The sequence below is a fragment of the Cibotium barometz genome, chromosome 15 (genome assembly GCF_041138505.1).
Source record: "Cibotium barometz isolate CiBa-2024 chromosome 15, ASM4113850v1, whole genome shotgun sequence".
NCBI lineage: Eukaryota > Viridiplantae > Streptophyta > Polypodiopsida > Cyatheales > Cibotiaceae > Cibotium > Cibotium barometz.
This window is the reverse complement of record NC_141060.1, coordinates 21,334,953-21,404,420: the sequence shown is the minus strand read 5'-3', so window position 1 is coordinate 21,404,420 and position 69,468 is coordinate 21,334,953. Positions and strand designations below refer to the sequence as shown.

The window sequence follows — 69,468 nt, the reverse complement described above, 5'->3', positions numbered from 1 at the left end:
AGACATTAAATGTCATACTTTTAAGAGGGGGAACTAATCATACCTTCTTTGAAAATTTGACTCCAAGGAGCTTCAAAAGATCACTTAGGAGGCAATATCCTCTACAAGTATGCCAAAGATGTCTTGATCAATGATCGAATGTGGGTTTGGATGGAGTGGAGTGGTCGCTTCTCTCTTTACACTGTCACAGGTGCACTATGCTTTCTAATATTAAAAAAATTGTCCCCATATAAAGTCATAGACCAATATTGACATGGTGCATGGTCTCAACAACTTTCACAGGCCTTGGCATGGTGATTGAGAGAGGTCTCTTTAATCCCTTCACTCTCAAAGGCACAATCGTGGTAGATGATGTGGTGGCCTCTGTGCATAGTGATTGGTTCCTTGATGAGGTGTTCAGCATGACCAAACTTACAAATCTACTACCTTGGGTTTATCAAGTATGAGAGCCTTTTTTCCCCACACGTTGATTTTTGTCTAAATGATTCTCATGTTGTGTAGAATTTTCTATTGCATGTCCATTTCAAGAAGCCTAACCATGTATTTGTGTGTAGCAATGTTTGGCACCTGCCAGGATGATGTACTTTATTCTTGGAAGGAAACTCTATAGAAAAGGCTATAATCTTATGGATGCGTTCGTTGAAATCCCACAATTTGGCACAAACTATGGAATGGAAGTCATGTTGTCTATGTTCACCTCCACCATACTCTTCCTTTATTTTGTCCGACTCCAATTTCATAAAAGATGTTAGAAAACAAGATTGGTGGATGTTGGTGTCAATCTAATAGGAATTTACATGGGGATTACATGGCCATTGGCCATTGTATGATTATGATTTTTTTTTGACTTGTTGATCAATCACATAACTTCAATAAAGATACGATTTGCCATTTTGAAGTATGCACATCTAGTGCCTAGTGATGGTATTTATAAGCTATTTGAAAGCACCTCTTTACTTCCAAATAGTTTGAAAATAGAAGTAATTAAGAGCTCTATGCGGTGAGGTGATGTGTCCCACATGGTGCAAGCCTACCGTTGTGGCTCAAGGCATGTCTCTCTCAATGATAATGCATATATCAGTATGCTACTCACTAATTGTTTTTTAAAGCATTATTAAATGTAGTAGTTAAAAAATAATATAAACAAACTTACATATCTGAAAAACAAACTTAATAAATAAACAGGCACATGGTTTCATTATTAATTGACGCATTAAATTAACATGGAAACTTCTGTTCATATAAGGACCTATTGCCAATGAGCAATAAATAGTCAAGAACATGTAGGAGCCTATTGCCCAACGAGCAATAAATAGTCATGACCATGGAAGGGCCTATTGCCAATGAGCAATATATAGTCATGACCAATTTTCTGTTGTATCATGTCTCTACGTTTTTTAAAAGGGTTGCGATTATGGAAACCACATGTAAATGTTTTTTTAAATATGACATACTGAGTAATAAAACATTGTATGGAAAATAGATACCTTCCAGCATTGGAATGTCACTTAAGAGATACCTGCCACCTTTGGAATGTCACCTAAGAGGTGATTGTGCGTGTGTTGATCCAGATAAGAGAGAGGCATAAGAAGAGATAATGAGACTTTCTTAAAGTCTTATACGGTTCTTCTCTCTCTCTCTCTCTCTCTATCTCTCTCTCTCTCTCTTAGGTGTGCATGAACAAGAGCGCGCGCACACATACACACATGATTTTGTGTGAGCTCCTCAATTTTAAGTTTTTTTCCAAGAATTGAAGCATCTCCTCTGTAGCATCAAATTTACGTGTTTCTTGTCACCTTTACTCTCGTGTATAGACTCATCCTAAGGTTTTCTACATTCTCCTAGAAGGGCTTGCCAAATAATGGAGAGAAAATGGAGAAATAAAGTTTTCAATGGAGCCACTACTTTGAGATTATGGGGTTAAGGCTCGGATAAGGTTGACTAGAGATGCTAAAAATCTTAATTATACCTAACGAAGCCTCTATTTTTTGCTAATGCTGAATTTTGAGAATGAAGTACTAACCTAGGTCTGATAACAAGATGAAAAAATGCATGATTTGAGGTGGCTAGGGAGTGTGTGAGGGTTGCAAGAGAGAGCTAAGGTGGATAAAAGATGAAGGAAGGCAACATTAGAGCATGATATCAACTCCAATATAAGTGATTCAGATATGAGTTATGGCTAATCAACACATCATGTTTTTTGCATTATGAGAATGATCTTGTTACATCAATTTGTTGCTCTAATAGAGCTCTCCTTTACATGTTCTATGCACACTTGTGCCATTCATGTGTTCATAAATGTTCACATGCCTTGTGCACCCTTACACCTTCCATGCGCCTACTTTTTGACCATTGACCACCTTTTATATTCATGCCCTAATAACCTTATATTGCATCCAAACCAATTTCATAGCATTCTTATAAGAACATTGTAACTAACTCATCAAACATAAGAATATTGGGGTTCTTAATCATAAGCCAAAGTGTGGATGCAAAACATTAGAATGAATATGGTAAAGGTGTGAGATTAGTAGACACTCATGAACTTTTTGGATCAATACGCCTCATCAATACATGCAAGTTTCTCCCTAAAATCTTTAATCCTTATGATAATTTCATCCATTAAAGCTTCCTCATTAATATACGTGAACTCCAATTGCTTACAGAAGTATGCCAGTGGTTCCTCATTATATACCTAGTAAAACGCAACAAGCACATATCCCGAGCTTGCTTGGTAGTTTTACATGCGCGATAATGAGGAATAATTCTCCACTTATACCCGAGTGAGTATAAGAAATAATCTCCTCTTCATAGAGAGTGACATGAATGCATGTGCATGTGCGTACCTCCTATCCCACTTAGCTTATTCCACTATGGAAGGTGTGGGGGAAGATTCCATAGTTACACTTGAACTAGTATCGCTATCCAAAGTCCTCATATTATCATGTGCTGGTAAGATAGAGCATGCCTTAATGCTAATGATGACATGCCAAATCCCTTTGGAAACCAATACATGATGCATCATATATGACCACAACGGATAGTAGTCTCATCAAGCTTTTTCTCAACGCACGTCTTTGCCTATCATTTCACACTACAAATAACTAATCTCTCTGATACAAAGTAAATATCCTAACTACTTTTTATAGATACCGTACCCACATGGGGGATTTTTTTCGGTGCATTTTCTATAGAGCGCCTTTTGGAAATCCGGTGAGCATTTTCTAGCCGAGAACGTTTTAGGAATCAAGTGAGTGGATTCCAAAAAGATACCCTCCCCCCTCCATGAAGAGAGAGAGGGGCGAAGACAATTGGAGAGAGTAACATGAGATAATTATTTGAGAGGGAGAGAGAGGGAAATAGTGAGCCAGAGGGAGTGAAAACATAAAAACATAACATCACATCCTCTACATCGAGGTTATTGATTCAAACTAAAAAAAAAACCAAGTTCATTCACATAAAGCTTCCAAATATATAAATGTGAAAACCATCATATTTACTACTATGGGCCTTGCTTGTCCTTTGGGGTGTAGGCACAAAGTAAGTGAATGGTGTTCGTACCCTTCCGCACTTCCTCTAGCAAGACACGCTCAAACAATTCATCAATAAAACCATAGGTTCACCATATCGCAATTGAGTCCACCACTTTGGCCTTGACATGAGAAATAGCATCATCATTACTAGGAAGTGGAAAGGACGTGAGACCTTTCCATGCTTGTGCACCATCTATGGTCTTCTTCTTGACCTCCACATTGGTGGCCTCCCTCTGGATACATGAAATTCAACAACTTGAATGCTAATATTTGATGAGGCCATTAAAAAAAACAAAGGAGGGTTTAGGGTGGTGTAATAACAAGGCTTGCTAGCAATGGTGTTTAACAAAGTGCTTTGGTTCTTACCTCTATATTTATAGCAGCGGGAGAGGTGCACTCTACTTTTACAACAAACAAAATAATTTTTATTTTGTCATTTTTAATGTTAATAATAAAGGCAACTTTCCTCTAATTTCTACACCACAATAATAAAGGCATCTTTTGAACTTTTTTGGAAAAGAGCTGGTATGCATTGAAGCAACTTCACTCTCTCTCTTCTCTCTTCTTCTCGTCATTCCTCTGTCTGTATCACCACACATAGGAGATCTATGAGTGGATTTATGTTTTCCTTTGGGAGTGGTGTTGTGACATGGAGCAACAAGAAGTAGGGAATAATTTCCTTGTCGAGCACAGAGGCAGATTATAGGGATGCTGCAATGATAGCATGTGAGATAGTTTGCTTGCGTAAGCTACTTGGTGATTCAGGGTTGCACGTTGATAGTAGATAGGTTATCATCTATTGTGACAACCTTAGCAGTATACAGTTGGTGAGGAACCCAATTTTTCATGTGCGGACCAAACACATAGAGCTCCACTATCACTTTACGAGAGAGAGGGTTTTTTTAGGAGACATTGATCTCATGTATGTCAACGCACAAAGGAGCAGGTAGCTGACATTTTCACGAAATCCCTAAGAATAGAGAAGCTTCTTAGATTTCAGACTATGCTTGGAGTCCTAGAGATGGAGTTGATCGTGAGAGGGGGAGTGTTGAGACGTCAAGATCAACACGAGCTGACACTTATGATATGCCTGGGTGACCATTTTTGCCACTTACATCACTAGCGTGTTTGGTAGGATTCTGACACGATAGAGTTTTGCCAGTGATTCTATAGTTGGGACTACACTAGCCACTGGTCCACGATTGAGTTATGGCATACTTATCTTGTGAGCTCACTCACTTATCGTGTTCACATTATGGACCACATGTACATAGTACTTTAGTACTTATGTTGTATTTCCCTTATCGTTTTTGTAGAACCCTTTTGTTGTGAAGAAGAAGAAGAATAATTTTCGGCCTCTCATGTTGTGTGTTCTCTTCTAGGGTTCGTGTGAGTGTATGTGCTTATTACAAGAGCTCAAGCTATCTTCGTCCCTGCATCTTTTCAAGTTGTTCAAGAAGCATCTCATTCCCTTGAATTCATCTATAAATTTACCTACAACTACCCATAATAGACATGGTGTGGGTAGCAGCATGTCATCAAGTGGTGGGGTGAGTGCAAGGTAATGCTCTTGCCTCTATCTTCATCCCCTCCTCTTGGGGTATTCTTACTTGGTTTGGTCCACTGATCATAAAGAAAACTTGAGTTAGAGAAGCTCATGGGGTGAGGGGAAGCTCCGATGCCATGTTAAAATCCATGGTACCTTCACTAATGCATGTGGACTAAGCTAATCACATGCTAATGATGAGTGATTACACTAAGCTAAGGTTGATGGTGTCAATTGCACCCATGATGATGTGTATGTGCAATAGACTCAAATCAACTAGGTTCCAAGATAGATTATCTTGGACTTATAGAGAGACTTGAGATATGTGCAACGGCTTGTACTTTCATTGCTTCAAAATGACTCCTTTTATATGGGTAGAGTACAACTTTGCTTGTTCCACGTATGTGGGATAATCCAATTTTTTGGGTGGTTTCATGCTCACCTACTCACTCCCTGCCTCTACATGTGCTCTATGGCACCACACTTCTCAACATAGTCATCATGTGACAAGTGAATTTGGAGGAACTAAAGGTATGCTTGATGGAATCAGTGCCTTTTTACATATTCACGTGGAGATTCGTACCACCACTAGTTTCTTCTTATCCCTTAATTGCCACTCTCATCTCATTCTTGTGATCTTCTTTTGTTTGAAGGATAAGCTAGTGTTGCCAACATTAAAATTGTATCTCCTTTGCATCTCCAATGTTAAATGCTCTTAATGGCTCGAATATTGTCTTGCCTAACATGGTCCAAATCTTCATGGTGTTCAACCCTCATGCTACTATCATTTATCGAAGTAAATGAGAGGTCTTGATATCCATAGTATGGCTCTTTTCTTTTAAATTTCCTTTTACAGTAGTTGGTTGCAACATGCCAAAAAAATAAAGAACATGTAGCTGTTCTTGGTTAGTCTGATTCGTGCATGCATGTGTGTGTGTGAGAGAGAGAGAGAATTTGTGTAGACAAATGTTTGGTGTGTGTAGATAAATGTGCTAGGTTTTGATGGAAAGTTCAGTATGATTTACAATAGATAAGCTTGATGCATATATAGGTAAATATTAGGGGTGTTGACTAAACTTCATTATTATTTACTACATCATATATATCAAATATATGATATAATCTATTAATGTGGTGAAAACTTAAAACAGATGGTAAGGTGGAGTTTTTTAAAGAAAAACGTATACGAGACCTTACTTTACTTTGATCGTGATGGTTATTGAGCTGCTTTGCATTTACTATGTAGCACGCTAATGTGTGCACTGAGAAGTTTGGGCCACGAGTCAACAGGCTATGTAGTGTGTGAAGGATAAGTTGGTGTTGTTCGTCAACATGAAAACTGTATCTCCTAACATGGCCCAAATCTTCATGGTGTTCAACCCTCCTGCTACTATCATCGATCAAAGTAAATGAAAGGTCTCTATAACCGTAGTATGGTTCGTCGCTTTTAAAATTCCTGTTACATTAGTTGGTTGCGACATGGCAAAAAAATAAAGCATGTGGTGTAGGTTTCCTTGGTTAGTTTGGTTTTTGTGTGTGTGTGTGTGTGTGTGTGTGAGAGAGAGAGAGAGAGAGAGAGAGAGAGTGAGTGAGTGAAGAAAGAGAGAGAGATTATGTGTGTAGATAAATGTTGGGTGTTTTGATCGAAACATCAATATGATTTACCATTGGTAGATATTAGGTGTGTTGACTGAACTTCATTATTACTATATCACACCTATCAAATAGGTGATGTAATCTATTAAGATGGTGAAAACTTAAAAGACATGGGAAGGTGGCGTCTTGAGGCAATTTTTTAAAAAGTATACGAGTAACGAGACCTTAGCGTGAGCTGCTTGGTGTAGCACGCTAATGTGTGAACTGACAAGTCAACCCGCTATGGAGTGCGTTATAGTATATCACGACGTAAACGGCTACCGCAGAGAATCCCTACCAGCCTTGTGCGAATATGCGCGTGTCAATGATAGAAGACGCCAAAGGACCCGCGCAATCATTCTGCTGCTCGCATGGGAATTAGCGCATGGCAATTAGCAGATGTGGGTGAGCTACATAAGAGATCGCCTCGGAATCGCACCTCAGTGATCCAGGCGGTACCTCTTATCGGTTTCCCACGCACCTATAGCCATTGTTGCGTTTCCAGTAGTGACCTCGTTGCATCAGCGATTCGCTTATAATGCACAACACAATGATGGGGCATGCAGCAAATACACGCACTATGCTGCGGCTTGTTCTAACGCTCACGCTCTGCCTCATGATGGGCGCCCCTATTTCCCATGGCCAAGACTACCTGGAGCTGTCTGTCACCACGCCTCTCGACGATGGCTATCCCGAGGGCACATCCTGGATCACCCTAATGGGGATGAACAGCGTGTCGGCGCTGGAACAGGGTTCTCCCGGTTACTTCTGGGGGGCGGTTCCGGCGAGCGCCGTGGAAGCCGCTTGCAAGATGATCGAGAGTGGCGTGCAGACAATCCCGGCCACAGTGACAGCTTACGGCGCCACCAACGCTTGGAATTTGCAAGTATGTGGAATTTTCTCATCGTGGCTTCATTGTAGTTATTCGTAAGAATATTCAGAACGTGCCTTAATTATTCCAGGTTATAGCGGTTGGTGGCTGTGACGCATCCTACAATTCCCCAGTGGGTGTGGAGATGGTCTTCAGCGACGACACGGGACGCATCAGCGCTGTATGTTAATTTACGTTTCTGCTACAGCTTCGTATAACTTTACGTCGATGCTTATACGAATTAAATCTGCATGCCTGTAGCTCGTCTGCGATGATAACGCTCCCTCAATCGGCTGCGCCATGTACAACACAGGCGACGACGTAATGAAGCTGTACACGCAGGGCTCCAACTACTACAGTGACTACGGAGGCCGTCGCCGGCTCCTAGACAACTGTGCGGCCTCAGGTCTGCATGCTTGCTTAAGATAACCCTTAGATAGGCCATTGATCTTCTCGCCTTATAACTGCATTACACAATGGTTTGTGCAGGTGCTGTGAAGGGAGTCATTGGGAGCGTTCTTTCCTCAGCCCCTTGCTTGAGCACGGGTATCTTGGCACCCTTCTGTGCTATAGGAGTCATAGGTGTATATGCTGAAATCGGTGCTGCCGCTCAATGCGCCGCAGAAGCGGCCTCCAACTGCTTCAAAGGTACTAGCTAACCCTTGCACTGGGCACACTTTCACCTCAAGTGCTCTAAAGATAGCCCAATATTCAATGTTCTGATTCGGCAACCTCCACAACGGTTCCCAACAGGAAATGCCTATGTGATCACACCCACAGGTGAGAAAAAATTGATGTCCGAGATCGCCATTGGAGACAAGGTATCAGCTCTCCCTCTCTCGCTCAATCAATCACACACACTCTCTCTCTCTCTCTCTCTTCTCTCTCTCTCTCTCTCACACACACACACATCCACACCCACACAATGACAGAGAACGCTATTACGTTATCTCAGGTTGGCGTTTGGAATAGAAAATTGGAGTTTAGCGATGTATATGCCATGGGTCACGCTGATGCAAATGCTTCATCAATCTTCGTCCAAATAAGGCTTCAATCGAGTGAACCTCCGTATGAATCGAGGATGCTTGAGCTTAGCCCACTACACTTTGCTATCACTAGCAGTGCTTCAGGTACACTATATCCTAGGCATCCTCATTGAAAATGTTGAAGGGCTTCTACTCTCTGTTGTGAACTTTATGAAATCCATGCTACAAGCTGACATGCCCCTCTTAAACTTTAAATAATAATACGAATATCTTTCCATATTAAAGAACAGTAGGAAATAGTAAGGAGACATTAAATGTCATACTTTTAAGAGGGGGAACTAATCATACCTTCTTTGAAAATTTGACTCCAAGGAGCTTCAAAAGATCACTTAGGAGGCAATATCCTCTACAAGTATGCAAAAGATGTCTTGATCAATGATCGAATGTGGGTTTGGAATGAGTGGAGTGGTCGCTTCTCTCTTTACACTGTCACAGGTGCACTATGCTTTCTAATATTAAAAAAATTGTCCCCATATAAAGTCATAGACCAATATTGACATGGTGCATGGTCTCAACAACTTTCACAGGCCTTGGCATGGTGATTGAGAGAGGTCTCTTTAATCCCTTCACTCTCAAAGGCACAATCGTGGTAGATGATGTGGTGGCCTCTGTGCATAGTGATTGGTTCCTTGATGAGGTGTTCAGCATGACCAAACTTACAAATCTACTACCTTGGGTTTATCAAGTATGAGAGCCTTTTTTCCCCACACGTTGATTTTTGTCTAAATGATTCTCATGTTGTGTAGAATTTTCTATTGCATGTCCATTTCAAGAAGCCTAACCATGTATTTGTGTGTAGCAATGTTTGGCACCTGCCAGGATGATGTACTTTATTCTTGGAAGGAAACTCTATAGAAAAGGCTATAATCTTATGGATGCGTTCGTTGAAATCCCACAATTTGGCACAAACTATGGAATGGAAGTCATGTTGACTATGTTCACCTCCACCATACTCTTCCTTTATTCTGTCCGACTCCAATTTCATAAAAGATGTTAGAAAACAAGATTGGTGGATGTTGGTGTCAATCTAATAGGAATTTACATGGGGATTACATGGCCATTGGCCATTGTATGATTATGATTTTTTTTGACTTGTTGATCAATCACATAACTTCAATAAAGATACGATTTGCCATTTTGAAGTATGCACATCTAGTGCCTAGTGATGGTATTTATAAGCTATTTGAAAGCACCTCTTTACTTCCAAATAGTTTGAAAATAGAAGTAATTAAGAGCTCTATGCGGTGAGGTGATGTGTCCCACGTGGTGCAAGCCTACCGTTGTGGCTCAAGGCATGTCTCTCTCAATGATAATGCATATATCAGTATGCTACTCACTAATTGTTTTTTAAAGCATTATTAAATGTAGTAGTTAAAAAATAATATAAACAAACTTACATATCTGAAAAACAAACTTAATAAATAAACAGGCACATGGTTTCATTATTAATTGACGCATTAAATTAACATGGAAACTTCTGTTCATATAAGGACCTATTGCCAATGAGCAATAAATAGTCAAGAACATGTAGGAGCCTATTGCCCAACGAGCAATAAATAGTCATGACCATGGAAGGGCCTATTGCCAATGAGCAATATATAGTCATGACCAATTTTCTGTTGTATCATGTCTCTACGTTTTTTAAAAGGGTTGCGATTATGGAAACCACATGTAAATGTTTTTTTAAATATGACATACTAAGTAATAAAACATTGTATGGAAAATAGATACCTTCCAGCATTGGAATGTCACTTAAGAGATACCTGCCACCTTTGGAATGTCACCTAAGAGGTGATTGTGCGTGTGTTGATCCAGATAAGAGAGAGGCATAAGAAGAGATAATGAGACTTTCTTAAAGTCTTATACGGTTCTTCTCTCTCTCTCTCTCTCTATCTCTCTCTCTCTCTCTCTTAGGTGTGCATGAACAAGAGCGCGTGCACACATACACACATGATTTTGTGTGAGCTCCTCAATTTTAAGTTTTTTTCCAAGAATTGAAGCATCTCCTCTGTAGCATCAAATTTACGTGTTTCTTGTCACCTTTACTCTCGTGTATAGACTCATCCTAAGGTTTTCTACATTCTCCTAGAAGGGCTTGCCAAATAATGGAGAGAAAATGGAGAAATAAAGTTTTCAATGGAGCCACTACTTTGAGATTATGGGGTTAAGGCTCGGATAAGGTTGACTAGAGATGCTAAAAATCTTAATTATACCTAACGAAGCCTCTATTTTTTGCTAATGCTGAATTTTGAGAATGAAGTACTAACCTAGGTCTGATAACAAGATGAAAAAATGCATGATTTGAGGTGGCTAGGGAGTGTGTGAGGGTTGCAAGAGAGAGCTAAGGTGGATAAAAGATGAAGGAAGGCAACATTAGAGCATGATATCAACTCCAATATAAGTGATTCAGATATGAGTTATGGCTAATCAACACATCATGTTTTTTGCATTATGAGAATGATCTTGTTACATCAATTTGTTGCTCTAATAGAGCTCTCCTTTACATGTTCTATGCACACTTGTGCCATTCATGTGTTCATAAATGTTCACATGCCTTGTGCACCCTTACACCTTCCATGCGCCTACTTTTTGACCATTGACCACCATCCATTCACATGCCCTAATAACCTTATATTGCATCCAAACCAATTTCATAGCATTCTTATAAGAACATTGTAACTAACTCATCAAACATAAGAATATTGGGGTTCTTAATCATAAGCCAAAGTGTGGATGCAAAACATTAGAATGAATATGGTAAAGGTGTGAGATTAGTAGACACTCATGAACTTTTTCGATCAATACGCCTCATCAATACATGCAAGTTTCTCCCTAAAATCTTTAATCCTTATGATAATTTCATCCATTAAAGCTTCCTCATTAATGTGCGTGAACTCCAATTGCTTACAGAAGTATGCCAGTGGTTCCTCATTATATACCTAGTAAAACGCAACAAGCACATATCCCGAGCTTGCTTGGTAGTTTTACATGCGCGATAATGAGGAATAATTCTCCACTTATACACGAGTGAGTATAAGAAATAATCTCCTCTTCATAGAGAGTGACATGAATGCATGTGCATGTGCGTACCTCCTATCCCACTTAGCTTATTCCACTATGGAAGGTGTGGGGGAAGATTCCATAGTTACACTTGAACTAGTATCGCTATCCAAAGTCCTCATATTATCATGTGCTGGTAAGATAGAGCATGCCTTAATGCTAATGATGACATGCCAAATCCCTTTGGAAACCAATACATGATGCATCATATATGACCACAACAGATAGTAGTCTCATCAAGCTTTTTCTCAACGCACGTCTTTGCCTATCATTTCACACTACAAATAACTAATCTCTCTGATACAAAGTAAATATCCTAACTACTTTTTATAGATACCGTACCCACATGGGGGATTTTTTTCGGTGCATTTTCTATAGAGCGCCTTTTGGAAATCCGGTGAGCATTTTCTAGCCGAGAACGTTTTAGGAATCAAGTGAGTGGATTCCAAAAAGATACCCTCCCCCCTCCATGAAGAGAGAGAGGGGCGAAGACAATTGGAGAGAGTAACATGAGATAATTATTTGAGAGGGAGAGAGAGGGAAATAGTGAGCCAGAGGGAGTGAAAACATAAAAACATAACATCACATCCTCTACATCGAGGTTATTGATTCAAACTAAAAAAAAAACCAAGTTCATTCACATAAAACTTCCAAATATATAAATGTGAAAACCATCATATTTACTACTATGGGCCTTGCTTGTCCTTTGGGGTGTAGGCACAAAGTAAGTGAATGGTGTTCGTACCCTTCCGCACTTCCTCTAGCAAGACACGCTCAAACAATTCATCAATAAAACCATAGGTTCACCATATCGCAATTGAGTCCACCACTTTGGCCTTGACATGAGAAATAGCATCATCATTACTAGGAAGTGGAAAGGACGTGAGACCTTTCCATGCTTGTGCACCATCTATGGTCTTCTTCTTGACCTCCACATTGGTGGCCTCCCTCTGGATACATGAAATTCAACAACTTGAATGCTAATATTTGATGAGGCCATTAAAAAAAACAAAGGAGGGTTTAGGGTGGTGTAATAACAAGGCTTGCTAGCAATGGTGTTTAACAAAGTGCTTTGGTTCTTACCTCTATATTTATAGCAGCGGGAGAGGTGCACTCTACTTTTACAACAAACAAAATAATTTTTATTTTGTCATTTTTAATGTTAATAATAAAGGCAACTTTCCTCTAATTTCTACACCACAATAATAAAGGCATCTTTTGAACTTTTTTGGAAAAGAGCTGGTATGCATTGAAGCAACTTCACTCTCTCTCTTCTCTCTTCTTCTCGTCGTTCCTCTGTCTATATCACCACACATAGGAGATCTATGAGTGGATTTATGTTTTCCTTTGGGAGTGGTGTTGTGACATGGAGCAACAAGAAGTAGGGAATAATTTCCTTGTCGAGCACAGAGGCAGATTATAGGGATGCTGCAATGATAGCATGTGAGATAGTTTGCTTGCGTAAGCTACTTGGTGATTCAGGGTTGCACGTTGATAGTAGATAGGTTATCATCTATTGTGACAACCTTAGCAGTATACAGTTGGTGAGGAACCCAATTTTTCATGTGCGGACCAAACACATAGAGCTCCACTATCACTTTACGAGAGAGAGGGTTTTTTTAGGAGACATTGATCTCATGTATGTCAACGCACAAAGGAGCAGGTAGCTGACATTTTCACGAAATCCCTAAGAATAGAGAAGCTTCTTAGATTTCAGACTATGCTTGGAGTCCTAGAGATGGAGTTGATCGTGAGAGGGGGAGTGTTGAGACGTCAAGATCAACACGAGCTGACACTTATGATATGCCTGGGTGACCATTTTTGCCACTTACATCACTAGCGTGTTTGGTAGGATTCTGACACGATAGAGTTTTGCCAGTGATTCTATAGTTGGGACTACACTAGCCACTGGTCCACGATTGAGTTATGGCATACTTATCTTGTGAGCTCACTCACTTATCGTGTTCACATTATGGACCACATGTACATAGTACTTTAGTACTTATGTTGTATTTCCCTTATCGTTTTTGTAGAACCCTTTTGTTGTGAAGAAGAAGAAGAATAATTTTCGGCCTCTCATGTTGTGTGTTCTCTTCTAGGGTTCGTGTGAGTGTATGTGCTTATTACAAGAGCTCAAGCTATCTTCGTCCCTGCATCTTTTCAAGTTGTTCAAGAAGCATCTCATTCCCTTGAATTCATCTATAAATTTACCTACAACTACCCATAATAGACATGGTGTGGGTAGCAGCATGTCATCAAGTGGTGGGGTGAGTGCAAGGTAATGCTCTTGCCTCCATCTTCATCCCCTCCTCTTGGGGTATTCTTACTTGGTTTGGTCCACTGATCATAAAGAAAACTTGAGTTAGAGAAGCTCATGGGGTGAGGGGAAGCTCCGATGCCATGTTAAAATCCATGGTACCTTCACTAATGCATGTGGACTAAGCTAATCACATGCTAATGATGAGTGATTACACTAAGCTAAGGTTGATGGTGTCAATTGCACCCATGATGATGTGTATGTGCAATAGACTCAAATCAACTAGGTTCCAAGATAGATTATCTTGGACTTATAGAGAGACTTGAGATATGTGCAACGGCTTGTACTTTCATTGCTTCAAAATGACTCCTTTTATATGGGTAGAGTACAACTTTGCTTGTTCCACGTATGTGGGATAATCCAATTTTTTGGGTGGTTTCATGCTCACCTACTCACTCCCTGCCTCTACATGTGCTCTATGGCACCACACTTCTCAACATAGTCATCATGTGACAAGTGAATTTGGAGGAACTAAAGGTATGCTTGATGGAATCAGTGCCTTTTTACATATTCACGTGGAGATTCGTACCACCACTAGTTTCTTCTTATCCCTTAATTGCCACTCTCATCTCATTCTTGTGATCTTCTTTTGTTTGAAGGATAAGCTAGTGTTGCCAACATTAAAATTGTATCTCCTTTGCATCTCCAATGTTAAATGCTCTTAATGGCTCGAATATTGTCTTGCCTAACATGGTCCAAATCTTCATGGTGTTCAACCCTCATGCTACTATCATTTATCGAAGTAAATGAGAGGTCTTGATATCCATAGTATGGCTCTTTTCTTTTAAATTTCCTTTTACAGTAGTTGGTTGCAACATGCCAAAAAAATAAAGAACATGTAGCTGTTCTTGGTTAGTCTGATTCGTGCATGCATGTGTGTGTGTGAGAGAGAGAGAGAATTTGTGTAGACAAATGTTTGGTGTGTGTAGATAAATGTGCTAGGTTTTGATGGAAAGTTCAATATGATTTACAATAGATAAGCTTGATGCATATATAGGTAAATATTAGGGGTGTTGACTAAACTTCATTATTATTTACTACATCATATATATCAAATATATGATATAATCTATTAATGTGGTGAAAACTTAAAACAGATGGTAAGGTGGAGTTTTTTAAAGAAAAACGTATACGAGACCTTACTTTACTTTGATCGTGATGGTTATTGAGCTGCTTTGCATTTACTATGTAGCACGCTAATGTGTGCACTGAGAAGTTTGGGCCACGAGTCAACAGGCTATGTAGTGTGTGAAGGATAAGTTGGTGTTGTTCGTCAACATGAAAACTGTATCTCCTAACATGGCCCAAATCTTCATGGTGTTCAACCCTCCTGCTACTATCATCGATCAAAGTAAATGAAAGGTCTCTATAACCGTAGTATGGTTCGTCGCTTTTAAAATTCCTGTTACATTAGTTGGTTGCGACATGGCAAAAAAATAAAGCATGTGGTGTAGGTTTCCTTGGTTAGTTTGGTTTTTGTGTGTGTGTGTGTGTGTGTGTGTGAGAGAGAGAGAGAGAGAGAGAGAGAGTGAGTGAGTGAAGAAAGAGAGAGAGATTATGTGTGTAGATAAATGTTGGGTGTTTTGATCGAAACATCAATATGATTTACCATTGGTAGATATTAGGTGTGTTGACTGAACTTCATTATTACTATATCACACCTATCAAATAGGTGATGTAATCTATTAAGATGGTGAAAACTTAAAAGACATGGGAAGGTGGCGTCTTGAGGCAATTTTTTAAAAAGTATACGAGTAACGAGACCTTAGCGTGAGCTGCTTGGTGTAGCACGCTAATGTGTGAACTGACAAGTCAACCCGCTATGGAGTGCGTTATAGTATATCACGACGTAAGCGGCTACCGCAGAGAATCCCTACCAGCCTTGTGCGAATATGCGCGTGTCAATGATAGAAGACGCCAAAGGACCCGCGCAATCATTCTGCTGCTCGCATGGGAATTAGCGCATGGCAATTAGCAGATGTGGGTGAGCTACATAAGAGATCGCCTCGGAATCGCACCTCAGTGATCCAGGCGGTACCTCTTATCGGTTTCCCACGCACCTATAGCCATTGTTGCGTTTCCAGTAGTGACCTCGTTGCATCAGCGATTCGCTTATAATGCACAACACAATGATGGGGCATGCAGCAAATACACGCACTATGCTGCGGCTTGTTCTAACGCTCACGCTCTGCCTCATGATGGGCGCCCCTATTTCCCATGGCCAAGACTACCTGGAGCTGTCTGTCACCACGCCTCTCGACGATGGCTATCCCGAGGGCACATCCTGGATCACCCTAATGGGGATGAACAGCGTGTCGGCGCTGGAACAGGGTTCTCCCGGTTACTTCTGGGGGGCGGTTCCGGCGAGCGCCGTGGAAGCCGCTTGCAAGATGATCGAGAGTGGCGTGCAGACAATCCCGGCCACAGTGACAGCTTACGGCGCCACCAACGCTTGGAATTTGCAAGTATGTGGAATTTTCTCATCGTGGCTTCATTGTAGTTATTCGTAAGAATATTCAGAACGTGCCTTAATTATTCCAGGTTATAGCGGTTGGTGGCTGTGACGCATCCTACAATTCCCCAGTGGGTGTGGAGATGGTCTTCAGCGACGACACGGGACGCATCAGCGCTGTATGTTAATTTACGTTTCTGCTACAGCTTCGTATAACTTTACGTCGATGCTTATACGAATTAAATCTGCATGCCTGTAGCTCGTCTGCGATGATAACGCTCCCTCAATCGGCTGCGCCATGTACAACACAGGCGACGACGTAATGAAGCTGTACACGCAGGGCTCCAACTACTACAGTGACTACGGAGGCCGTCGCCGGCTCCTAGACAACTGTGCGGCCTCAGGTCTGCATGCTTGCTTAAGATAACCCTTAGATAGGCCATTGATCTTCTCGCCTTATAACTGCATTACACAATGGTTTGTGCAGGTGCTGTGAAGGGAGTCATTGGGAGCGTTCTTTCCTCAGCCCCTTGCTTGAGCACGGGTATCTTGGCACCCTTCTGTGCTATAGGAGTCATAGGTGTATATGCTGAAATCGGTGCTGCCGCTCAATGCGCCGCAGAAGCGGCCTCCAACTGCTTCAAAGGTACTAGCTAACCCTTGCACTGGGCACACTTTCACCTCAAGTGCTCTAAAGATAGCCCAATATTCAATGTTCTGATTCGGCAACCTCCACAACGGTTCCCAACAGGAAATGCCTATGTGATCACACCCACAGGTGAGAAAAAATTGATGTCCGAGATCGCCATTGGAGACAAGGTATCAGCTCTCCCTCTCTCGCTCAATCAATCACACACACTCTCTCTCTCTCTCTCTCTTCTCTCTCTCTCTCTCTCACACACACACACATCCACACCCACACAATGACAGAGAACGCTATTACGTTATCTCAGGTTGGCGTTTGGAATAGAAAATTGGAGTTTAGCGATGTATATGCCATGGGTCACGCTGATGCAAATGCTTCATCAATCTTCGTCCAAATAAGGCTTCAATCGAGTGAACCTCCGTATGAATCGAGGATGCTTGAGCTTAGCCCACTACACTTTGCTATCACTAGCAGTGCTTCAGGTACACTATATCCTAGGCATCCTCATTGAAAATGTTGAAGGGCTTCTACTCTCTGTTGTGAACTTTATGAAATCCATGCTACAAGCTGACATGCCCCTCTTAAACTTTAAATAATAATACGAATATCTTTCCATATTAAAGAACAGTAGGAAATAGTAAGGAGACATTAAATGTCATACTTTTAAGAGGGGGAACTAATCATACCTTCTTTGAAAATTTGACTCCAAGGAGCTTCAAAAGATCACTTAGGAGGCAATATCCTCTACAAGTATGCAAAAGATGTCTTGATCAATGATCGAATGTGGGTTTGGAATGAGTGGAGTGGTCGCTTCTCTCTTTACACTGTCACAGGTGCACTATGCTTTCTAATATTAAAAAAATTGTCCCCATATAAAGTCATAGACCAATATTGACATGGTGCATGGTCTCAACAACTTTCACAGGCCTTGGCATGGTGATTGAGAGAGGTCTCTTTAATCCCTTCACTCTCAAAGGCACAATCGTGGTAGATGATGTGGTGGCCTCTGTGCATAGTGATTGGTTCCTTGATGAGGTGTTCAGCATGACCAAACTTACAAATCTACTACCTTGGGTTTATCAAGTATGAGAGCCTTTTTTCCCCACACGTTGATTTTTGTCTAAATGATTCTCATGTTGTGTAGAATTTTCTATTGCATGTCCATTTCAAGAAGCCTAACCATGTATTTGTGTGTAGCAATGTTTGGCACCTGCCAGGATGATGTACTTTATTCTTGGAAGGAAACTCTATAGAAAAGGCTATAATCTTATGGATGCGTTCGTTGAAATCCCACAATTTGGCACAAACTATGGAATGGAAGTCATGTTGACTATGTTCACCTCCACCATACTCTTCCTTTATTCTGTCCGACTCCAATTTCATAAAAGATGTTAGAAAACAAGATTGGTGGATGTTGGTGTCAATCTAATAGGAATTTACATGGGGATTACATGGCCATTGGCCATTGTATGATTATGATTTTTTTTTGACTTGTTGATCAATCACATAACTTCAATAAAGATACGATTTGCCATTTTGAAGTATGCACATCTAGTGCCTAGTGATGGTATTTATAAGCTATTTGAAAGCACCTCTTTACTTCCAAATAGTTTGAAAATAGAAGTAATTAAGAGCTCTATGCGGTGAGGTGATGTGTCCCACGTGGTGCAAGCCTACCGTTGTGGCTCAAGGCATGTCTCTCTCAATGATAATGCATATATCAGTATGCTACTCACTAATTGTTTTTTAAAGCATTATTAAATGTAGTAGTTAAAAAATAATATAAACAAACTTACATATCTGAAAAACAAACTTAATAAATAAACAGGCACATGGTTTCATTATTAATTGACGCATTAAATTAACATGGAAACTTCTGTTCATATAAGGACCTATTGCCAATGAGCAATAAATAGTCAAGAACATGTAGGAGCCTATTGCCCAACGAGCAATAAATAGTCATGACCATGGAAGGGCCTATTGCCAATGAGCAATATATAGTCATGACCAATTTTCTGTTGTATCATGTCTCTACGTTTTTTAAAAGGGTTGCGATTATGGAAACCACATGTAAATGTTTTTTTAAATATGACATACTAAGTAATAAAACATTGTATGGAAAATAGATACCTTCCAGCATTGGAATGTCACTTAAGAGATACCTGCCACCTTTGGAATGTCACCTAAGAGGTGATTGTGCGTGTGTTGATCCAGATAAGAGAGAGGCATAAGAAGAGATAATGAGACTTTCTTAAAGTCTTATACGGTTCTTCTCTCTCTCTCTCTCTCTCTATCTCTCTCTCTCTCTCTCTTAGGTGTGCATGAACAAGAGCGCGTGCACACATACACACATGATTTTGTGTGAGCTCCTCAATTTTAAGTTTTTTTCCAAGAATTGAAGCATCTCCTCTGTAGCATCAAATTTACGTGTTTCTTGTCACCTTTACTCTCGTGTATAGACTCATCCTAAGGTTTTCTACATTCTCCTAGAAGGGCTTGCCAAATAATGGAGAGAAAATGGAGAAACAAAGTTTTCAATGGAGCCACTACTTTGAGATTATGGGGTTAAGGCTCGGATAAGGTTGACTAGAGATGCTAAAAATCTTAATTATACCTAACGAAGCCTCTATTTTTTGCTAATGCTGAATTTTGAGAATGAAGTACTAACCTAGGTCTGATAACAAGATGAAAAAATGCATGATTTGAGGTGGCTAGGGAGTGTGTGAGGGTTGCAAGAGAGAGCTAAGGTGGATAAAAGATGAAGGAAGGCAACATTAGAGCATGATATCAACTCCAATATAAGTGATTCAGATATGAGTTATGGCTAATCAACACATCATGTTTTTTGCATTATGAGAATGATCTTGTTACATCAATTTGTTGCTCTAATAGAGCTCTCCTTTACATGTTCTATGCACACTTGTGCCATTCATGTGTTCATAAATGTTCACATGCCTTGTGCACCCTTACACCTTCCATGCGCCTACTTTTTGACCATTGACCACCATCCATTCACATGCCCTAATAACCTTATATTGCATCCAAACCAATTTCATAGCATTCTTATAAGAACATTGTAACTAACTCATCAAACATAAGAATATTGGGGTTCTTAATCATAAGCCAAAGTGTGGATGCAAAACATTAGAATGAATATGGTAAAGGTGTGAGATTAGTAGACACTCATGAACTTTTTCGATCAATACGCCTCATCAATACATGCAAGTTTCTCCCTAAAATCTTTAATCCTTATGATAATTTCATCCATTAAAGCTTCCTCATTAATGTGCGTGAACTCCAATTGCTTACAGAAGTATGCCAGTGGTTCCTCATTATATACCTAGTAAAACGCAACAAGCACATATCCCGAGCTTGCTTGGTAGTTTTACATGCGCGATAATGAGGAATAATTCTCCACTTATACACGAGTGAGTATAAGAAATAATCTCCTCTTCATAGAGAGTGACATGAATGCATGTGCATGTGCGTACCTCCTATCCCACTTAGCTTATTCCACTATGGAAGGTGTGGGGGAAGATTCCATAGTTACACTTGAACTAGTATCGCTATCCAAAGTCCTCATATTATCATGTGCTGGTAAGATAGAGCATGCCTTAATGCTAATGATGACATGCCAAATCCCTTTGGAAACCAATACATGATGCATCATATATGACCACAACAGATAGTAGTCTCATCAAGCTTTTTCTCAACGCACGTCTTTGCCTATCATTTCACACTACAAATAACTAATCTCTCTGATACAAAGTAAATATCCTAACTACTTTTTATAGATACCGTACCCACATGGGGGATTTTTTTCGGTGCATTTTCTATAGAGCGCCTTTTGGAAATCCGGTGAGCATTTTCTAGCCGAGAACGTTTTAGGAATCAAGTGAGTGGATTCCAAAAAGATACCCTCCCCCCTCCATGAAGAGAGAGAGGGGCGAAGACAATTGGAGAGAGTAACATGAGATAATTATTTGAGAGGGAGAGAGAGGGAAATAGTGAGCCAGAGGGAGTGAAAACATAAAAACATAACATCACATCCTCTACATCGAGGTTATTGATTCAAACTAAAAAAAAAACCAAGTTCATTCACATAAAACTTCCAAATATATAAATGTGAAAACCATCATATTTACTACTATGGGCCTTGCTTGTCCTTTGGGGTGTAGGCACAAAGTAAGTGAATGGTGTTCGTACCCTTCCGCACTTCCTCTAGCAAGACACGCTCAAACAATTCATCAATAAAACCATAGGTTCACCATATCGCAATTGAGTCCACCACTTTGGCCTTGACATGAGAAATAGCATCATCATTACTAGGAAGTGGAAAGGACGTGAGACCTTTCCATGCTTGTGCACCATCTATGGTCTTCTTCTTGACCTCCACATTGGTGGCCTCCCTCTGGATACATGAAATTCAACAACTTGAATGCTAATATTTGATGAGGCCATTAAAAAAAACAAAGGAGGGTTTAGGGTGGTGTAATAACAAGGCTTGCTAGCAATGGTGTTTAACAAAGTGCTTTGGTTCTTACCTCTATATTTATAGCAGCGGGAGAGGTGCACTCTACTTTTACAACAAACAAAATAATTTTTATTTTGTCATTTTTAATGTTAATAATAAAGGCAACTTTCCTCTAATTTCTACACCACAATAATAAAGGCATCTTTTGAACTTTTTTGGAAAAGAGCTGGTATGCATTGAAGCAACTTCACTCTCTCTCTTCTCTCTTCTTCTCGTCGTTCCTCTGTCTATATCACCACACATAGGAGATCTATGAGTGGATTTATGTTTTCCTTTGGGAGTGGTGTTGTGACATGGAGCAACAAGAAGTAGGGAATAATTTCCTTGTCGAGCACAGAGGCAGATTATAGGGATGCTGCAATGATAGCATGTGAGATAGTTTGCTTGCGTAAGCTACTTGGTGATTCAGGGTTGCACGTTGATAGTAGATAGGTTATCATCTATTGTGACAACCTTAGCAGTATACAGTTGGTGAGGAACCCAATTTTTCATGTGCGGACCAAACACATAGAGCTCCACTATCACTTTACGAGAGAGAGGGTTTTTTTAGGAGACATTGATCTCATGTATGTCAACGCACAAAGGAGCAGGTAGCTGACATTTTCACGAAATCCCTAAGAATAGAGAAGCTTCTTAGATTTCAGACTATGCTTGGAGTCCTAGAGATGGAGTTGATCGTGAGAGGGGGAGTGTTGAGACGTCAAGATCAACACGAGCTGACACTTATGATATGCCTGGGTGACCATTTTTGCCACTTACATCACTAGCGTGTTTGGTAGGATTCTGACACGATAGAGTTTTGCCAGTGATTCTATAGTTGGGACTACACTAGCCACTGGTCCACGATTGAGTTATGGCATACTTATCTTGTGAGCTCACTCACTTATCGTGTTCACATTATGGACCACATGTACATAGTACTTTAGTACTTATGTTGTATTTCCCTTATCGTTTTTGTAGAACCCTTTTGTTGTGAAGAAGAAGAAGAATAATTTTCGGCCTCTCATGTTGTGTGTTCTCTTCTAGGGTTCGTGTGAGTGTATGTGCTTATTACAAGAGCTCAAGCTATCTTCGTCCCTGCATCTTTTCAAGTTGTTCAAGAAGCATCTCATTCCCTTGAATTCATCTATAAATTTACCTACAACTACCCATAATAGACATGGTGTGGGTAGCAGCATGTCATCAAGTGGTGGGGTGAGTGCAAGGTAATGCTCTTGCCTCCATCTTCATCCCCTCCTCTTGGGGTATTCTTACTTGGTTTGGTCCACTGATCATAAAGAAAACTTGAGTTAGAGAAGCTCATGGGGTGAGGGGAAGCTCCGATGCCATGTTAAAATCCATGGTACCTTCACTAATGCATGTGGACTAAGCTAATCACATGCTAATGATGAGTGATTACACTAAGCTAAGGTTGATGGTGTCAATTGCACCCATGATGATGTGTATGTGCAATAGACTCAAATCAACTAGGTTCCAAGATAGATTATCTTGGACTTATAGAGAGACTTGAGATATGTGCAACGGCTTGTACTTTCATTGCTTCAAAATGACTCCTTTTATATGGGTAGAGTACAACTTTGCTTGTTCCACGTATGTGGGATAATCCAATTTTTTGGGTGGTTTCATGCTCACCTACTCACTCCCTGCCTCTACATGTGCTCTATGGCACCACACTTCTCAACATAGTCATCATGTGACAAGTGAATTTGGAGGAACTAAAGGTATGCTTGATGGAATCAGTGCCTTTTTACATATTCACGTGGAGATTCGTACCACCACTAGTTTCTTCTTATCCCTTAATTGCCACTCTCATCTCATTCTTGTGATCTTCTTTTGTTTGAAGGATAAGCTAGTGTTGCCAACATTAAAATTGTATCTCCTTTGCATCTCCAATGTTAAATGCTCTTAATGGCTCGAATATTGTCTTGCCTAACATGGTCCAAATCTTCATGGTGTTCAACCCTCATGCTACTATCATTTATCGAAGTAAATGAGAGGTCTTGATATCCATAGTATGGCTCTTTTCTTTTAAATTTCCTTTTACAGTAGTTGGTTGCAACATGCCAAAAAAATAAAGAACATGTAGCTGTTCTTGGTTAGTCTGATTCGTGCATGCATGTGTGTGTGTGAGAGAGAGAGAGAATTTGTGTAGACAAATGTTTGGTGTGTGTAGATAAATGTGCTAGGTTTTGATGGAAAGTTCAATATGATTTACAATAGATAAGCTTGATGCATATATAGGTAAATATTAGGGGTGTTGACTAAACTTCATTATTATTTACTACATCATATATATCAAATATATGATATAATCTATTAATGTGGTGAAAACTTAAAACAGATGGTAAGGTGGAGTTTTTTAAAGAAAAACGTATACGAGACCTTACTTTACTTTGATCGTGATGGTTATTGAGCTGCTTTGCATTTACTATGTAGCACGCTAATGTGTGCACTGAGAAGTTTGGGCCACGAGTCAACAGGCTATGTAGTGTGTGAAGGATAAGTTGGTGTTGTTCGTCAACATGAAAACTGTATCTCCTAACATGGCCCAAATCTTCATGGTGTTCAACCCTCCTGCTACTATCATCGATCAAAGTAAATGAAAGGTCTCTATAACCGTAGTATGGTTCGTCGCTTTTAAAATTCCTGTTACATTAGTTGGTTGCGACATGGCAAAAAAATAAAGCATGTGGTGTAGGTTTCCTTGGTTAGTTTGGTTTTTGTGTGTGTGTGTGTGTGTGTGTGTGAGAGAGAGAGAGAGAGAGAGAGAGAGTGAGTGAGTGAAGAAAGAGAGAGAGATTATGTGTGTAGATAAATGTTGGGTGTTTTGATCGAAACATCAATATGATTTACCATTGGTAGATATTAGGTGTGTTGACTGAACTTCATTATTACTATATCACACCTATCAAATAGGTGATGTAATCTATTAAGATGGTGAAAACTTAAAAGACATGGGAAGGTGGCGTCTTGAGGCAATTTTTTAAAAAGTATACGAGTAACGAGACCTTAGCGTGAGCTGCTTGGTGTAGCACGCTAATGTGTGAACTGACAAGTCAACCCGCTATGGAGTGCGTTATAGTATATCACGACGTAAGCGGCTACCGCAGAGAATCCCTACCAGCCTTGTGCGAATATGCGCGTGTCAATGATAGAAGACGCCAAAGGACCCGCGCAATCATTCTGCTGCTCGCATGGGAATTAGCGCATGGCAATTAGCAGATGTGGGTGAGCTACATAAGAGATCGCCTCGGAATCGCACCTCAGTGATCCAGGCGGTACCTCTTATCGGTTTCCCACGCACCTATAGCCATTGTTGCGTTTCCAGTAGTGACCTCGTTGCATCAGCGATTCGCTTATAATGCACAACACAATGATGGGGCATGCAGCAAATACACGCACTATGCTGCGGCTTGTTCTAACGCTCACGCTCTGCCTCATGATGGGCGCCCCTATTTCCCATGGCCAAGACTACCTGGAGCTGTCTGTCACCACGCCTCTCGACGATGGCTATCCCGAGGGCACATCCTGGATCACCCTAATGGGGATGAACAGCGTGTCGGCGCTGGAACAGGGTTCTCCCGGTTACTTCTGGGGGGCGGTTCCGGCGAGCGCCGTGGAAGCCGCTTGCAAGATGATCGAGAGTGGCGTGCAGACAATCCCGGCCACAGTGACAGCTTACGGCGCCACCAACGCTTGGAATTTGCAAGTATGTGGAATTTTCTCATCGTGGCTTCATTGTAGTTATTCGTAAGAATATTCAGAACGTGCCTTAATTATTCCAGGTTATAGCGGTTGGTGGCTGTGACGCATCCTACAATTCCCCAGTGGGTGTGGAGATGGTCTTCAGCGACGACACGGGACGCATCAGCGCTGTATGTTAATTTACGTTTCTGCTACAGCTTCGTATAACTTTACGTCGATGCTTATACGAATTAAATCTGCATGCCTGTAGCTCGTCTGCGATGATAACGCTCCCTCAATCGGCTGCGCCATGTACAACACAGGCGACGACGTAATGAAGCTGTACACGCAGGGCTCCAACTACTACAGTGACTACGGAGGCCGTCGCCGGCTCCTAGACAACTGTGCGGCCTCAGGTCTGCATGCTTGCTTAAGATAACCCTTAGATAGGCCATTGATCTTCTCGCCTTATAACTGCATTACACAATGGTTTGTGCAGGTGCTGTGAAGGGAGTCATTGGGAGCGTTCTTTCCTCAGCCCCTTGCTTGAGCACGGGTATCTTGGCACCCTTCTGTGCTATAGGAGTCATAGGTGTATATGCTGAAATCGGTGCTGCCGCTCAATGCGCCGCAGAAGCGGCCTCCAACTGCTTCAAAGGTACTAGCTAACCCTTGCACTGGGCACACTTTCACCTCAAGTGCTCTAAAGATAGCCCAATATTCAATGTTCTGATTCGGCAACCTCCACAACGGTTCCCAACAGGAAATGCCTATGTGATCACACCCACAGGTGAGAAAAAATTGATGTCCGAGATCGCCATTGGAGACAAGGTATCAGCTCTCCCTCTCTCGCTCAATCAATCACACACACTCTCTCTCTCTCTCTCTCTTCTCTCTCTCTCTCTCTCACACACACACACATCCACACCCACACAATGACAGAGAACGCTATTACGTTATCTCAGGTTGGCGTTTGGAATAGAAAATTGGAGTTTAGCGATGTATATGCCATGGGTCACGCTGATGCAAATGCTTCATCAATCTTCGTCCAAATAAGGCTTCAATCGAGTGAACCTCCGTATGAATCGAGGATGCTTGAGCTTAGCCCACTACACTTTGCTATCACTAGCAGTGCTTCAGGTACACTATATCCTAGGCATCCTCATTGAAAATGTTGAAGGGCTTCTACTCTCTGTTGTGAACTTTATGAAATCCATGCTACAAGCTGACATGCCCCTCTTAAACTTTAAATAATAATACGAATATCTTTCCATATTAAAGAACAGTAGGAAATAGTAAGGAGACATTAAATGTCATACTTTTAAGAGGGGGAACTAATCATACCTTCTTTGAAAATTTGACTCCAAGGAGCTTCAAAAGATCACTTAGGAGGCAATATCCTCTACAAGTATGCAAAAGATGTCTTGATCAATGATCGAATGTGGGTTTGGAATGAGTGGAGTGGTCGCTTCTCTCTTTACACTGTCACAGGTGCACTATGCTTTCTAATATTAAAAAAATTGTCCCCATATAAAGTCATAGACCAATATTGACATGGTGCATGGTCTCAACAACTTTCACAGGCCTTGGCATGGTGATTGAGAGAGGTCTCTTTAATCCCTTCACTCTCAAAGGCACAATCGTGGTAGATGATGTGGTGGCCTCTGTGCATAGTGATTGGTTCCTTGATGAGGTGTTCAGCATGACCAAACTTACAAATCTACTACCTTGGGTTTATCAAGTATGAGAGCCTTTTTTCCCCACACGTTGATTTTTGTCTAAATGATTCTCATGTTGTGTAGAATTTTCTATTGCATGTCCATTTCAAGAAGCCTAACCATGTATTTGTGTGTAGCAATGTTTGGCACCTGCCAGGATGATGTACTTTATTCTTGGAAGGAAACTCTATAGAAAAGGCTATAATCTTATGGATGCGTTCGTTGAAATCCCACAATTTGGCACAAACTATGGAATGGAAGTCATGTTGACTATGTTCACCTCCACCATACTCTTCCTTTATTCTGTCCGACTCCAATTTCATAAAAGATGTTAGAAAACAAGATTGGTGGATGTTGGTGTCAATCTAATAGGAATTTACATGGGGATTACATGGCCATTGGCCATTGTATGATTATGATTTTTTTTTGACTTGTTGATCAATCACATAACTTCAATAAAGATACGATTTGCCATTTTGAAGTATGCACATCTAGTGCCTAGTGATGGTATTTATAAGCTATTTGAAAGCACCTCTTTACTTCCAAATAGTTTGAAAATAGAAGTAATTAAGAGCTCTATGCGGTGAGGTGATGTGTCCCACGTGGTGCAAGCCTACCGTTGTGGCTCAAGGCATGTCTCTCTCAATGATAATGCATATATCAGTATGCTACTCACTAATTGTTTTTTAAAGCATTATTAAATGTAGTAGTTAAAAAATAATATAAACAAACTTACATATCTGAAAAACAAACTTAATAAATAAACAGGCACATGGTTTCATTATTAATTGACGCATTAAATTAACATGGAAACTTCTGTTCATATAAGGACCTATTGCCAATGAGCAATAAATAGTCAAGAACATGTAGGAGCCTATTGCCCAACGAGCAATAAATAGTCATGACCATGGAAGGGCCTATTGCCAATGAGCAATATATAGTCATGACCAATTTTCTGTTGTATCATGTCTCTACGTTTTTTAAAAGGGTTGCGATTATGGAAACCACATGTAAATGTTTTTTTAAATATGACATACTAAGTAATAAAACATTGTATGGAAAATAGATACCTTCCAGCATTGGAATGTCACTTAAGAGATACCTGCCACCTTTGGAATGTCACCTAAGAGGTGATTGTGCGTGTGTTGATCCAGATAAGAGAGAGGCATAAGAAGAGATAATGAGACTTTCTTAAAGTCTTATACGGTTCTTCTCTCTCTCTCTCTCTCTATCTCTCTCTCTCTCTCTCTTAGGTGTGCATGAACAAGAGCGCGTGCACACATACACACATGATTTTGTGTGAGCTCCTCAATTTTAAGTTTTTTTCCAAGAATTGAAGCATCTCCTCTGTAGCATCAAATTTACGTGTTTCTTGTCACCTTTACTCTCGTGTATAGACTCATCCTAAGGTTTTCTACATTCTCCTAGAAGGGCTTGCCAAATAATGGAGAGAAAATGGAGAAATAAAGTTTTCAATGGAGCCACTACTTTGAGATTATGGGGTTAAGGCTCGGATAAGGTTGACTAGAGATGCTAAAAATCTTAATTATACCTAACGAAGCCTCTATTTTTTGCTAATGCTGAATTTTGAGAATGAAGTACTAACCTAGGTCTGATAACAAGATGAAAAAATGCATGATTTGAGGTGGCTAGGGAGTGTGTGAGGGTTGCAAGAGAGAGCTAAGGTGGATAAAAGATGAAGGAAGGCAACATTAGAGCATGATATCAACTCCAATATAAGTGATTCAGATATGAGTTATGGCTAATCAACACATCATGTTTTTTGCATTATGAGAATGATCTTGTTACATCAATTTGTTGCTCTAATAGAGCTCTCCTTTACATGTTCTATGCACACTTGTGCCATTCATGTGTTCATAAATGTTCACATGCCTTGTGCACCCTTACACCTTCCATGCGCCTACTTTTTGACCATTGACCACCATCCATTCACATGCCCTAATAACCTTATATTGCATCCAAACCAATTTCATAGCATTCTTATAAGAACATTGTAACTAACTCATCAAACATAAGAATATTGGGGTTCTTAATCATAAGCCAAAGTGTGGATGCAAAACATTAGAATGAATATGGTAAAGGTGTGAGATTAGTAGACACTCATGAACTTTTTCGATCAATACGCCTCATCAATACATGCAAGTTTCTCCCTAAAATCTTTAATCCTTATGATAATTTCATCCATTAAAGCTTCCTCATTAATGTGCGTGAACTCCAATTGCTTACAGAAGTATGCCAGTGGTTCCTCATTATATACCTAGTAAAACGCAACAAGCACATATCCCGAGCTTGCTTGGTAGTTTTACATGCGCGATAATGAGGAATAATTCTCCACTTATACACGAGTGAGTATAAGAAATAATCTCCTCTTCATAGAGAGTGACATGAATGCATGTGCATGTGCGTACCTCCTATCCCACTTAGCTTATTCCACTATGGAAGGTGTGGGGGAAGATTCCATAGTTACACTTGAACTAGTATCGCTATCCAAAGTCCTCATATTATCATGTGCTGGTAAGATAGAGCATGCCTTAATGCTAATGATGACATGCCAAATCCCTTTGGAAACCAATACATGATGCATCATATATGACCACAACAGATAGTAGTCTCATCAAGCTTTTTCTCAACGCACGTCTTTGCCTATCATTTCACACTACAAATAACTAATCTCTCTGATACAAAGTAAATATCCTAACTACTTTTTATAGATACCGTACCCACATGGGGGATTTTTTTCGGTGCATTTTCTATAGAGCGCCTTTTGGAAATCCGGTGAGCATTTTCTAGCCGAGAACGTTTTAGGAATCAAGTGAGTGGATTCCAAAAAGATACCCTCCCCCCTCCATGAAGAGAGAGAGGGGCGAAGACAATTGGAGAGAGTAACATGAGATAATTATTTGAGAGGGAGAGAGAGGGAAATAGTGAGCCAGAGGGAGTGAAAACATAAAAACATAACATCACATCCTCTACATCGAGGTTATTGATTCAAACTAAAAAAAAAACCAAGTTCATTCACATAAAACTTCCAAATATATAAATGTGAAAACCATCATATTTACTACTATGGGCCTTGCTTGTCCTTTGGGGTGTAGGCACAAAGTAAGTGAATGGTGTTCGTACCCTTCCGCACTTCCTCTAGCAAGACACGCTCAAACAATTCATCAATAAAACCATAGGTTCACCATATCGCAATTGAGTCCACCACTTTGGCCTTGACATGAGAAATAGCATCATCATTACTAGGAAGTGGAAAGGACGTGAGACCTTTCCATGCTTGTGCACCATCTATGGTCTTCTTCTTGACCTCCACATTGGTGGCCTCCCTCTGGATACATGAAATTCAACAACTTGAATGCTAATATTTGATGAGGCCATTAAAAAAAACAAAGGAGGGTTTAGGGTGGTGTAATAACAAGGCTTGCTAGCAATGGTGTTTAACAAAGTGCTTTGGTTCTTACCTCTATATTTATAGCAGCGGGAGAGGTGCACTCTACTTTTACAACAAACAAAATAATTTTTATTTTGTCATTTTTAATGTTAATAATAAAGGCAACTTTCCTCTAATTTCTACACCACAATAATAAAGGCATCTTTTGAACTTTTTTGGAAAAGAGCTGGTATGCATTGAAGCAACTTCACTCTCTCTCTTCTCTCTTCTTCTCGTCGTTCCTCTGTCTATATCACCACACATAGGAGATCTATGAGTGGATTTATGTTTTCCTTTGGGAGTGGTGTTGTGACATGGAGCAACAAGAAGTAGGGAATAATTTCCTTGTCGAGCACAGAGGCAGATTATAGGGATGCTGCAATGATAGCATGTGAGATAGTTTGCTTGCGTAAGCTACTTGGTGATTCAGGGTTGCACGTTGATAGTAGATAGGTTATCATCTATTGTGACAACCTTAGCAGTATACAGTTGGTGAGGAACCCAATTTTTCATGTGCGGACCAAACACATAGAGCTCCACTATCACTTTACGAGAGAGAGGGTTTTTTTAGGAGACATTGATCTCATGTATGTCAACGCACAAAGGAGCAGGTAGCTGACATTTTCACGAAATCCCTAAGAATAGAGAAGCTTCTTAGATTTCAGACTATGCTTGGAGTCCTAGAGATGGAGTTGATCGTGAGAGGGGGAGTGTTGAGACGTCAAGATCAACACGAGCTGACACTTATGATATGCCTGGGTGACCATTTTTGCCACTTACATCACTAGCGTGTTTGGTAGGATTCTGACACGATAGAGTTTTGCCAGTGATTCTATAGTTGGGACTACACTAGCCACTGGTCCACGATTGAGTTATGGCATACTTATCTTGTGAGCTCACTCACTTATCGTGTTCACATTATGGACCACATGTACATAGTACTTTAGTACTTATGTTGTATTTCCCTTATCGTTTTTGTAGAACCCTTTTGTTGTGAAGAAGAAGAAGAATAATTTTCGGCCTCTCATGTTGTGTGTTCTCTTCTAGGGTTCGTGTGAGTGTATGTGCTTATTACAAGAGCTCAAGCTATCTTCGTCCCTGCATCTTTTCAAGTTGTTCAAGAAGCATCTCATTCCCTTGAATTCATCTATAAATTTACCTACAACTACCCATAATAGACATGGTGTGGGTAGCAGCATGTCATCAAGTGGTGGGGTGAGTGCAAGGTAATGCTCTTGCCTCCATCTTCATCCCCTCCTCTTGGGGTATTCTTACTTGGTTTGGTCCACTGATCATAAAGAAAACTTGAGTTAGAGAAGCTCATGGGGTGAGGGGAAGCTCCGATGCCATGTTAAAATCCATGGTACCTTCACTAATGCATGTGGACTAAGCTAATCACATGCTAATGATGAGTGATTACACTAAGCTAAGGTTGATGGTGTCAATTGCACCCATGATGATGTGTATGTGCAATAGACTCAAATCAACTAGGTTCCAAGATAGATTATCTTGGACTTATAGAGAGACTTGAGATATGTGCAACGGCTTGTACTTTCATTGCTTCAAAATGACTCCTTTTATATGGGTAGAGTACAACTTTGCTTGTTCCACGTATGTGGGATAATCCAATTTTTTGGGTGGTTTCATGCTCACCTACTCACTCCCTGCCTCTACATGTGCTCTATGGCACCACACTTCTCAACATAGTCATCATGTGACAAGTGAATTTGGAGGAACTAAAGGTATGCTTGATGGAATCAGTGCCTTTTTACATATTCACGTGGAGATTCGTACCACCACTAGTTTCTTCTTATCCCTTAATTGCCACTCTCATCTCATTCTTGTGATCTTCTTTTGTTTGAAGGATAAGCTAGTGTTGCCAACATTAAAATTGTATCTCCTTTGCATCTCCAATGTTAAATGCTCTTAATGGCTCGAATATTGTCTTGCCTAACATGGTCCAAATCTTCATGGTGTTCAACCCTCATGCTACTATCATTTATCGAAGTAAATGAGAGGTCTTGATATCCATAGTATGGCTCTTTTCTTTTAAATTTCCTTTTACAGTAGTTGGTTGCAACATGCCAAAAAAATAAAGAACATGTAGCTGTTCTTGGTTAGTCTGATTCGTGCATGCATGTGTGTGTGTGAGAGAGAGAGAGAATTTGTGTAGACAAATGTTTGGTGTGTGTAGATAAATGTGCTAGGTTTTGATGGAAAGTTCAATATGATTTACAATAGATAAGCTTGATGCATATATAGGTAAATATTAGGGGTGTTGACTAAACTTCATTATTATTTACTACATCATATATATCAAATATATGATATAATCTATTAATGTGGTGAAAACTTAAAACAGATGGTAAGGTGGAGTTTTTTAAAGAAAAACGTATACGAGACCTTACTTTACTTTGATCGTGATGGTTATTGAGCTGCTTTGCATTTACTATGTAGCACGCTAATGTGTGCACTGAGAAGTTTGGGCCACGAGTCAACAGGCTATGTAGTGTGTGAAGGATAAGTTGGTGTTGTTCGTCAACATGAAAACTGTATCTCCTAACATGGCCCAAATCTTCATGGTGTTCAACCCTCCTGCTACTATCATCGATCAAAGTAAATGAAAGGTCTCTATAACCGTAGTATGGTTCGTCGCTTTTAAAATTCCTGTTACATTAGTTGGTTGCGACATGGCAAAAAAATAAAGCATGTGGTGTAGGTTTCCTTGGTTAGTTTGGTTTTTGTGTGTGTGTGTGTGTGTGTGTGAGAGAGAGAGAGAGAGAGAGAGAGAGAGTGAGTGAGTGAAGAAAGAGAGAGAGATTATGTGTGTAGATAAATGTTGGGTGTTTTGATCGAAACATCAATATGATTTACCATTGGTAGATATTAGGTGTGTTGACTGAACTTCATTATTACTATATCACACCTATCAAATAGGTGATGTAATCTATTAAGATGGTGAAAACTTAAAAGACATGGGAAGGTGGCGTCTTGAGGCAATTTTTTAAAAAGTATACGAGTAACGAGACCTTAGCGTGAGCTGCTTGGTGTAGCACGCTAATGTGTGAACTGACAAGTCAACCCGCTATGGAGTGCGTTATAGTATATCACGACGTAAGCGGCTACCGCAGAGAATCCCTACCAGCCTTGTGCGAATATGCGCGTGTCAATGATAGAAGACGCCAAAGGACCCGCGCAATCATTCTGCTGCTCGCATGGGAATTAGCGCATGGCAATTAGCAGATGTGGGTGAGCTACATAAGAGATCGCCTCGGAATCGCACCTCAGTGATCCAGGCGGTACCTCTTATCGGTTTCCCACGCACCTATAGCCATTGTTGCGTTTCCAGTAGTGACCTCGTTGCATCAGCGATTCGCTTATAATGCACAACACAATGATGGGGCATGCAGCAAATACACGCACTATGCTGCGGCTTGTTCTAACGCTCACGCTCTGCCTCATGATGGGCGCCCCTATTTCCCATGGCCAAGACTACCTGGAGCTGTCTGTCACCACGCCTCTCGACGATGGCTATCCCGAGGGCACATCCTGGATCACCCTAATGGGGATGAACAGCGTGTCGGCGCTGGAACAGGGTTCTCCCGGTTACTTCTGGGGGGCGGTTCCGGCGAGCGCCGTGGAAGCCGCTTGCAAGATGATCGAGAGTGGCGTGCAGACAATCCCGGCCACAGTGACAGCTTACGGCGCCACCAACGCTTGGAATTTGCAAGTATGTGGAATTTTCTCATCGTGGCTTCATTGTAGTTATTCGTAAGAATATTCAGAACGTGCCTTAATTATTCCAGGTTATAGCGGTTGGTGGCTGTGACGCATCCTACAATTCCCCAGTGGGTGTGGAGATGGTCTTCAGCGACGACACGGGACGCATCAGCGCTGTATGTTAATTTACGTTTCTGCTACAGCTTCGTATAACTTTACGTCGATGCTTATACGAATTAAATCTGCATGCCTGTAGCTCGTCTGCGATGATAACGCTCCCTCAATCGGCTGCGCCATGTACAACACAGGCGACGACGTAATGAAGCTGTACACGCAGGGCTCCAACTACTACAGTGACTACGGAGGCCGTCGCCGGCTCCTAGACAACTGTGCGGCCTCAGGTCTGCATGCTTGCTTAAGATAACCCTTAGATAGGCCATTGATCTTCTCGCCTTATAACTGCATTACACAATGGTTTGTGCAGGTGCTGTGAAGGGAGTCATTGGGAGCGTTCTTTCCTCAGCCCCTTGCTTGAGCACGGGTATCTTGGCACCCTTCTGTGCTATAGGAGTCATAGGTGTATATGCTGAAATCGGTGCTGCCGCTCAATGCGCCGCAGAAGCGGCCTCCAACTGCTTCAAAGGTACTAGCTAACCCTTGCACTGGGCACACTTTCACCTCAAGTGCTCTAAAGATAGCCCAATATTCAATGTTCTGATTCGGCAACCTCCACAACGGTTCCCAACAGGAAATGCCTATGTGATCACACCCACAGGTGAGAAAAAATTGATGTCCGAGATCGCCATTGGAGACAAGGTATCAGCTCTCCCTCTCTCGCTCAATCAATCACACACACTCTCTCTCTCTCTCTCTCTTCTCTCTCTCTCTCTCTCACACACACACACATCCACACCCACACAATGACAGAGAACGCTATTACGTTATCTCAGGTTGGCGTTTGGAATAGAAAATTGGAGTTTAGCGATGTATATGCCATGGGTCACGCTGATGCAAATGCTTCATCAATCTTCGTCCAAATAAGGCTTCAATCGAGTGAACCTCCGTATGAATCGAGGATGCTTGAGCTTAGCCCACTACACTTTGCTATCACTAGCAGTGCTTCAGGTACACTATATCCTAGGCATCCTCATTGAAAATGTTGAAGGGCTTCTACTCTCTGTTGTGAACTTTATGAAATCCATGCTACAAGCTGACATGCCCCTCTTAAACTTTAAATAATAATACGAATATCTTTCCATATTAAAGAACAGTAGGAAATAGTAAGGAGACATTAAATGTCATACTTTTAAGAGGGGGAACTAATCATACCTTCTTTGAAAATTTGACTCCAAGGAGCTTCAAAAGATCACTTAGGAGGCAATATCCTCTACAAGTATGCAAAAGATGTCTTGATCAATGATCGAATGTGGGTTTGGAATGAGTGGAGTGGTCGCTTCTCTCTTTACACTGTCACAGGTGCACTATGCTTTCTAATATTAAAAAAATTGTCCCCATATAAAGTCATAGACCAATATTGACATGGTGCATGGTCTCAACAACTTTCACAGGCCTTGGCATGGTGATTGAGAGAGGTCTCTTTAATCCCTTCACTCTCAAAGGCACAATCGTGGTAGATGATGTGGTGGCCTCTGTGCATAGTGATTGGTTCCTTGATGAGGTGTTCAGCATGACCAAACTTACAAATCTACTACCTTGGGTTTATCAAGTATGAGAGCCTTTTTTCCCCACACGTTGATTTTTGTCTAAATGATTCTCATGTTGTGTAGAATTTTCTATTGCATGTCCATTTCAAGAAGCCTAACCATGTATTTGTGTGTAGCAATGTTTGGCACCTGCCAGGATGATGTACTTTATTCTTGGAAGGAAACTCTATAGAAAAGGCTATAATCTTATGGATGCGTTCGTTGAAATCCCACAATTTGGCACAAACTATGGAATGGAAGTCATGTTGACTATGTTCACCTCCACCATACTCTTCCTTTATTCTGTCCGACTCCAATTTCATAAAAGATGTTAGAAAACAAGATTGGTGGATGTTGGTGTCAATCTAATAGGAATTTACATGGGGATTACATGGCCATTGGCCATTGTATGATTATGATTTTTTTTTGACTTGTTGATCAATCACATAACTTCAATAAAGATACGATTTGCCATTTTGAAGTATGCACATCTAGTGCCTAGTGATGGTATTTATAAGCTATTTGAAAGCACCTCTTTACTTCCAAATAGTTTGAAAATAGAAGTAATTAAGAGCTCTATGCGGTGAGGTGATGTGTCCCACGTGGTGCAAGCCTACCGTTGTGGCTCAAGGCATGTCTCTCTCAATGATAATGCATATATCAGTATGCTACTCACTAATTGTTTTTTAAAGCATTATTAAATGTAGTAGTTAAAAAATAATATAAACAAACTTACATATCTGAAAAACAAACTTAATAAATAAACAGGCACATGGTTTCATTATTAATTGACGCATTAAATTAACATGGAAACTTCTGTTCATATAAGGACCTATTGCCAATGAGCAATAAATAGTCAAGAACATGTAGGAGCCTATTGCCCAACGAGCAATAAATAGTCATGACCATGGAAGGGCCTATTGCCAATGAGCAATATATAGTCATGACCAATTTTCTGTTGTATCATGTCTCTACGTTTTTTAAAAGGGTTGCGATTATGGAAACCACATGTAAATGTTTTTTTAAATATGACATACTAAGTAATAAAACATTGTATGGAAAATAGATACCTTCCAGCATTGGAATGTCACTTAAGAGATACCTGCCACCTTTGGAATGTCACCTAAGAGGTGATTGTGCGTGTGTTGATCCAGATAAGAGAGAGGCATAAGAAGAGATAATGAGACTTTCTTAAAGTCTTATACGGTTCTTCTCTCTCTCTCTCTCTCTCTATCTCTCTCTCTCTCTCTCTTAGGTGTGCATGAACAAGAGCGCGTGCACACATACACACATGATTTTGTGTGAGCTCCTCAATTTTAAGTTTTTTTCCAAGAATTGAAGCATCTCCTCTGTAGCATCAAATTTACGTGTTTCTTGTCACCTTTACTCTCGTGTATAGACTCATCCTAAGGTTTTCTACATTCTCCTAGAAGGGCTTGCCAAATAATGGAGAGAAAATGGAGAAACAAAGTTTTCAATGGAGCCACTACTTTGAGATTATGGGGTTAAGGCTCGGATAAGGTTGACTAGAGATGCTAAAAATCTTAATTATACCTAACGAAGCCTCTATTTTTTGCTAATGCTGAATTTTGAGAATGAAGTACTAACCTAGGTCTGATAACAAGATGAAAAAATGCATGATTTGAGGTGGCTAGGGAGTGTGTGAGGGTTGCAAGAGAGAGCTAAGGTGGATAAAAGATGAAGGAAGGCAACATTAGAGCATGATATCAACTCCAATATAAGTGATTCAGATATGAGTTATGGCTAATCAACACATCATGTTTTTTGCATTATGAGAATGATCTTGTTACATCAATTTGTTGCTCTAATAGAGCTCTCCTTTACATGTTCTATGCACACTTGTGCCATTCATGTGTTCATAAATGTTCACATGCCTTGTGCACCCTTACACCTTCCATGCGCCTACTTTTTGACCATTGACCACCATCCATTCACATGCCCTAATAACCTTATATTGCATCCAAACCAATTTCATAGCATTCTTATAAGAACATTGTAACTAACTCATCAAACATAAGAATATTGGGGTTCTTAATCATAAGCCAAAGTGTGGATGCAAAACATTAGAATGAATATGGTAAAGGTGTGAGATTAGTAGACACTCATGAACTTTTTCGATCAATACGCCTCATCAATACATGCAAGTTTCTCCCTAAAATCTTTAATCCTTATGATAATTTCATCCATTAAAGCTTCCTCATTAATGTGCGTGAACTCCAATTGCTTACAGAAGTATGCCAGTGGTTCCTCATTATATACCTAGTAAAACGCAACAAGCACATATCCCGAGCTTGCTTGGTAGTTTTACATGCGCGATAATGAGGAATAATTCTCCACTTATACACGAGTGAGTATAAGAAATAATCTCCTCTTCATAGAGAGTGACATGAATGCATGTGCATGTGCGTACCTCCTATCCCACTTAGCTTATTCCACTATGGAAGGTGTGGGGGAAGATTCCATAGTTACACTTGAACTAGTATCGCTATCCAAAGTCCTCATATTATCATGTGCTGGTAAGATAGAGCATGCCTTAATGCTAATGATGACATGCCAAATCCCTTTGGAAACCAATACATGATGCATCATATATGACCACAACAGATAGTAGTCTCATCAAGCTTTTTCTCAACGCACGTCTTTGCCTATCATTTCACACTACAAATAACTAATCTCTCTGATACAAAGTAAATATCCTAACTACTTTTTATAGATACCGTACCCACATGGGGGATTTTTTTCGGTGCATTTTCTATAGAGCGCCTTTTGGAAATCCGGTGAGCATTTTCTAGCCGAGAACGTTTTAGGAATCAAGTGAGTGGATTCCAAAAAGATACCCTCCCCCCTCCATGAAGAGAGAGAGGGGCGAAGACAATTGGAGAGAGTAACATGAGATAATTGTTTGAGAGGGAGAGAGAGGGAAATAGTGAGCCAGAGGGAGTGAAAACATAAAAACATAACATCACATCCTCTACATCGAGGTTATTGATTCAAACTAAAAAAAAAACCAAGTTCATTCACATAAAACTTCCAAATATATAAATGTGAAAACCATCATATTTACTACTATGGGCCTTGCTTGTCCTTTGGGGTGTAGGCACAAAGTAAGTGAATGGTGTTCGTACCCTTCCGCACTTCCTCTAGCAAGACACGCTCAAACAATTCATCAATAAAACCATAGGTTCACCATATCGCAATTGAGTCCACCACTTTGGCCTTGACATGAGAAATAGCATCATCATTACTAGGAAGTGGAAAGGACGTGAGACCTTTCCATGCTTGTGCACCATCTATGGTCTTCTTCTTGACCTCCACATTGGTGGCCTCCCTCTGGATACATGAAATTCAACAACTTGAATGCTAATATTTGATGAGGCCATTAAAAAAAACAAAGGAGGGTTTAGGGTGGTGTAATAACAAGGCTTGCTAGCAATGGTGTTTAACAAAGTGCTTTGGTTCTTACCTCTATATTTATAGCAGCGGGAGAGGTGCACTCTACTTTTACAACAAACAAAATAATTTTTATTTTGTCATTTTTAATGTTAATAATAAAGGCAACTTTCCTCTAATTTCTACACCACAATAATAAAGGCATCTTTTGAACTTTTTTGGAAAAGAGCTGGTATGCATTGAAGCAACTTCACTCTCTCTCTTCTCTCTTCTTCTCGTCGTTCCTCTGTCTATATCACCACACATAGGAGATCTATGAGTGGATTTATGTTTTCCTTTGGGAGTGGTGTTGTGACATGGAGCAACAAGAAGTAGGGAATAATTTCCTTGTCGAGCACAGAGGCAGATTATAGGGATGCTGCAATGATAGCATGTGAGATAGTTTGCTTGCGTAAGCTACTTGGTGATTCAGGGTTGCACGTTGATAGTAGATAGGTTATCATCTATTGTGACAACCTTAGCAGTATACAGTTGGTGAGGAACCCAATTTTTCATGTGCGGACCAAACACATAGAGCTCCACTATCACTTTACGAGAGAGAGGGTTTTTTTAGGAGACATTGATCTCATGTATGTCAACGCACAAAGGAGCAGGTAGCTGACATTTTCACGAAATCCCTAAGAATAGAGAAGCTTCTTAGATTTCAGACTATGCTTGGAGTCCTAGAGATGGAGTTGATCGTGAGAGGGGGAGTGTTGAGACGTCAAGATCAACACGAGCTGACACTTATGATATGCCTGGGTGACCATTTTTGCCACTTACATCACTAGCGTGTTTGGTAGGATTCTGACACGATAGAGTTTTGCCAGTGATTCTATAGTTGGGACTACACTAGCCACTGGTCCACGATTGAGTTATGGCATACTTATCTTGTGAGCTCACTCACTTATCGTGTTCACATTATGGACCACATGTACATAGTACTTTAGTACTTATGTTGTATTTCCCTTATCGTTTTTGTAGAACCCTTTTGTTGTGAAGAAGAAGAAGAATAATTTTCGGCCTCTCATGTTGTGTGTTCTCTTCTAGGGTTCGTGTGAGTGTATGTGCTTATTACAAGAGCTCAAGCTATCTTCGTCCCTGCATCTTTTCAAGTTGTTCAAGAAGCATCTCATTCCCTTGAATTCATCTATAAATTTACCTACAACTACCCATAATAGACATGGTGTGGGTAGCAGCATGTCATCAAGTGGTGGGGTGAGTGCAAGGTAATGCTCTTGCCTCCATCTTCATCCCCTCCTCTTGGGGTATTCTTACTTGGTTTGGTCCACTGATCATAAAGAAAACTTGAGTTAGAGAAGCTCATGGGGTGAGGGGAAGCTCCGATGCCATGTTAAAATCCATGGTACCTTCACTAATGCATGTGGACTAAGCTAATCACATGCTAATGATGAGTGATTACACTAAGCTAAGGTTGATGGTGTCAATTGCACCCATGATGATGTGTATGTGCAATAGACTCAAATCAACTAGGTTCCAAGATAGATTATCTTGGACTTATAGAGAGACTTGAGATATGTGCAACGGCTTGTACTTTCATTGCTTCAAAATGACTCCTTTTATATGGGTAGAGTACAACTTTGCTTGTTCCACGTATGTGGGATAATCCAATTTTTTGGGTGGTTTCATGCTCACCTACTCACTCCCTGCCTCTACATGTGCTCTATGGCACCACACTTCTCAACATAGTCATCATGTGACAAGTGAATTTGGAGGAACTAAAGGTATGCTTGATGGAATCAGTGCCTTTTTACATATTCACGTGGAGATTCGTACCACCACTAGTTTCTTCTTATCCCTTAATTGCCACTCTCATCTCATTCTTGTGATCTTCTTTTGTTTGAAGGATAAGCTAGTGTTGCCAACATTAAAATTGTATCTCCTTTGCATCTCCAATGTTAAATGCTCTTAATGGCTCGAATATTGTCTTGCCTAACATGGTCCAAATCTTCATGGTGTTCAACCCTCATGCTACTATCATTTATCGAAGTAAATGAGAGGTCTTGATATCCATAGTATGGCTCTTTTCTTTTAAATTTCCTTTTACAGTAGTTGGTTGCAACATGCCAAAAAAATAAAGAACATGTAGCTGTTCTTGGTTAGTCTGATTCGTGCATGCGTGTGTGTGTGTGAGAGAGAGAGAGAATTTGTGTAGACAAATGTTTGGTGTGTGTAGATAAATGTGCTAGGTTTTGATGGAAAGTTCAATATGATTTACAATAGATAAGCTTGATGCATATATAGGTAAATATTAGGGGTGTTGACTAAACTTCATTATTATTTACTACATCATATATATCAAATATATGATATAATCTATTAATGTGGTGAAAACTTAAAACAGATGGTAAGGTGGAGTTTTTTAAAGAAAAACGTATACGAGACCTTACTTTACTTTGATCGTGATGGTTATTGAGCTGCTTTGCATTTACTATGTAGCACGCTAATGTGTGCACTGAGAAGTTTGGGCCACAAGTCAACAGGCTATGTAGTGTGTGAAGGATAAGTTGGTGTTGTTCGTCAACATGAAAACTGTATCTCCTAACATGGCCCAAATCTTCATGGTGTTCAACCCTCCTGCTACTATCATCGATCAAAGTAAATGAAAGGTCTCTATAACCGTAGTATGGTTCGTCGCTTTTAAAATTCCTGTTACATTAGTTGGTTGCGACATGGCAAAAAAATAAAGCATGTGGTGTAGGTTTCCTTGGTTAGTTTGGTTTTTGTGTGTGTGTGTGTGTGTGTGTGAGAGAGAGAGAGAGAGAGAGAGAGAGTGAGTGAGTGAAGAAAGAGAGAGAGATTATGTGTGTAGATAAATGTTGGGTGTTTTGATCGAAACATCAATATGATTTACCATTGGTAGATATTAGGTGTGTTGACTGAACTTCATTATTACTTACTATATCACACCTATCAAATAGGTGATGTAATCTATTAAGATGGTGAAAACTTAAAAGACATGGGAAGGTGGCGTCTTGAGGCAATTTTTAAAAAAGTATACGAGTAACGAGACCTTAGCGTGAGCTGCTTGGTGTAGCACGCTAATGTGTGAACTGACAAGTCAACCCGCTATGGAGTGCGTTATAGTATATCACGACGTAAACGGCTACCGCAGAGAATCCCTACCAGCCTTGTGCGAATATGCGCGTGTCAATGATAGAAGACGCCAAAGGACCCGCGCAATCATTCTGCTGCTCGCATGGGAATTAGCGCATGGCAATTAGCAGATGTGGGTGAGCTACATAAGAGATCGCCTCGGAATTGCACCTCAGTGATCCAGGCGGTACCTCTTATCGGTTTCCCACGCACCTATAGCCATTGTTGCGTTTCCAGTAGTGACCTCGTTGCATCAGCGATTCGCTTATAATGCACAACACAATGATGGGGCATGCAGCAAATACACGCACTATGCTGCGGCTTGTTCTAACGCTCACGCTCTGCCTCATGATGGGCGCCCCTATTTCCCATGGCCAAGACTACCTGGAGCTGTCTGTCACCACGCCTCTCGACGATGGCTATCCCGAGGGCACATCCTGGATCACCCTAATGGGGATGAACAGCGTGTCGGCGCTGGAACAGGGTTCTCCCGGTTACTTCTGGGGGGCGGTTCCGGCGAGCGCCGTGGAAGCCGCTTGCAAGATGATCGAGAGTGGCGTGCAGACAATCCCGGCCACAGTGACAGCTTACGGCGCCACCAACGCTTGGAATTTGCAAGTATGTGGAATTTTCTCATCGTGGCTTCATTGTAGTTATTCGTAAGAATATTCAGAACGTGCCTTAATTATTCCAGGTTATAGCGGTTGGTGGCTGTGACGCATCCTACAATTCCCCAGTGGGTGTGGAGATGGTCTTCAGCGACGACACGGGACGCATCAGCGCTGTATGTTAATTTACGTTTCTGCTACAGCTTCGTATAACTTTACGTCGATGCTTATACGAATTAAATCTGCATGCCTGTAGCTCGTCTGCGATGATAACGCTCCCTCAATCGGCTGCGCCATGTACAACACAGGCGACGACGTAATGAAGCTGTACACGCAGGGCTCCAACTACTACAGTGACTACGGAGGCCGTCGCCGGCTCCTAGACAACTGTGCGGCCTCAGGTCTGCATGCTTGCTTAAGATAACCCTTAGATAGGCCATTGATCTTCTCGCCTTATAACTGCATTACACAATGGTTTGTGCAGGTGCTGTGAAGGGAGTCATTGGGAGCGTTCTTTCCTCAGCCCCTTGCTTGAGCACGGGTATCTTGGCACCCTTCTGTGCTATAGGAGTCATAGGTGTATATGCTGAAATCGGTGCTGCCGCTCAATGCGCCGCAGAAGCGGCCTCCAACTGCTTCAAAGGTACTAGCTAACCCTTGCACTGGGCACACTTTCACCTCAAGTGCTCTAAAGATAGCCCAATATTCAATGTTCTGATTCGGCAACCTCCACAACGGTTCCCAACAGGAAATGCCTATGTGATCACACCCACAGGTGAGAAAAAATTGATGTCCGAGATCGCCATTGGAGACAAGGTATCAGCTCTCCCTCTCTCGCTCAATCAATCACACACACTCTCTCTCTCTCTCTCTCTTCTCTCTCTCTCTCTCTCTCACACACACACACATCCACACCCACACAATGACAGAGAACGCTATTACGTTATCTCAGGTTGGCGTTTGGAATAGAAAATTGGAGTTTAGCGATGTATATGCCATGGGTCACGCTGATGCAAATGCTTCATCAATCTTCGTCCAAATAAGGCTTCAATCGAGTGAACCTCCGTATGAATCGAGGATGCTTGAGCTTAGCCCACTACACTTTGCTATCACTAGCAGTGCTTCAGGTACACTATATCCTAGGCATCCTCATTGAAAATGTTGAAGGGCTTCTACTCTCTGTTGTGAACTTTACGAAATCCATGCTACAAGCTGACATGCCCCTCTTAAACTTTAAATAATAATACGAATATCTTTCCATATTAAAGAACAGTAGGAAATAGTAAGGAGACATTAAATGTCATACTTTTAAGAGGGGGAACTAATCATACCTTCTTTGAAAATTTGACTCCAAGGAGCTTCAAAAGATCACTTAGGAGGCAATATCCTCTACAAGTATGCAAAAGATGTCTTGAACAATGATCGAATGTGGGTTTGGAATGAGTGGAGTGGTCGCTTCTCTCTTTACACTGTCACAGGTGCACTATGCTTTCTAATATTAAAAAAATTGTCCCCATATAAAGTCATAGACCAATATTGACATGGTGCATGGTCTCAACAACTTTCACAGGCCTTGGCATGGTGATTGAGAGAGGTCTCTTTAATCCCTTCACTCTCAAAGGCACAATCGTGGTAGATGATGTGGTGGCCTCTGTGCATAGTGATTGGTTCCTTGATGAGGTGTTCAGCATGACCAAACTTACAAATCTACTACCTTGGGTTTATCAAGTATGAGAGCCTTTTTTCCCCACACGTTGATTTTTGTCTAAATGATTCTCATGTTGTGTAGAATTTTCTATTGCATGTCCATTTCAAGAAGCCTAACCATGTATTTGTGTGTAGCAATGTTTGGCACCTGCCAGGATGATGTACTTTATTCTTGGAAGGAAACTCTATAGAAAAGGCTATAATCTTATGGATGCGTTCGTTGAAATCCCACAATTTGGCACAAACTATGGAATGGAAGTCATGTTGTCTATGTTCACCTCCACCATACTCTTCCTTTATTTTGTCCGACTCCAATTTCATAAAAGATGTTAGAAAACAAGATTGGTGGATGTTGGTGTCAATCTAATAGGAATTTACATGGGGATTACATGGCCATTGGCCATTGTATGATTATGATTTTTTTTTGACTTGTTGATCAATCACATAACTTCAATAAAGATACGATTTGCCATTTTGAAGTATGCACATCTAGTGCCTAGTGATGGTATTTATAAGCTATTTGAAAGCACCTCTTTACTTCCAAATAGTTTGAAAATAGAAGTAATTAAGAGCTCTATGCGGTGAGGTGATGTGTCCCACGTGGTGCAAGCCTACCGTTGTGGCTCAAGGCATGTCTCTCTCAATGATAATGCATATATCAGTATGCTACTCACTAATTGTTTTTTAAAGCATTATTAAATGTAGTAGTTAAAAAATAATATAAACAAACTTACATATCTAAAAAACAAACTTAATAAATAAACAGGCACATGGTTTCATTATTAATTGACGCATTAAATTAACATGGAAACTTCTGTTCATATAAGGACCTATTGCCAATGAGCAATAAATAGTCAAGAACATGTAGGAGCCTATTGCCCAACGAGCAATAAATAGTCATGACCATGGAAGGGCCTATTGCCAATGAGCAATATATAGTCATGACCAATTTTCTGTTGTATCATGTCTCTACGTTTTTTAAAAGGGTTGCGATTATGGAAACCACATGTAACTGTTTTTTTAAATATGACATACTAAGTAATAAAACATTGTATGGAAAATAGATACCTTCCAGCATTGGAATGTCACTTAAGAGATACCTGCCACCTTTGGAATGTCACCTAAGAGGTGATTGTGCGTGTGTTGATCCAGATAAGAGAGAGGCATAAGAAGAGATAATGAGACTTTCTTAAAGTCTTATACGGTTCTTCTCTCTCTCTCTCTCTCTCTATCTCTCTCTCTCTCTCTTAGGTGTGCATGAACAAGAGCGCGTGCACACATACACACATGATTTTGTGTGAGCTCCTCAATTTTAAGTTTTTTTCCAAGAATTGAAGCATCTCCTCTATAGCATCAAATTTACGTGTTTCTTGTCACCTTTACTCTCGTGTATAGACTCATCCTAAGGTTTTCTACATTCTCCTAGAAGGGCTTGCCAAATAATGGAGAGAAAATGGAGAAATAAAGTTTTCAATGGAGCCACTACTTTGAGATTATGGGGTTAAGGCTCGGATAAGGTTGACTAGAGATGCTAAAAATCTTAATTATACCTAACGAAGCCTCTATTTTTTGCTAATGCTGAATTTTGAGAATGAAGTACTAACCTAGGTCTGATAACAAGATGAAAAAATGCATGATTTGAGGTGGCTAGGGAGTGTGTGAGGGTTGCAAGAGAGAGCTAAGGTGGATAAAAGATGAAGGAAGGCAACATTAGAGCATGATATCAACTCCAATATAAGTGATTCAGATATGAGTTATGGCTAATCAACACATCATGTTTTTTGCATTATGAGAATGATCTTGTTACATCAATTTGTTGCTCTAATAGAGCTCTCCTTTACATGTTCTATGCACACTTGTGCCATTCATGTGTTCATAAATGTTCACATGCCTTGTGCACCCTTACACCTTCCATGCGCCTACTTTTTGACCATTGACCACCATCCATTCACATGCCCTAATAACCTTATATTGCATCCAAACCAATTTCATAGCATTCTTATAAGAACATTGTAACTAACTCATCAAACATAAGAATATTGGGGTTCTTAATCATAAGCCAAAGTGTGGATGCAAAACATTAGAATGAATATGGTAAAGGTGTGAGATTAGTAGACACTCATGAACTTTTTCGATCAATACGCCTCATCAATACATGCAAGTTTCTCCCTAAAATCTTTAATCCTTATGATAATTTCATCCATTAAAGCTTCCTCATTAATGTGCGTGAACTCCAATTGCTTACAGAAGTATGCCAGTGGTTCCTCATTATATACCTAGTAAAACGCAACAAGCACATATCCCGAGCTTGCTTGGTAGTTTTACATGCGCGATAATGAGGAATAATTCTCCACTTATACACGAGTGAGTATAAGAAATAATCTCCTCTTCATAGAGAGTGACATGAATGCATGTGCATGTGCGTACCTCCTATCCCACTTAGCTTATTCCACTATGGAAGGTGTGGGGGAAGATTCCATAGTTACACTTGAACTAGTATCGCTATCCAAAGTCCTCATATTATCATGTGCTGGTAAGATAGAGCATGCCTTAATGCTAATGATGACATGCCAAATCCCTTTGGAAACCAATACATGATGCATCATATATGACCACAACGGATAGTAGTCTCATCAAGCTTTTTCTCAACGCACGTCTTTGCCTATCATTTCACACTACAAATAACTAATCTCTCTGATACAAAGTAAATATCCTAACTACTTTTTATAGATACCGTACCCACATGGGGGATTTTTTTCGGTGCATTTTCTATAGAGCGCCTTTTGGAAATCCGGTGAGCATTTTCTAGCCGAGAACGTTTTAGGAATCAAGTGAGTGGATTCCAAAAAGATACCCTCCCCCCTCCATGAAGAGAGAGAGGGGCGAAGACAATTGGAGAGAGTAACATGAGATAATTATTTGAGAGGGAGAGAGAGGGAAATAGTGAGCCAGAGGGAGTGAAAACATAAAAACATAACATCACATCCTCTACATCGAGGTTATTGATTCAAACTAAAAAAAAAACCAAGTTCATTCACATAAAACTTCCAAATATATAAATGTGAAAACCATCATATTTACTACTATGGGCCTTGCTTGTCCTTTGGGGTGTAGGCACAAAGTAAGTGAATGGTGTTCGTACCCTTCCGCACTTCCTCTAGCAAGACACGCTCAAACAATTCATCAATAAAACCATAGGTTCACCATATCGCAATTGAGTCCACCACTTTGGCCTTGACATGAGAAATAGCATCATCATTACTAGGAAGTGGAAAGGACGTGAGACCTTTCCATGCTTGTGCACCATCTATGGTCTTCTTCTTGACCTCCACATTGGTGGCCTCCCTCTGGATACATGAAATTCAACAACTTGAATGCTAATATTTGATGAGGCCATTAAAAAAAACAAAGGAGGGTTTAGGGTGGTGTAATAACAAGGCTTGCTAGCAATGGTGTTTAACAAAGTGCTTTGGTTCTTACCTCTATATTTATAGCAGCGGGAGAGGTGCACTCTACTTTTACAACAAACAAAATAATTTTTATTTTGTCATTTTTAATGTTAATAATAAAGGTAACTTTCCTCTAATTTCTACACCACAATAATAAAGGCATCTTTTGAACTTTTTTGGAAAAGAGCTGGTATGCATTGAAGCAACTTCACTCTCTCTCTTCTCTCTTCTTCTCGTCGTTCCTCTGTCTGTATCACCACACATAGGAGATCTATGAGAAGATTTATGTTTTCCTTTGGGAGTGGTGTTGTGACATGGAGCAACAAGAAGTAGGGAATAATTTCCTTGTCGAGCACAGAGGCAGATTATAGGGATGCTGCAATGATAGCATGTGAGATAGTTTGCTTGCGTAAGCTACTTGGTGATTCAGGGTTGCACGTTGATAGTAGATAGGTTATCATCTATTGTGACAACCTTAGCAGTATACAGTTGGTGAGGAACCCAATTTTTCATGTGCGGACCAAACACAGAGCTCCACTATCACTTTACGAGAGAGAGGGTTTTTTTAGGAGACATTGATCTCATGTATGTCAACGCACAAAGGAGCAGGTAGCTGACATTTTCACGAAATCCCTAAGAATAGAGAAGCTTCTTAGATTTCAGACTATGCTTGGAGTCCTAGAGATGGAGTTGATCGTGAGAGGGGGAGTGTTGAGACGTCAAGATCAACACGAGCTGACACTTATGATATGCTTGGGTGACCATTTTTGCCACTTACATCACTAGCGTGTTTGGTAGGATTCTGACACGATAGAGTTTTGCCAGTGATTCTATAGTTGGGACTACACTAGCCACTGGTCCACGATTGAGTTATGGCATACTTATCTTGTGAGCTCACTCACTTATCGTGTTCACATTATGGACCACATGTACATAGTACTTTAGTACTTATGTTGTATTTCCCTTATCGTTTTTGTAGAACCCTTTTGTTGTGAAGAAGAAGAAGAATAATTTTCGGCCTCTCATGTTGTGTGTTCTCTTCTAGGGTTCGTGTGAGTGTATGTGCTTATTACAAGAGCTCAAGCTATCTTCCTCCCTGCATCTTTTCAAGTTGTTCAAGAAGCATCTCATTCCCTTGAATTCATCTATAAATTTACCTACAACTACCCATAATAGACATGGTGTGGGTAGCAGCATGTCATCAAGTGGTGGGGTGAGTGCAAGGTAATGCTCTTCCCTCCATCTTCATCCCCTCCTCTTGGGGTATTCTTACTTGGTTTGGTCCACTGATCATAAAGAAAACTTGAGTTAGAGAAGCTCATGGGGTGAGGGGAAGCTCCGATGCCATGTTAAAATCCATGGTACCTTCACTAATGCATGTGGACTAAGCTAATCACATGCTAATGATGAGTGATTACACTAAGCTAAGGTTGATGGTGTCAATTGCACCCATGATGATGTGTATGTGCAATAGACTCAAATCAACTAGGTTCCAAGATAGATTATCTTGGACTTATAGAGAGACTTGAGATATGTGCAACGGCTTGTACTTTCATTGCTTCAAAATGACTCCTTTTATATGGGTAGAGTACAACTTTGCTTGTTCCACGTATGTGGGATAATCCAATTTTTTGGGTGGTTTCATGCTCACCTACTCACTCCCTGCCTCTACATGTGCTCTATGGCACCACACTTCTCAACATAGTCATCATGTGACAAGTGAATTTGGAGGAACTAAAGGTATGCTTGATGGAATCAGTGCCTTTTTACATATTCACGTGGAGATTCGTACCACCACTAGTTTCTTCTTATCCCTTAATTGCCACTCTCATCTCATTCTTGTGATCTTCTTTTGTTTGAAGGATAAGCTAGTGTTGCCAACATTAAAATTGTATCTCCTTTGCATCTCCAATGTTAAATGCTCTTAATGGCTCGAATATTGTCTTGCCTAACATGGTCCAAATCTTCATGGTGTTCAACCCTCATGCTACTATCATTTATCGAAGTAAATGAGAGGTCTTGATATCCATAGTATGGCTCTTTTCTTTTAAATTTCCTTTTACAGTAGTTGGTTGCAACATGCCAAATAAATAAAGAACATGTAGCTGTTCTTGGTTAGTCTGATTCGTGCATGCGTGTGTGTGTGTGAGAGAGAGAGAGAATTTGTGTAGACAAATGTTTGGTGTGTGTAGATAAATGTGCTAGGTTTTGATGGAAAGTTCAATATGATTTACAATAGATAAGCTTGATGCATATATAGGTAAATATTAGGGGTGTTGACTAAACTTCATTATTATTTACTACATCATATATATCAAATATATGATATAATCTATTAATGTGGTGAAAACTTAAAACAGATGGTAAGGTGGAGTTTTTTAAAGAAAAACGTATACGAGACCTTACTTTACTTTGATCGTGATGGTTATTGAGCTGCTTTGCATTTACTATGTAGCACGCTAATGTGTGCACTGAGAAGTTTGGGCCACGAGTCAACAGGCTATGTAGTGTGTGAAGGATAAGTTGGTGTTGTTCGTCAACATGAAAACTGTATCTCCTAACATGGCCCAAATCTTCATGGTGTTCAACCCTCCTGCTACTATCATCGATCAAAGTAAATGAAAGGTCTCTATAACCGTAGTATGGTTCGTCGCTTTTAAAATTCCTGTTACATTAGTTGGTTGCGACATGGCAAAAAAATAAAGCATGTGGTGTAGGTTTCCTTGGTTAGTTTGGTTTTTTGTGTGTGTGTGTGTGTGAGAGAGAGAGAGAGAGAGAGAGAGAGTGAGTGAGTGAAGAAAGAGAGAGAGATTATGTGTGTAGATAAATGTTGGGTGTTTTGATCGAAACATCAATATGATTTACCATTGGTAGATATTAGGTGTGTTGACTGAACTTCATTATTACTATATCACACCTATCAAATAGGTGATGTAATCTATTAAGATGGTGAAAACTTAAAAGACATGGGAAGGTGGCGTCTTGAGGCAATTTTTTAAAAAGTATACGAGTAACGAGACCTTAGCGTGAGCTGCTTGGTGTAGCACGCTAATGTGTGAACTGACAAGTCAACCCGCTATGGAGTGCGTTATAGTATATCACGACGTAAACGGCTACCGCAGAGAATCCCTACCAGCCTTGTGCGAATATGCGCGTGTCAATGATAGAAGACGCCAAAGGACCCGCGCAATCATTCTGCTGCTCGCATGGGAATTAGCGCATGGCAATTAGCAGATGTGGGTGAGCTACATAAGAGATCGCCTCGGAATTGCACCTCAGTGATCCAGGCGGTACCTCTTATCGGTTTCCCACGCACCTATAGCCATTGTTGCGTTTCCAGTAGTGACCTCGTTGCATCAGCGATTCGCTTATAATGCACAACACAATGATGGGGCATGCAGCAAATACACGCACTATGCTGCGGCTTGTTCTAACGCTCACGCTCTGCCTCATGATGGGCGCCCCTATTTCCCATGGCCAAGACTACCTGGAGCTGTCTGTCACCACGCCTCTCGACGATGGCTATCCCGAGGGCACATCCTGGATCACCCTAATGGGGATGAACAGCGTGTCGGCGCTGGAACAGGGTTCTCCCGGTTACTTCTGGGGGGCGGTTCCGGCGAGCGCCGTGGAAGCCGCTTGCAAGATGATCGAGAGTGGCGTGCAGACAATCCCGGCCACAGTGACAGCTTACGGCGCCACCAACGCTTGGAATTTGCAAGTATGTGGAATTTTCTCATCGTGGCTTCATTGTAGTTATTCGTAAGAATATTCAGAACGTGCCTTAATTATTCCAGGTTATAGCGGTTGGTGGCTGTGACGCATCCTACAATTCCCCAGTGGGTGTGGAGATGGTCTTCAGCGACGACACGGGACGCATCAGCGCTGTATGTTAATTTACGTTTCTGCTACAGCTTCGTATAACTTTACGTCGATGCTTATACGAATTAAATCTGCATGCCTGTAGCTCGTCTGCGATGATAACGCTCCCTCAATCGGCTGCGCCATGTACAACACAGGCGACGACGTAATGAAGCTGTACACGCAGGGCTCCAACTACTACAGTGACTACGGAGGCCGTCGCCGGCTCCTAGACAACTGTGCGGCCTCAGGTCTGCATGCTTGCTTAAGATAACCCTTAGATAGGCCATTGATCTTCTCGCCTTATAACTGCATTACACAATGGTTTGTGCAGGTGCTGTGAAGGGAGTCATTGGGAGCGTTCTTTCCTCAGCCCCTTGCTTGAGCACGGGTATCTTGGCACCCTTCTGTGCTATAGGAGTCATAGGTGTATATGCTGAAATCGGTGCTGCCGCTCAATGCGCCGCAGAAGCGGCCTCCAACTGCTTCAAAGGTACTAGCTAACCCTTGCACTGGGCACACTTTCACCTCAAGTGCTCTAAAGATAGCCCAATATTCAATGTTCTGATTCGGCAACCTCCACAACGGTTCCCAACAGGAAATGCCTATGTGATCACACCCACAGGTGAGAAAAAATTGATGTCCGAGATCGCCATTGGAGACAAGGTATCAGCTCTCCCTCTCTCGCTCAATCAATCACACACACTCTCTCTCTCTCTCTCTCTTCTCTCTCTCTCTCTCTCTCACACACACACACATCCACACCCACACAATGACAGAGAACGCTATTACGTTATCTCAGGTTGGCGTTTGGAATAGAAAATTGGAGTTTAGCGATGTATATGCCATGGGTCACGCTGATGCAAATGCTTCATCAATCTTCGTCCAAATAAGGCTTCAATCGAGTGAACCTCCGTATGAATCGAGGATGCTTGAGCTTAGCCCACTACACTTTGCTATCACTAGCAGTGCTTCAGGTACACTATATCCTAGGCATCCTCATTGAAAATGTTGAAGGGCTTCTACTCTCTGTTGTGAACTTTACGAAATCCATGCTACAAGCTGACATGCCCCTCTTAAACTTTAAATAATAATACGAATATCTTTCCATATTAAAGAACAGTAGGAAATAGTAAGGAGACATTAAATGTCATACTTTTAAGAGGGGGAACTAATCATACCTTCTTTGAAAATTTGACTCCAAGGAGCTTCAAAAGATCACTTAGGAGGCAATATCCTCTACAAGTATGCAAAAGATGTCTTGAACAATGATCGAATGTGGGTTTGGAATGAGTGGAGTGGTCGCTTCTCTCTTTACACTGTCACAGGTGCACTATGCTTTCTAATATTAAAAAAATTGTCCCCATATAAAGTCATAGACCAATATTGACATGGTGCATGGTCTCAACAACTTTCACAGGCCTTGGCATGGTGATTGAGAGAGGTCTCTTTAATCCCTTCACTCTCAAAGGCACAATCGTGGTAGATGATGTGGTGGCCTCTGTGCATAGTGATTGGTTCCTTGATGAGGTGTTCAGCATGACCAAACTTACAAATCTACTACCTTGGGTTTATCAAGTATGAGAGCCTTTTTTCCCCACACGTTGATTTTTGTCTAAATGATTCTCATGTTGTGTAGAATTTTCTATTGCATGTCCATTTCAAGAAGCCTAACCATGTATTTGTGTGTAGCAATGTTTGGCACCTGCCAGGATGATGTACTTTATTCTTGGAAGGAAACTCTATAGAAAAGGCTATAATCTTATGGATGCGTTCGTTGAAATCCCACAATTTGGCACAAACTATGGAATGGAAGTCATGTTGTCTATGTTCACCTCCACCATACTCTTCCTTTATTTTGTCCGACTCCAATTTCATAAAAGATGTTAGAAAACAAGATTGGTGGATGTTGGTGTCAATCTAATAGGAATTTACATGGGGATTACATGGCCATTGGCCATTGTATGATTATGATTTTTTTTTGACTTGTTGATCAATCACATAACTTCAATAAAGATACGATTTGCCATTTTGAAGTATGCACATCTAGTGCCTAGTGATGGTATTTATAAGCTATTTGAAAGCACCTCTTTACTTCCAAATAGTTTGAAAATAGAAGTAATTAAGAGCTCTATGCGGTGAGGTGATGTGTCCCACATGGTGCAAGCCTACCGTTGTGGCTCAAGGCATGTCTCTCTCAATGATAATGCATATATCAGTATGCTACTCACTAATTGTTTTTTAAAGCATTATTAAATGTAGTAGTTAAAAAATAATATAAACAAACTTACATATCTGAAAAACAAACTTAATAAATAAACAGGCACATGGTTTCATTATTAATTGACCCATTAAATTAACATGGAAACTTCTGTTCATATAAGGACCTATTGCCAATGAGCAATAAATAGTCAAGAACATGTAGGAGCCTATTGCCCAACGAGCAATAAATAGTCATGACCATGGAAGGGCCTATTGCCAATGAGCAATATATAGTCATGACCAATTTTCTGTTGTATCATGTCTCTACGTTTTTTAAAAGGGTTGCGATTATGGAAACCACATGTAAATGTTTTTTTAAATATGACATACTAAGTAATAAAACATTGTATGGAAAATAGATACCTTCCAGCATTGGAATGTCACTTAAGAGATACCTGCCACCTTTGGAATGTCACCTAAGAGGTGATTGTGCGTGTGTTGATCCAGATAAGAGAGAGGCATAAGAAGAGATAATGAGACTTTCTTAAAGTCTTATACGGTTCTTCTCTCTCTCTCTCTCTCTCTCTCTCTCTCTCTCTCTATCTCTCTCTCTCTCTCTTAGGTGTGCATGAACAAGAGCGCGCGCACACATACACACTTTGTGTGAGCTCCTCAATTTTAAGTTTTTTTCCAAGAATTGAAGCATCTCCTCTGTAGCATCAAATTCACGTGTTTCTTGTCACCTTTACTCTCGTGTATAGACTCATTCTAAGGTTTTCTACATTCTCCTAGAAGGGCTTGCCAAATAATGGAGAGAAAATGGAGCAATAAAGCTTCCAATGGAGCCACTACTTTGAGATTATGGGGATAAGATTGACTAGAGATGCTAAAAATCTTAGTTATACCTAAAGAAGCCTCTTTTTTTTGCTAATGCTGAATTTTGAGAATGAAGTACTAACCTAGGTCTGATAACAAGATGAAAAAATGCATGATTTGAGGTGGCTAGGGAGTGTGTGAGGGTTGCAAGAGAGAGCTAAGGTGGATAAAAGATGAAGGAAGGCAACATTAGAGCATGATATAACCTCCAATATAAGTGATTAAGATATGAGTTATGGCTAATCAACACATCATGTTTTTTGCATTATGAGAATGATCTTGTTACATCAATTTGTAGCTCTAATAGAGCTCTCCTTTACATGTTCTATGCACACTTGTGCCATTCATGTGTTCATAAATGTTCACATGCCTTGTGCACCCTTACACCTTCCACGCGCGTACTTTTTGACCATTGACCACCTTTTATATTCATCCATTCACATGCCCTAATAACCTTATATTGCATCCAAACCAATTTCATAGCATTCTAATCTTCTTCTAGGTTATTCCCACATGCATGTGACCCATATTCCAATTTCATAGCATTGTAATCTTTTTCTACCTTATTCCCACATACATGTGTCCCATACATGACATCACATGAAGAATATTTCAACACCACATGCATACTAGTTTGATTTTTCAGAGATTTATCTTCTTATAAGAACATTGTAACTAACTCATCAAACATAAGGATATTGGGGTTCTTAATCATAAGCCAAAGTGTGGATGCAAAACATTAGAATGAATATGGTAAAGGTGTGAGATTAGTAGACACTCATGAACTTTTTGGATCAATACGCCTCATCAATACATGCAAGTTTCTCCCTAAAATCTTTAATCCTTATGATAATTTCATCCATTAAATATTCCTCATTAATATGCCTGAACTCCAATTGCTTACAGAAGTATGCCACTGGTTCCTCATTATATACCTAGTAAAACGCAACAAGCACATATCCCGAGCTTGCTTGGTAGTTTTACATGCGCGATAATGAGGAATAATTCTCCACTTATACACGAGTGAGTATGAGAAATAATTCTCCTCTTCATAGCGAGTGACATGAATGCGTGTGCATGTGCGTACCTCCTATCCCACTTAGCTTTTTCCACTATGGAAGGTGTGGAGGAAGATTCCATAGTTACAGTTGAACTAGTATCGCTATCCAAAGTCCTCATATTATCATGTGCTGGTAAGATAGAGCATGCCTTAATGCTAATGATGACATGCCAAATCCCTTTGGAAACCAATACATGATGCATCATATATGACCACAACGGATAGTAGTCTCATCAAGCTTTTTCTCAACGCACGTCTTTGCCTATCATTTCACACTACAAATAACTAATCTCTCTGATACAAAGTAAATATCCTAACTACATTTTATAGATACCGTACCCACATGGGGAATTTTTTTTCGGTGCATTTTCTATAGAGCACCTTTTGGGAATCCGGTGAGCATTTTCTAGCCGAGAACGTTTTAGGAATCGAGTGAGCGGATTCCAAAAAGATACCCTCCCCCCTCCATGAAGAGAGAGAGGGGCGAAGACAATTGGAGAGAGTAACATGAGATAATTATTTGAGAGGGAGAGAGAGGGAAATAGTGAGCCAGAGGGAGTGAAAACATAAAAACATAACATCACATCCTCTACATCGAGGTTATTGATTCAAACTAAAAATAAAACCAAGTTCATTCACATAAAACTTCCAAATATATAAATGTGAAAACCATCATATTTACTACTATGGGCCTTGCTTGTCCTTTGGGGTGTAGGCACAAAGTAAGCGAATGGTGTTCGTACCCTTCCGCACTTCCTCTAGCAAGACACGCTCAAACAATTCATCAATAAAACCTTAGGTTCACCATATCGCAATTGAGTTCACCACTTTGGCCTTGACATGAGAAATAGCATCATCATTACTAGGAAGTGGAAAGGACGTGAGACCTTTCCATGCTTGTGCACCATCTATGGTCTTCTTCTTGACCTCCACATTGGTGGCCTCCCTCTGGATACATGAAATTCAACAACTTGAATGCTAATATTTGATGAGGCCATTAAAAAAAACAAAGGAGGGTTTAGGGTGGTGTAATAACAAGGCTTGCTAGCAATGGTGTTTAACAAAGTGCTTTGGTTCTTACCTCTATATTTATAGCAGCGGGAGAGGTGCACTCTACTTTTACAACAAACAAAATAATTTTTATTTTGTCATTTTTAATGTTAATAATAAAGGCAACTTTCCTCTAATTTCTACACCACAATAATAAAGGCATCTTTTGAACTTTTTTGGAAAAGAGCTGGTATGTATTGAAGCAACTTCACTCTCTCTCTTCTCTCTTCTCGTCGTTCCTCTGTGTGTGTATCACACATAGGAGATCTACGAGTGGATTTATGTTTTCCTTTGGGAGTGGTGTTGTAACATGGAGCAACAAGAAGTAGGGAATAATTTCCTTGTCGAGCAGAGAGGTAGATTATAGGGATGCTGCAATGATAGCATGTGAGATAGTTTGCTTGCGCAAGCTACTTGGTGATTCAGGGTTGCACGTTGATAGTGGATCATAGGTTATCATCTATTGTGACAACCTTAGTAGTATAGAGTTGGTGAGGAACCCAATTTTTCATGTGCAGACCAAACACATAGAGCTCCACTATCACTTTACGAGAGAGAGGGTTTTATTAGGAGACATTGATCTCGTGTATGTCAACGCACAAAGGAGAAGGTAGCTGACATTTTCACAAAATCCCTAAGAATAGAGAAGCTTCTTAGATTTCAAACTATGCTTGGAGTCCTAGAGATGGAGTTGATCGTGAGGGGGCGTGTTGAGATGTCAAGATCAACACGAGTTGACACTTATGATATGCCTGGGTGACCATTTTTGCCACTTACATCACTAGCGTGTTTGGTAGGATTCTGATACGATAGAGTTTTGCCAGTGATTCTATAGTTGGGACTACACTAGCTACTATTCCACGATTGAGTTATGGCATACGTATCTTGTGAGCTCACTCACTTATCGTGCTCACATTATGGACCACATGTACATAGTACTTTAAGACTTATGTTGTATTTTCCTTATCGTTTTTGTAGAACCCTTTTGTTGTGAAGAAGAAGAAGAATAATTTTCGGCCTCTCATGTTGTGTGTTCTCTTCTAGGGTTCGTGTGAGTGTGGGTGCTTATTACAAGAGCTCAAGCTGTCTTCCTCCCTGCATATTTTCAAGTTGTTCAAGAAGCATCTCATTCCCTTGAATTCATCTATAAACTTGCCTACAACTACCCATAATAGACATGGTGTGGGTAGCAGCATGTCATCAAGTGGTGGGGTGAGTGCAAGGTAATGCTCTTGCCTCCATCTCCATCCCCTCCTCTTGGGGTATTCTTACTTGGTTTGGTCCACTGATCGCATAAAGAAAACTTGAGTTAGAGAAGCTCATGGGGTGAGGGGAAGCTCCGATGCCATGTTAAAATCCATGGTACCTTCACTAATGCATGTGGACTAAGCTAATCACATGCTAATGATGAGTGATTACACTAAGCTAAGGTTGATGGTGTCAATTGCACCCATGATGATGTGTATGTGCAATAGACTCAAATCAACTAGGTTCCAAGATAGATTATCTTGGACTTATAGAGAGACTTGAGATATGTGCAACGGCTTGTACTTTCATTGCTTCAAAATGACTCCTTTTATATGGGTAGAGTACAACTTTGCTTGTTCCACGTATGTGGGATAATCCAATTTTTTGGGTGGTTTCATGCTCACCTACTCACTCCCTGCCTCTACATGTGCTCTATGCCACCACACCTCTCAACATAGTCATCATGTGACAAGTGAATTTGGAGGAACTAAAGGTATGCTTGATGGCATCATTCAGTGCCTTTTTACATATTCACGTGGAGATTCTTGCCACCACTAGTTTCTTCTTATCCCTTAATTGCCACTCTCATCTCATTCTTGTGATCTTCTTTTGTTTGATGGATAAGCTAGTGTTGCCAACATTAAAATTGTATCTCCTTTGCATCTCCAATGTTAAATGCTCTTAATGGCTCAAATATTGTCTTGCCTAACATGGTCCAAATCTTCATGGTGTTCAACCCTCATGCTACTATCATTTATCGAAGTAAATGAGAGGTCTTGATATCCATAGTATGGCTCTTTTCTTTTAAATTTCCTTTTACAGTACTTGGTTGCAACATGCCAAAAAAATAAAGAACATGTTGCTGTCCTTGGTTAGTCTGATTCGTGCATGCGTGTGTGTGTGTGAGAGAGAGAGAATTTGTGTAGACAAATGTTCGGTGTGTGTAGATAAATGTCCTAGGTTTTGATGGAAAGTTCAATATGATTTACAATAGATAAGCTTGATGCATATATAGGTAAATATTAGGGGTGTTGACCAAACTTCATTATTATTTACTACATCATATGTATCAAATATGTGATATAATCTATTAATGTGGTGAAAACTTAAAACAGATGGTAAGGTGGAGTTTTTTAAAATAAAAACTCATACGAGACCTTACTTTACTTTGATCGTGATGGTTATTGAGCTGCTTCTATGTAGCACGCTAATGTGTGCACTGAGAAGTTTGGGCCACGAGTCAACAGGCTATGTAGTGTGTGAAGTATAAGCCGGTGTTGTTTGTCAACATGAAAACTGTATCTCCTAACATGGCCCAAATCTTCATGGTGTTCAACCCTCCTGCTACTATCATCGATCAAAGTAAATGAAAGGTCTCTATAACCGTAGTATGGTTCGTCGCTTTTAAAATTCCTGTTACATTAGTTGGTTGCGACATGGCAAAAAAATAAAGCATGTGGTGTAGGTTTCCTTGGTTAGTTTGGTTTTTGTGTGTGTGTGTGTGTGTGTGTGAGAGAGAGAGAGAGAGAGAGAGAGTGAGTGAGTGAAGAAAGAGAGAGAGATTATGTGTGTAGATAAATGTTGGGTGTTTTGATCGAAACATCAATATGATTTACCATTGGTAGATATTAGGTGTGTTGACTGAACTTCATTATTACTTACTATATCACACCTATCAAATAGGTGATGTAATCTATTAAGATGGTGAAAACTTAAAAGACATGGGAAGGTGGCGTCTTGAGGCAATTTTTTAAAAAGTATACGAGTAACGAGACCTTAGCGTGAGCTGCTTGGTGTAGCACGCTAATGTGTGAACTGACAAGTCAACCCGCTATGGAGTGCGTTATAGTATATCACGACGTAAACGGCTACCGCAGAGAATCCCTACCAGCCTTGTGCGAATATGCGCGTGTCAATGATAGAAGACGCCAAAGGACCCGCGCAATCATTCTGCTGCTCGCATGGGAATTAGCGCATGGCAATTAGCAGATGTGGGTGAGCTACATAAGAGATCGCCTCGGAATCGCACCTCAGTGATCCAGGCGGTACCTCTTATCGGTTTCCCACGCACCTATAGCCATTGTTGCGTTTCCAGTAGTGACCTCGTTGCATCAGCGATTCGCTTATAATGCACAACACAATGATGGGGCATGCAGCAAATACACGCACTATGCTGCGGCTTGTTCTAACGCTCACGCTCTGCCTCATGATGGGCGCCCCTATTTCCCATGGCCAAGACTACCTGGAGCTGTCTGTCACCACGCCTCTCGACGATGGCTATCCCGAGGGCACATCCTGGATCACCCTAATGGGGATGAACAGCGTGTCGGCGCTGGAACAGGGTTCTCCCGGTTACTTCTGGGGGGCGGTTCCGGCGAGCGCCGTGGAAGCCGCTTGCAAGATGATCGAGAGTGGCGTGCAGACAATCCCGGCCACAGTGACAGCTTACGGCGCCACCAACGCTTGGAATTTGCAAGTATGTGGAATTTTCTCATCGTGGCTTCATTGTAGTTATTCGTAAGAATATTCAGAACGTGCCTTAATTATTCCAGGTTATAGCGGTTGGTGGCTGTGACGCATCCTACAATTCCCCAGTGGGTGTGGAGATGGTCTTCAGCGACGACACGGGACGCATCAGCGCTGTATGTTAATTTACGTTTCTGCTACAGCTTCGTATAACTTTACGTCGATGCTTATACGAATTAAATCTGCATGCCTGTAGCTCGTCTGCGATGATAACGCTCCCTCAATCGGCTGCGCCATGTACAACACAGGCGACGACGTAATGAAGCTGTACACGCAGGGCTCCAACTACTACAGTGACTACGGAGGCCGTCGCCGGCTCCTAGACAACTGTGCGGCCTCAGGTCTGCATGCTTGCTTAAGATAACCCTTAGATAGGCCATTGATCTTCTCGCCTTATAACTGCATTACACAATGGTTTGTGCAGGTGCTGTGAAGGGAGTCATTGGGAGCGTTCTTTCCTCAGCCCCTTGCTTGAGCACGGGTATCTTGGCACCCTTCTGTGCTATAGGAGTCATAGGTGTATATGCTGAAATCGGTGCTGCCGCTCAATGCGCCGCAGAAGCGGCCTCCAACTGCTTCAAAGGTACTAGCTAACCCTTGCACTGGGCACACTTTCACCTCAAGTGCTCTAAAGATAGCCCAATATTCAATGTTCTGATTCGGCAACCTCCACAACGGTTCCCAACAGGAAATGCCTATGTGATCACACCCACAGGTGAGAAAAAATTGATGTCCGAGATCGCCATTGGAGACAAGGTATCAGCTCTCCCTCTCTCGCTCAATCAATCACACACACTCTCTCTCTCTCTCTCTCTTCTCTCTCTCTCTCTCTCACACACACACACATCCACACCCACACAATGACAGAGAACGCTATTACGTTATCTCAGGTTGGCGTTTGGAATAGAAAATTGGAGTTTAGCGATGTATATGCCATGGGTCACGCTGATGCAAATGCTTCATCAATCTTCGTCCAAATAAGGCTTCAATCGAGTGAACCTCCGTATGAATCGAGGATGCTTGAGCTTAGCCCACTACACTTTGCTATCACTAGCAGTGCTTCAGGTACACTATATCCTAGGCATCCTCATTGAAAATGTTGAAGGGCTTCTACTCTCTGTTGTGAACTTTACGAAATCCATGCTACAAGCTGACATGCCCCTCTTAAACTTTAAATAATAATACGAATATCTTTCCATATTAAAGAACAGTAGGAAATAGTAAGGAGACATTAAATGTCATACTTTTAAGAGGGGGAACTAATCATACCTTCTTTGAAAATTTGACTCCAAGGAGCTTCAAAAGATCACTTAGGAGGCAATATCCTCTACAAGTATGCAAAAGATGTCTTGATCAATGATCGAATGTGGGTTTGGAATGAGTGGAGTGGTCGCTTCTCTCTTTACACTGTCACAGGTGCACTATGCTTTCTAATATTAAAAAAATTGTCCCCATATAAAGTCATAGACCAATATTGACATGGTGCATGGTCTCAACAACTTTCACAGGCCTTGGCATGGTGATTGAGAGAGGTCTCTTTAATCCCTTCACTCTCAAAGGCACAATCGTGGTAGATGATGTGGTGGCCTCTGTGCATAGTGATTGGTTCCTTGATGAGGTGTTCAGCATGACCAAACTTACAAATCTACTACCTTGGGTTTATCAAGTATGAGAGCCTTTTTTCCCCACACGTTGATTTTTGTCTAAATGATTCTCATGTTGTGTAGAATTTTCTATTGCATGTCCATTTCAAGAAGCCTAACCATGTATTTGTGTGTAGCAATGTTTGGCACCTGCCAGGATGATGTACTTTATTCTTGGAAGGAAACTCTATAGAAAAGGCTATAATCTTATGGATGCGTTCGTTGAAATCCCACAATTTGGCACAAACTATGGAATGGAAGTCATGTTGTCTATGTTCACCTCCACCATACTCTTCCTTTATTTTGTCCGACTCCAATTTCATAAAAGATGTTAGAAAACAAGATTGGTGGATGTTGGTGTCAATCTAATAGGAATTTACATGGGGATTACATGGCCATTGGCCATTGTATGATTATGATTTTTTTTTGACTTGTTGATCAATCACATAACTTCAATAAAGATACGATTTGCCATTTTGAAGTATGCACATCTAGTGCCTAGTGATGGTATTTATAAGCTATTTGAAAGCACCTCTTTACTTCCAAATAGTTTGAAAATAGAAGTAATTAAGAGCTCTATGCGGTGAGGTGATGTGTCCCACGTGGTGCAAGCCTACCGTTGTGGCTCAAGGCATGTCTCTCCCCCGGTTGGCTCTGGACTCAGATATGATTTTCATTAAGTTCTGCTCATGGTCTGGGTGGAGCCCGTGAATCACCCTGCTGATCATACGGTTCTCCCCTCTCCCTTTCTTCATCCTCAGCTTGCTCCAGTGCACTGTCACTGGGCTTTTGAATTTTGCAGATCTTTGGTGCCCTCATTTTCTCGAACAGGTGTAGTTGTTGGCATCGGCACATAAGGATTGCTTCCGACTCTGAACCTAGCCAGTTGAGTGCACCAGTAAGCAGTGGCTACCCAGGAGCCATAAGCAGGTCGATTCACTTCTATTCTTGCCTTCAGAAGTTTTTCTGCCAGCCATTGAACATCCATATCCAGACTGGCTTTTTCATGCTTCACGCTTCACCTGAAGACCCATTGTGTTTATGGCTATCATTGTTGCCCAGTTGATACTGAGGTCTTGCCTCGTCCCGGATAGATAGTACTGGCATCGTTGGGAGTGGCAAGCCTACCGATGGTTCTAAGGCCTTCATCCTTATGAATGGTGGCTAATGGTAGTTCCAAACTTATTTGTTGTTCTTCCCAAACCTTTCTCCAACATCAGTGTGCCAGTCTGAGCAGATGTTGTTGGTAGGGTGCTATGGCTAGCTGGTTGCTGGTTTTCTGATGGGCCCTGAGGCTCAGAAGAACACTTGAGCTAGCATGTGCCTGAAGTGTTGGAATCGCAGTGATTATTTGCCTGGGGGTTAAGGCAGGCTTCACCAGTGTGCCCAGTAGACCTTTAAGTTTATCTTTAGCTGACCCCTGAGACTGGGTGGCTGCCCCCTTCCTAAAGCTGTGCATTAGTGCCAGGGCCCCCTTCTTTGGTGTCTGGGAGGAGCTGGGTGGACTCTTCCTGGCTCGTCTCCTGCCTTGATGGTTGGCCTTCTATCCTGGCTTTTTTGAATCCCTGACACTCAATGTTTCGCTGGGCCTTTTCTTCCCCTGAGAGCCCTTCGCCATTTGCTCGTACAGCTCTTGCCAGATGGGTGCACAGGTATATAGTTTTTGCCCTTTCTCTTTCACTATAGCCATCTGAGTGGTCATGGACTTTTCCAGCATCCTGGCCTAGTCGCACTGGCCTCCCTCAAAAACCCTCACTGCCTCCATGAATACCTCCTTTGAGAGATACTTGTCATCCTTTTTGAGGCAAACTGCTTGAGCTACAAACTTCATCAGCCTCTGGTGTTCGTTCTTCAGGCTCTGGGTGGGCACTCCCTGGGCTCCCTTTTTCCTTTTTGCTACCTCTTCTTCAGTTTCACCTAGATACTGAACAACCATTTCTGGTGTCCAGCTCTTCCCTGCTAACTTGTCTGGTAGTAGCCCTAAGTGTTACTTCAGACTTTCCTTTGATACTGGAATTGTGACCCCTTTGATGCGTGTCCTTGTCATAGTTTCTAACTGCTTTTGCAGCTATCTCCTCATCTAGCTCTTCCCTGCTAACTTGTCTGGTAGTAGCCCTAATTCTGATGCATGTCCTTGTCATAGTTTCTAACTGCTTCTGCAGCTATCTCCTCATCCAGCTCTTCCCTGCTAACTTGTCTGGTAGTAGCCCTAAGTGTTGCTTCAGACTTTCCTTTGATACTGGAATTGTGACCCCTTTGATGCAGGTCTGATGTGTGTCCTTTTCATAGTTTCTAACTGCTTTTGCAACTATCTCCTCATCCACCTGGTTTTGCATGACTCTGTACACAGAGTGTAGAGTTCCGCTGCTTCAAACTCAGCTTTGTCTGAATCATCGAGCTCTGGGACTTTGATTCTGACAGCTTTAGGAATCAAAGCCATGTCACAGCAAGAGACAGCAAAGAGATGGGTTCTATGGTTTTGTGTTTGCGGGTTCGTAGAAGCAGAAGACAAGCAAGGAGAGAGCAAAAGCGCGTGTGCAAGATTATGATGCGATGAATCATTATTCGTTTGTTTTACCTCTTTGTTTTTGCTATCGCGCATTGCCATCGAGGTGCGTGCAAGAAATCCTACCAGAAATAGCATTAAAAGCACTATACTTATTTTCATGATACTACAAGCGGCATTATTATTAAATCCGGCCGCCCTCACATTCCTTGCTTTATCATGATTACCTTTAACGGTCTGGATTTCTGCCACATCAGCCTTCCTTTGAAGTTGTTTGGTTCTGCTCAGTTTCCAGTTCAACTGTCATCTGGCCTGATCCTTTTGTTATGGGGTGATCAGTTTGTGCTTCCTGATGAGTTTCAAGGATCTCCTGATCTTGATGTCTTACTTGATATTTCTTGCTTTTTCCTATGTTGACCCGCTCACGAAATTCCAACCCCTTCAGGTCTCTTAGTTGGACTGAACCATTTTCATACATTCTCAATATTTCATAGGGTCCAGTCTAGTCTGTAGTTAGATTTTTTCTTTTCCCATCTAGCTTGCCAGGGTACCACAGTACCAAATCACCCTCTTTGAAGTCTCTTTTCTTCAAGCCGCGATCATGGTACGCTTTCATCCTCTTCTGAGCAATCACTACAAGACAATGCTACCATACACTCATTCCATACACGCGATAAATTACGGGCGCATGTATGGTCGCGCATGTATTTGAATAGTATCGGGCACGTGTATATTGGCATTTAAATTTCCATGTATATTGGCATCTACCAGCGCGTGTATATTGGCATCTAAATTCGCGTGTATACTGGTTTCAGAAACGCGTGTATAAGCGCGTGTATATACACGCAATTATACACGCATCAATACACGCTTTATTAAGAAAAACTGAATTCTTTTACAAAATTAAAAACTATTTTCTTTAAACCATCTCATAGTACATTACAGTATATATCATTACACAATCCCACTACATGCATTTACAACAATGAAATATATTCAAAAATAAATCATGAGATAATTAAAAGACAACATATACAATAGAAGTGTCATCAATTTAGAACGATACAGTGATGGATTGGTTAGGGTTCGATCTCATCTTCAATAAGATCCATCCTTGCCAAACGATCAACATCAATATCCATTTGATCAATTTGTAAGGCTACGATTAAATTTATTCCACTATCGATATTCTGTCCATTGATAATGGTATCGATGTCCTGATCATCCTCATCAACATCACCATCATCCTCAATGGTAGGGTCATTCTCATGATCATGAGAAATGGCACGCTCATCCTCATTATCATGATCATCCTCATTCTCATGATCATGAGAAATGGCACGCTCATTCTCATTATCATGAGAAATGGCACGCTCATCCTCATTATCATGATCATCTCTTATTTCTTGATCATCGATCACAACATCTTCATTGGCATGTTCGACATCATCTTCATTGCGGCTTGTTACATCCTCCATATGCTCCATATCAGTGAATGTATTATACATCACTTTGGAACGTGGTGCAATAGGGATGACGTACCACCATTTAATGTCATGCACCATTGGCAGATAGATAACCTACTCAAATACACATACCGCAGTAATTAATTAGCATATCAAAAGTCAAGGGGTACGCGAGCTTAGATATATATGTACATGAAACACATTAGTAAAAAAATGCATACCTGCTCACATTGTTGTGGCAATATGAGCCTATCTTTCTTTGTTTGCCAAAACTTTGTAGAGTCAATAGTTACATAGCCACTTGCATGGCATTTTATCGTTGCATTAGGCCCTTTTTCCACCACGTTCATTTGCCATTTGACATCTAAATATGTCTTGGATTGTGCCACAATAATCATCCATTTTTTCATTAGCTCCCTCAAAGCTACTAATGACACCGCAATCTTGTGTATTCCTCTTTTCATCAATTCTTTGTGTTCGAAAATGCTTGCCTTCACACCATATAGCATTGAACATAGTGCATTGGACCAAAATAGAAGCAATATTTGTGTAAGCCAAGTGAATAAATATTAAAAGCAAATCACTTACAACTAATGCAAAACATTAGTTCTATGTACCTTTAACATGCATCCTCGTGCATACTCCCATTCTTCCACCGTGATATGCAGCCCCTCGTCGCTCTCTGCTCTCTCCATTTCCTCATGCAACCAATCAACATGGATATCATTCGGAAGTGTTACTAGATGCTTAGGGTACGCCTTACGAGAGCCATGTTGCCTCCGAAAGAGAGCTCTTTCTACTTGCCTTTTTGTCTTTGCATCCTCATATCTTGTAACCCATCTGCTCATCACATCACTATTAAGGATGCAAGCTCGGGGGGGTCACTCACAAAAAAATGTGAATATCACGTGCGTTCAACAGAAGCATATTTTTAATTTATGAAACTTACAGAAATATATTTACATAAGGGTATGATTTAAAAAAATTTAAATTTTTTTTTACATATTCATAAAGAAAAGGGGATATTATATAGATAAAAAAATTCAGAGATAAGGGATTTAAAATATAGGCCTTGAATGCACGTGATAGGGGTATTCTACATATAGTGACCCCCCCGAGGATGCAAGTGAAATTGAGATCATCAATCAATGTTCTATCAATTACTTTACTCTGTCCTTTTCCTTGAGGCACAATAGAGGTCATCCTCAAGTCCTCTTCATTGCTCCATAGTCATGGCAAAGAGCTGTCCACTTGACCAAGAAATTCTGAAATATATATAAGAGACTCTTGTATCAACCAACCCTCGGCCATGCTTCCTTAGGACCTTACACTTTGCCTTACAAAGTCTTTTAAGGTCTTCATGAAGCGCTCCAGGAAGAACATCCAACGTGCATGCACAGTGCCACACATAAAGCAATTTCATCCACTAAATGCACAATGAGATGTAGTTGACTTGTGAGAATGGTTCGCGGAAAAGTCTCCTCTACCAAACAAACCACCTCCACTGCCATAACACGCGCATCATCCAACGTGGCTGGATTAATTGCTTTGGAACTAACATATCTGAAAAATAAATGAATGTACGTTATACCTCATGCACATTCATTTTGCAAGGTATAATGAAGGGTGATCTGACATGGGTTTTACATACCTCACAAGCTCGCCCATCTTATAAATACATTTTTTCAAACTCTTATTTGCACAATGGTCGATGCTAGTAGGTAGTATAAACTGCGCACATAAGAGCACATGTATGTATGGTTTATGGCATTACAAAATTTAATTTCAACATACAAGACTTGGAAAACACTTACTTGGAGCGTCTTGTGCCAATCGTGGGACTTCAACCCATATAGTTTCTCAACGCCTCTTTTCTTAGTGGTTGTAAAGGCTTCCTTCAATGATCTCATGCATCCAGTGGGAGTACGCAAAGTGGTGATGGCTTGCTTTACCTGCTTCTCCTCTTTCTTTGATATAATCCATGGTGCAGGCAGAAGACGAACGTGCCCACCCTCCTCTCGTGGCCAAGCTTGACACATATGTCCTGCGACCCGCAAGTCCTCCCGTACGCTAACATTGTCTCGTTTACCAATAACATGTTCCCAAATACCAGATCCCACATTCTTGAAGATGTGCATGGGATCAAGAAGATGGTTGATCTTAAGATGGGTCCAATATGGTAGCCGAAAAGAAATGGAGTACCTACACAAGGGATTGCTCTATGTGACCTTTAATCCAATTAGAGACTACACAAAACAAGATTGAAAAACATTACTATACCTGTTCATGCCATCTAGAGGAAGAATATTTGTAGACTCCCAAATACGCTTCCAATCTTTTGCACGAAGTGTTTGTGGAGGAATGTTACTCTTACTAGCAACATATTTAGGATGATCTGACGGGAGAAATCGATGATGATTATCGAATATGGTCTTACACAAACCGTCAGCATACTCGTACTAACGAAGGACCACAAACAAGACATGCATGTTTACCCGATGTTTTCAAACCTGTTAAAATATAAATAAAAGTTAGAATAATAAAGTCAATAGTTATAATTAATATAGCCACAAGGTATTAGAGTAGGGAGGTAATTAGAATTCTTACCAGAACAATCGCTGTATCCTGGAAAGTCATGCATTGTCCACATCAACACTGCTTTTAAGTCGAAGTGTCGAGAGGAGGGAGGCCTACTAATGTCCACCACCGCAACACCTCTCCATAGTTCCTCCAACTCATCAATCAACGGTTCGAGATAAACATCCATATGCTTGACTTTATGT

The 69,468-nt window shown here is 40.8% G+C and overlaps 7 protein-coding genes across 12 annotated transcripts; all 7 read left to right on the top strand.

Annotated features, from left to right (window-relative positions):
* The first annotated feature begins 7,093 nt into the window (after positions 1–7,093).
* On the top strand, positions 7,094–9,667 carry LOC147631055 (uncharacterized). Of its 2 annotated transcripts, XR_015267461.1 has the most exons (5): positions 7,094–7,600; positions 7,677–7,766; positions 7,847–7,991; positions 8,075–9,066; positions 9,159–9,667. XR_015267461.1 is itself a non-coding variant. In XM_086809037.1 (4 exons), exons 1-4 carry the CDS (start codon positions 7,253–7,255, stop codon positions 8,242–8,244), a joined length of 753 nt encoding a protein of 250 aa, XP_086665163.1. In that variant the 5' UTR covers positions 7,094–7,252; the 3' UTR covers positions 8,245–9,667. The 2 variants fall into 2 exon arrangements, 1 of the variants encoding a protein (XP_086665163.1); XM_086809037.1 differs by having other exon boundaries at positions 8,075–9,667.
* Positions 9,668–15,966: 6,299 nt separating this feature from the next.
* Positions 15,967–18,540, top strand: LOC147631054 (uncharacterized). 2 transcript variants are annotated; one of them, XR_015267460.1, is made up of 5 exons: positions 15,967–16,473; positions 16,550–16,639; positions 16,720–16,864; positions 16,948–17,939; positions 18,032–18,540. XR_015267460.1 is itself a non-coding variant. In XM_086809036.1 (4 exons), the coding sequence occupies exons 1-4, from the start codon at positions 16,126–16,128 to the stop codon at positions 17,115–17,117; spliced, it is 753 nt and encodes a 250-aa protein (XP_086665162.1). In that variant the 5' UTR covers positions 15,967–16,125; the 3' UTR covers positions 17,118–18,540. The 2 variants fall into 2 exon arrangements, 1 of the variants encoding a protein (XP_086665162.1); XM_086809036.1 differs by having other exon boundaries at positions 16,948–18,540.
* A 6,302-nt stretch (positions 18,541–24,842) lies between these two features.
* LOC147631053 (uncharacterized) lies at positions 24,843–27,420 on the top strand. Of its 2 annotated transcripts, XR_015267459.1 has the most exons (5): positions 24,843–25,349; positions 25,426–25,515; positions 25,596–25,740; positions 25,824–26,815; positions 26,908–27,420. XR_015267459.1 is itself a non-coding variant. In XM_086809035.1 (4 exons), the coding sequence occupies exons 1-4, from the start codon at positions 25,002–25,004 to the stop codon at positions 25,991–25,993; spliced, it is 753 nt and encodes a 250-aa protein (XP_086665161.1). In that variant the 5' UTR covers positions 24,843–25,001; the 3' UTR covers positions 25,994–27,420. The 2 variants fall into 2 exon arrangements, 1 of the variants encoding a protein (XP_086665161.1); XM_086809035.1 differs by having other exon boundaries at positions 25,824–27,420.
* Positions 27,421–33,716: 6,296 nt separating this feature from the next.
* Positions 33,717–36,294, top strand: LOC147631052 (uncharacterized). Of its 2 annotated transcripts, XR_015267458.1 has the most exons (5): positions 33,717–34,223; positions 34,300–34,389; positions 34,470–34,614; positions 34,698–35,689; positions 35,782–36,294. XR_015267458.1 is itself a non-coding variant. In XM_086809034.1 (4 exons), exons 1-4 carry the CDS (start codon positions 33,876–33,878, stop codon positions 34,865–34,867), a joined length of 753 nt encoding a protein of 250 aa, XP_086665160.1. In that variant the 5' UTR covers positions 33,717–33,875; the 3' UTR covers positions 34,868–36,294. The 2 variants fall into 2 exon arrangements, 1 of the variants encoding a protein (XP_086665160.1); XM_086809034.1 differs by having other exon boundaries at positions 34,698–36,294.
* Positions 36,295–42,669: 6,375 nt separating this feature from the next.
* LOC147631051 (uncharacterized) lies at positions 42,670–43,871 on the top strand. The gene is made up of 4 exons (XM_086809033.1): positions 42,670–43,101; positions 43,178–43,267; positions 43,348–43,492; positions 43,576–43,871. The coding sequence occupies exons 1-4, from the start codon at positions 42,754–42,756 to the stop codon at positions 43,743–43,745; spliced, it is 753 nt and encodes a 250-aa protein (XP_086665159.1). The 5' UTR covers positions 42,670–42,753; the 3' UTR covers positions 43,746–43,871.
* Positions 43,872–51,536: 7,665 nt separating this feature from the next.
* LOC147631050 (uncharacterized) lies at positions 51,537–52,738 on the top strand. The gene is made up of 4 exons (XM_086809031.1): positions 51,537–51,968; positions 52,045–52,134; positions 52,215–52,359; positions 52,443–52,738. The coding sequence occupies exons 1-4, from the start codon at positions 51,621–51,623 to the stop codon at positions 52,610–52,612; spliced, it is 753 nt and encodes a 250-aa protein (XP_086665157.1). The 5' UTR covers positions 51,537–51,620; the 3' UTR covers positions 52,613–52,738.
* A 7,775-nt stretch (positions 52,739–60,513) lies between these two features.
* LOC147631049 (uncharacterized) lies at positions 60,514–63,143 on the top strand. 2 transcript variants are annotated; one of them, XR_015267457.1, is made up of 5 exons: positions 60,514–61,020; positions 61,097–61,186; positions 61,267–61,411; positions 61,495–62,486; positions 62,579–63,142. XR_015267457.1 is itself a non-coding variant. In XM_086809030.1 (4 exons), exons 1-4 carry the CDS (start codon positions 60,673–60,675, stop codon positions 61,662–61,664), a joined length of 753 nt encoding a protein of 250 aa, XP_086665156.1. In that variant the 5' UTR covers positions 60,514–60,672; the 3' UTR covers positions 61,665–63,143. The 2 variants fall into 2 exon arrangements, 1 of the variants encoding a protein (XP_086665156.1); XM_086809030.1 differs by having other exon boundaries at positions 61,495–63,143.
* The last annotated feature ends 6,325 nt before the right edge of the window (positions 63,144–69,468 follow it).

What these genes read in the sequence shown, in the direction of transcription:
- LOC147631055 (XM_086809037.1), top strand. Translation starts at nt 7,253, where the DNA reads ATGCACAACACAATGATGGGGCATGCAGCAAATACACGCACTATGCTG. An exon ending in CCAACGCTTGGAATTTGCAA is followed by an intron (nt 7,601 to 7,676) that starts GTATGTGGAATT and finishes TAATTATTCCAG; the next exon opens with GTTATAGCGGTTGGTGGCTG. An exon ending in AGACAACTGTGCGGCCTCAG is followed by an intron (nt 7,992 to 8,074) that starts GTCTGCATGCTT and finishes TGGTTTGTGCAG; the next exon opens with GTGCTGTGAAGGGAGTCATT.
- LOC147631054 (XM_086809036.1), top strand. Translation starts at nt 16,126, where the DNA reads ATGCACAACACAATGATGGGGCATGCAGCAAATACACGCACTATGCTG. An exon ending in ACACGGGACGCATCAGCGCT is followed by an intron (nt 16,640 to 16,719) that starts GTATGTTAATTT and finishes GCATGCCTGTAG; the next exon opens with CTCGTCTGCGATGATAACGC. An exon ending in AGACAACTGTGCGGCCTCAG is followed by an intron (nt 16,865 to 16,947) that starts GTCTGCATGCTT and finishes TGGTTTGTGCAG; the next exon opens with GTGCTGTGAAGGGAGTCATT.
- LOC147631053 (XM_086809035.1), top strand. Translation starts at nt 25,002, where the DNA reads ATGCACAACACAATGATGGGGCATGCAGCAAATACACGCACTATGCTG. An exon ending in CCAACGCTTGGAATTTGCAA is followed by an intron (nt 25,350 to 25,425) that starts GTATGTGGAATT and finishes TAATTATTCCAG; the next exon opens with GTTATAGCGGTTGGTGGCTG. An exon ending in ACACGGGACGCATCAGCGCT is followed by an intron (nt 25,516 to 25,595) that starts GTATGTTAATTT and finishes GCATGCCTGTAG; the next exon opens with CTCGTCTGCGATGATAACGC.
- LOC147631052 (XM_086809034.1), top strand. Translation starts at nt 33,876, where the DNA reads ATGCACAACACAATGATGGGGCATGCAGCAAATACACGCACTATGCTG. An exon ending in CCAACGCTTGGAATTTGCAA is followed by an intron (nt 34,224 to 34,299) that starts GTATGTGGAATT and finishes TAATTATTCCAG; the next exon opens with GTTATAGCGGTTGGTGGCTG. An exon ending in ACACGGGACGCATCAGCGCT is followed by an intron (nt 34,390 to 34,469) that starts GTATGTTAATTT and finishes GCATGCCTGTAG; the next exon opens with CTCGTCTGCGATGATAACGC.
- LOC147631051 (XM_086809033.1), top strand. Translation starts at nt 42,754, where the DNA reads ATGCACAACACAATGATGGGGCATGCAGCAAATACACGCACTATGCTG. An exon ending in CCAACGCTTGGAATTTGCAA is followed by an intron (nt 43,102 to 43,177) that starts GTATGTGGAATT and finishes TAATTATTCCAG; the next exon opens with GTTATAGCGGTTGGTGGCTG. An exon ending in AGACAACTGTGCGGCCTCAG is followed by an intron (nt 43,493 to 43,575) that starts GTCTGCATGCTT and finishes TGGTTTGTGCAG; the next exon opens with GTGCTGTGAAGGGAGTCATT.
- LOC147631050 (XM_086809031.1), top strand. Translation starts at nt 51,621, where the DNA reads ATGCACAACACAATGATGGGGCATGCAGCAAATACACGCACTATGCTG. An exon ending in ACACGGGACGCATCAGCGCT is followed by an intron (nt 52,135 to 52,214) that starts GTATGTTAATTT and finishes GCATGCCTGTAG; the next exon opens with CTCGTCTGCGATGATAACGC. An exon ending in AGACAACTGTGCGGCCTCAG is followed by an intron (nt 52,360 to 52,442) that starts GTCTGCATGCTT and finishes TGGTTTGTGCAG; the next exon opens with GTGCTGTGAAGGGAGTCATT.
- LOC147631049 (XM_086809030.1), top strand. Translation starts at nt 60,673, where the DNA reads ATGCACAACACAATGATGGGGCATGCAGCAAATACACGCACTATGCTG. An exon ending in ACACGGGACGCATCAGCGCT is followed by an intron (nt 61,187 to 61,266) that starts GTATGTTAATTT and finishes GCATGCCTGTAG; the next exon opens with CTCGTCTGCGATGATAACGC. An exon ending in AGACAACTGTGCGGCCTCAG is followed by an intron (nt 61,412 to 61,494) that starts GTCTGCATGCTT and finishes TGGTTTGTGCAG; the next exon opens with GTGCTGTGAAGGGAGTCATT.